At 34.8% G+C, this 72,089-nt stretch overlaps 1 protein-coding gene, 3 non-coding genes and 1 pseudogene across 5 annotated transcripts; 1 reads left to right on the top strand and 4 right to left on the bottom strand.

Moving 5' to 3' along the window:
* Positions 1-41,407: 41,407 nt before the first annotated feature.
* Positions 41,408-41,506, bottom strand: LOC132310843 (small nucleolar RNA R71; annotated as a pseudogene).
* A 13,085-nt stretch (positions 41,507-54,591) lies between these two features.
* LOC132306494 (B3 domain-containing transcription repressor VAL1-like) lies at positions 54,592-64,923 on the top strand. Of its 2 annotated transcripts, none has more exons than XM_059803896.1 (14): positions 54,592-55,034; positions 55,168-55,306; positions 57,649-57,730; positions 57,811-57,927; positions 58,783-59,447; positions 59,596-59,692; positions 59,840-60,014; positions 60,739-60,815; positions 60,955-61,035; positions 61,149-61,370; positions 61,551-61,600; positions 62,332-62,445; positions 62,788-62,861; positions 64,084-64,923. In XM_059803896.1, exons 2-14 carry the CDS (start codon positions 55,194-55,196, stop codon positions 64,794-64,796), a joined length of 2,580 nt encoding a protein of 859 aa, XP_059659879.1. In that variant the 5' UTR covers positions 54,592-55,034; positions 55,168-55,193; the 3' UTR covers positions 64,797-64,923. The 2 variants fall into 2 exon arrangements, with proteins under 2 accessions (XP_059659879.1, XP_059659880.1); XM_059803897.1 differs by having other exon boundaries at positions 54,594-55,034; positions 62,788-62,855.
* A 465-nt stretch (positions 64,924-65,388) lies between these two features.
* Positions 65,389-65,475, bottom strand: LOC132310960 (small nucleolar RNA snoR114). Its single transcript, XR_009482787.1, has one exon. It is a non-coding gene; the product is annotated as a small nucleolar RNA snoR114 (small nucleolar RNA).
* A 5-nt stretch (positions 65,476-65,480) lies between these two features.
* Positions 65,481-65,551, bottom strand: TRNAG-GCC (transfer RNA glycine (anticodon GCC)). The gene has a single exon. It is a non-coding gene; the product is annotated as a tRNA-Gly (tRNA).
* A 1,073-nt stretch (positions 65,552-66,624) lies between these two features.
* LOC132310959 (small nucleolar RNA snoR114) lies at positions 66,625-66,715 on the bottom strand. The gene has a single exon (XR_009482786.1). It is a non-coding gene; the product is annotated as a small nucleolar RNA snoR114 (small nucleolar RNA).
* Positions 66,716-72,089: the final 5,374 nt, after the last annotated feature.

Below are 72,089 nucleotides of genomic sequence, written 5' to 3'. Positions count from 1 at the left end.
CAGAATAAATTTCATCTTATAAGCTGAGATTTGATGTGCAGACCTAAACTGGAAGGTGGTCTAGGTATTCGAAAGCTTCTTGATTTGCAGGTAGCCTCTCAATGTGTCTTAACTTGGGATTATCTTTTAAGCAAAGACAGGATTTGGGTTCCTTGGTTCAAGAATAGGTACTCTTCTCAATCAACATATTGGAATGCAATCCCTAGCTATCACATTTTATACTCTGGAAGAATTTGATTAGTCTTAGGGATGTAATGATTCTTAATATCAATTTCTCAGTTGATACTGGGTAAGTTTTTAAGCTTCTGACAGATCCTTGGTGTGAAGGTCAGACATTATTGCAGAAATTTGGTCATAGAATTGTTAAAAGGCTCGGGTTCTCTTGGGAGGCTCCTTTGTCTAATCTAATGGATAATGGATGATAGAATTTGGATATACTTCAAGCTGATAATTTTAGGATTATTAAGGATTATATACAAACTTTATCTATTCATGGCAGAGCTGATCATTTTATCTAGGCTGGAGGTTCTTTCTCCTTCAAACATGCTTGGCAGAAGTGTAGAATTTCTCATCTTGAGGAGGATTGGTCTAAGTTATGTTGGGGAAAAGCAAGGCCACGGTGGTCAGTTCATGGAGTCTTTGTGTTTCAAGATAGGCTTCCTTTTATTGTTAATTTACAGAGGAGGAAAGTGAATTTAGCTCCAAGGTGCACTCTTTGTCTTCACAATATTGATTCCAGAAATCATTTATTTGTAGGGTGCTCCTTTACTTTAAATTTCTGGAAATGGATGGCTGATACAATGGGATGGAGGGTTGATTTTTCTTCATTCACATTGGAAGATTTAATGCACTGGTTTTCTCAGCAATCTAGTAAGATGTTACATACTATTTTTGTGGCTGCTCCTTGGAGTATTTGGCAAGAACAAAATAAAAGACTTCATGGTCACTCATCTAGGACTCCTCAGGAAACTGCAAGACAAATTTTACTGGAAGTTCTAGATATTTATAATGTTGATATTCAAGATCTTTTAAACTAGCATATTTTTGTTTTCTTTTTGTTTGGTACTGATCTTTCTCTTTTTATATTATGTCAAGATCAGTTCCATCATTTTTTGAGGGTATTCCCTCTGTCCGCTTGTAAATATTTATTTTTCTTTTATAAACAAACCCCAATTATGAAAAAAAAAAAAAAAAAATTAGACTGATAAATAAACTTGCCTAACTTTTAAATTACTAAAAAATGAATATTAATATATTAATTAACGCTTCCTGCAAAGTAACAATGATCTTCAAAATATTAAATATATATTTTATATGTATAAATATAATTTTTAAAGGTATAAATATAATTGGGGCGGGGGCAGGGCGGGTTCATCACTAAATTTACCCCCGTGCCCGAACTCGTTTCGGGTTTTCAATTGTTTTACTATACCCGTTCCAAACCCATTTAGGGGGCTATCAAATCCACCCTATTAGGGGTGGGGTGAAAGCCCGCCTGGCCAAAGGAAATTGCCATCCCTAAATACAACGAATCAGATTACGCAAAGTATAATTAACCATCTATGTTTGACTATCATACTACTGGTGACTAATACTACTAAAATTCATAAATGTATCAAAATGCCTCCACAAAAGTCCGCCAAAAGTGTGATAGGAATTTGGTGTCCTTATTTGAAGTGATGGATTTAGAACTTCATGCAGACAAACGACCTCTTTGAAAAACATATTTGTTATATGTGTGACATCTAAGAACTTCTTGCAAGTTGTGAAGTGTGAAATTTTTAATAGCAATTAACCACCATAAAAACTGAATCTACCCTCATTGAGTGCGTGGAAACCCTAAAACAAAGTTCATGGACAAATCCTACCAAGGAAAATATAGTGTAGGAAGATGAAGATGAAGATAAACACAAGTGTTTTGATATTGACCCTTTGCAAATTAACAAATCGGACACCTCTTCATATATATGGTTCCCTACATCTCTCTTAAGTTGTGGCCAATAGTATAGCTCTTCAACCAAAGGTATGGTTGTATATCATCTAAGATGTCCACCCAAATCGCCATAATTCAATTCTCGAATAATCTGCTCTCAAAAGAAACTCATTACAAAGTTGATTAGCCCGAAAAGAAATCCATTCTACATGTGCATAACCTCAGCAACCAGCCCATTCTGACACTTAGCCCATAATTCCTTAAAGTCATCATCTTCTTTATATAACTCCTCCAAACAGTCAAACCCTACAACTTCAGCTCGCAAAGTCATAAAAAGTGTTACTCTTCTGCTGAGTGCATTGACGACCTTATTTTGCTAATCTAATTTATGCCTTGAAGAAAAGTTAAATCGCTGCAGAAAAGCAACCCATCGGACATGCACCCGATTAACACTATTCTAACTGTTGATGAACTTCAAAGCCTGATGATCAGTGTAAAGAATGTACTCTAGCTGAGTCTCTCTCTGAACCAGATAGTGTTCACATACCTTTAAAGCACATACTGTTGGGATTTATATGCCCTGGCATAGCAAATTCCTGTTTGGATTAATTGACATATGTTCCTGACATTTCTGAAATATTTATGTTTTATACAATTGGTGAATTCAATGTATTATATTTCGATTCACTATGAAATTGATAGTGTCCATGTAATTACAAGAAATATTTATATATATGTATGTGATGGCAATCAATGCATGATATATAAATAGTAATTATAAATTGTTCATAGTCGGTAATTATGGATGGACTCATAATTAATTAAGACTTGAACTGGATCCGCGTTAGGTTGAGATAGATTGCGAGAGCCGTCGTATGCAATTACTCCCTATCACCGTCATGGCATTTGACTCTTAAGCATGAGAAAAGTATAGACTCTTTTATTAATTAATAATTACTTTGATTTGTTCGGCGGATTCTTCGGGATCCTTAGACCGACACTTCGGGTAGTTATGTAATTAATAGTTAGAGGGTTATATTTTCAATATTTGCATCATTGCTACTTGTATTTATTTTGTATTGATTATGGTTGATCACAAAGTAAATTCGAAGGCCTTCGTATGATTTTAGACAAAATGATTTATTATATATTTATTTATTAAATTATTATTTTTGTCAAACAAATGTTTTATTGTGATCGAGCCAGAAATAATCAGAGGTACCAAAATAGATATATTAATTAAGTAGTCGGATTGATGGCTTTATTTATCCGATAACTAATTATGCATAGAGGGGTCAAAGTGCAATATTGACTTAGAGGTTATTTATTATTTAATTGGAGTTCAATTAATTTCTTTTAGTGGAGTAGAAATTAATTTATGAATTAATTGAATTGGGTCCATGGACCGGGCCAATTATTAATTCATTGTAGCCAATAAAATAATAGGCCCAATGGATTCTCACTCATAGCCCAACTTGATATTGGAATCATATTAGATTTGAGACATGTGAATTAGAGATTGAGAAGGATTAGTTGTTTCCTTTTCTTTACCTTTATGTTGCCTATAAATATACATGGTCTATGTATATTTTAGGGGTGATTTTTAGTAGAAGGAAAAAAGGAATAAATATTTTCTCTCTCTAGAAAATTAGGGTTTATGTTCTCATCTAATGGAGGCTCCCACAAGCCTAGTTTTCCAAGGTCATTCATGAAGGCTTATGAGTGATTCCTAAAGGCAAAACAATTACCAAGAAGATGGAGATCCAAGAAGAAGGCATCTTGCTAAGGGATCTACAATAAGTGAGAACATTCACTTTAGAGGAAAGTTTTAAAGGTTTACTCAGACCTTTGATGTAAGTATTCAATCTGTTAATTGAATGATACATCATATTTTTATTTTTGCGTAAAACTTGTCTTTATGTGATGAATCAAGATTTATGAATCAAAATCCCTCGAAAAGTTTTTAAAAACTTGCACGTTTCCCAACAGTGGTATCAGAGCATGGTTTGATTCATTACTAGAGATCATGATTTTATGAAAATCATCATTCATGGATCCAAAATTATATTCATATATATTTTTATTGATGTATGTTGATGTATGATTTAATATGTTGATATATATTGATACATAATGATGTATGAATGATTGTGAATGAATGAGGATGTATGGTTGGGCCATGGATGAAGCTTATAGGTTAAATTAATGTAATTTTATCTTTGGATGAATGTAATTAAGGCTTTGATTTAGCCGTTTGAAAGTTCAATAATGTAATTTAATTTTTTTTCCATTGTATTTCAAATTGTAAATATTTTTAAAGCCATGTAATCTTCGTCAAAGGATGCTATGAAGCTTCAAGAAGGTCCAAAAGGGTTAAATTATTCTTCAGTAATTTTCTGGAATTTTTCCGAATTTTTTGGAATTTTTCTGGAATTTTTTGAGGCTTAATTTAATTTTCTGGGAATTTTTCTGATTTTTCTGAAATTTTTCGGCGTTTTTCCGGTGGCCGGAGTATCGCCGGCGGCGAGAAGAGGCGTCGGAGAAGGCTGGGATCAGATGTGGTGCAGGTGGGGTGAGCCTGGGGCGTGAGGAACACGCGCCAGGAGGAGACATATGCTGGCGCGTGCAATGCACGCGCCAGCCAAAGTGGTATGGCCTCCACGCGCGTGCAGGCGCGTGCCAGCGCGTGGGGGCGCGTGCTTTCACCTGCAGCATGCCCTAGGCGTGTGGAAGCGCGTGTGGGGCCCTCCAGGCGCGTTCCAAGCGGTGTTTTGCTTCTCCCGGTGCGTACCAGCCTTATGTGGGTGTTTGCAAGCCGATGGATGATCCTCGCGCAATACTTAGAGTGGTTAAATGTTAAAAGCTGATTCCATTGGCCATTTTATTTGCTTTATCTGTTATTTGTTTATTTATGCGATGTATGAAATGCATGGAATATATAATTGTTAATTAATTTTTATTCATGCATTGGATCCATGATATTTATTTAAATGGCTTGATTTATATTAATTAAGTTATGAAAATTAATTGGATTTGATTACTAATTAATTTGAGGGCGCTTATTGGGAAACGCAAAATTATTTTTTTTGTAAATTATTTTTAAAGTGTGCTTCAAATTAAATATTAGTGAATCGTTTAAAGTCCAAATATTTTCTAAATTTAATTGGATTAAAATCAAGACGTTTTGCATGCATTATATCATGTAAATGAATAAAATGAAAACCCTAATTATGAATGATTAAAAATTGAGTGGGAGCGGGAATTTTTATACATTGCCCCATGGCCTTTGTTATTAACACCATTGTAATTAGATCTTCAAAAATAAGGCCCCACGCATGATTTGAAGAGTCTTAATATTACAAGAATGGTTGTCTCATGAAAATACAAATATTAAATGTTCATTGTAATTAGATCTTTAAAAATAAGGCCCTACGCATGATTTAAAGAGTCTAGATTATAATGACAACATATTTAATGTTTAATTTTTCGTTAGAGTTTTAATAACGTTATACACTCAATCTAAAATCAATAGTGTTAGCTTCCCAACGAAGTGGTCTATACTAGGTGATTTTAGAAAGGCTAAATTAAATCGGGAATCATTTCATATGATAGACAAGGCATTGTCTTAAGAGATATGGAAATGATGGGATTTGCCCGCCAATAGCAATAATGAACTTCGCCAACCGAATAAGTTATTGGCGTATTGGTTATTCGATTTTTCATGCAGTGGTTAAGGGACCCACATATTATTATTTTAATGGAAGTGCTCACCTAATAGTAAATGAATCTCAACAATAGTAATAATGAACTCCTCCAATAGGATAAGTTATTGACATATTGATTGGTTGATTTATTATGCTACAGAGTTGAGGGACCCGCATTAATTAAGAGGGATTGTTCACCAATAATGATAATGATCTCCTGTTTGATTAAGATTTATTATATTATGTGGTTAACAAACTCATTTTAATTTTAAATATGCATGATAGAATTAATAATTCACCTTGCATGTTGTATGAATGCATTTATATTCAGATGAATTATGTTTAATCCATTTTATCTGCTTGCTTACATATTCTATGATATTGGACCTTATTTATAATGACTGGAAAATGAACTTAGATATTTTATTCACAACGTAAGGGTACAAAATGTGTTTATTACTCCTATACCTATCTCTTTTACTTTGAGATACCAAATTTGACATTAATGCTTTTAATAAATTAGATAAGGCAAATGATATGACTTGGTGCAATATTCTAGAGTTTAGGTCGAATATACTCCAAAGCTAACATTTGTATTATTTTATTTTCTTCAAGCATCATATTAAATGTCAATGAGATATTTTGGTGAGATTAGATAGAGCATATGCCTAAGTACTTGTCAAATTTAAATACATCAAGATAGCCTCATGAACTCCAGTTTGAAATCAAATTTTGGAAAATGATTGTTTATTATTTAAAATTAGCCGGAGATCAATAGGGCTGACTTGGGTGGTAAGTTTCAAGTTGACTTGATTATTGTCTTGTTACCAAACTCGTTCGATTCTGTTATAATGAACTAAATAAGGAATCAGTTTGAGTTCACACTCGCTGATATTCTTAAAGAATTGGTAACAGATGAAAGGATAATCAAGAGTATGGGCGTTCCTATCAATCTAACCTAGTCTATACCATATTCTTCTAGGCCCAAGTGGATGGGCAAAGCAAAGAAGAAGGATGATAATAGGACTAGGCTAGCACAAAACATAGGTATCTAAAAGGTTAAAGGGAATAAGGCAGTGTATGTTGAGGGCGAATGAAACTGTTTCTTTTGCCGTTAACTAAGACACTAAAGGACAAACTGTCTAAGCAATGACGTGGCATAGGAAAATATATATTTAATCATTGAGCCATGTTATGTGGTTGTATCTATTGATTCCTGATGGATAGATTCTGGAGCCACTAAACATGTTTGCAATTTATTGTAAGGATTTCAGGAATCCAGAAGCCTTGATGATATGGGTATATATTTATCTTTTGACCTGATGCCAAGGTTGTAGTTAAGTCAGTGGGAGTATTACATCTGAAATTAGAGAGTATGAGGATATTAGTATTAGAGAACTATCTTTATGCACAGAAGTGAAACGCAATCTCATTCTTATTTCACTTTTGGCTTATAAAAACTAGATCGTTATTTTGTAAAACTGGTTTTATAAAATTAAATAGATATGTGATTGCTTCTGGTGCATTGAAAGATGGTTAATATACTATAATTACAAGCTCTTAAGATTTGCAGGATGTAGAAACTAATGTTGCATCTTCTAGATTGAATGTTAAGAGAAAATTTGTTATTCCTGACTCATTGTATTTTTGGTGTCTATTTTTGGGTTGTAATCAATCAAAATGAGATTTAAAGATTGGTTAAAGAAGGTTTATTACCTAGTGAGGCAGAGGAGCCTAAACCAAACTTGTGAATCTTGTTTTGAAGGATAGATAACTCTAAGGGCTTAATCAGCCAAATGAAATAGACATAAAGAACAATTGGAGTCGGTACACACGTACACGTGTAGTCTTATGAACATCCAATCAAGATTACTCACGTTTTGGATAAATTTACCTGTTGCGACACAAGTCTTATACTTTTGGTATATTCCGAGAGGGTCAAGACTGATGTGGAGCACAGATTAGGTAAACTTATCAAGACACTTCGATCTGATCGAGTATTTGAGTATTTCTTGGGATAGTGCAAAGACTATATGGTCAATGAGGGTGTTGTGTACCAGTTTTCCGTAATTGACGCTAAATTAATTTAGGTGTCAAATAGGAATAACAGAATTCCACTTAACATGGTTAGATCTATGATCAGTAATGCCACATTATCTCTTTCATTTAAGAGTTTAGCGTTAATGACATCGATGCGCATTATGAACTGCATTCCATCTTAGTTTGTCTCAAGGATACCGTTGAGCTGTGTTTTTGACTAAATATTAGTTTGAATCATATGCACATATGGGGTAGTCTTGCACACGTGCGTTTGATATGGACAAGTAAGTTGGAATCAGATCATAGGCATGCTAGATTTGATAGCTACTCTAAATGTCGCTAGGATGGATTATTTTATGATCTCAAAGATAAAAGTTGATTGTTTTCACTCACTGTTTATCTATAGGAGAATCATATTATGAATCACATACCTAGTAGCATAATGTTAGAGAATTTGGTATGAGTACCAGATGTACCACATGTGAACACACTTATTATAGAGATTGAGAATAATATATGAATTCCCTATTGATGCGTTAACATCATCTACTACACAGATTCTTGCATCGGTACATTGATGTAGTGGGAGGATTATCATCCAATTCGACAGAATCATGTTTTTAGGTGAGACCATTATGGACATCCCTGTTAAACATGAGTTGGACCCAGTAAGCTACACGGAAGTGTGAACCGATGTGGATACAGATCGTTTTGGTGAGTTACTATGAAATCAGAGTTGGAATCTATGTATTCTAATAAATTCTGGGATCTTGTAGAACTTTCTAGTAGGGTGATTCCTATGGAAGGCAAATTAATCTACAAAAAGATACCAGAAGATTTCTTAGTGAATAAATCATGAGTGTACAAGGGAATGTCATTATTTTTCTTAATTCTATATATTGATGACATCCTACTCATTTATAATGACGAGGAAGTTTTGTCATCAATTAAAAGGTAGTTGTTCAATTACTTTTAAATGAAGGATTTTCAAGATGTAAGCTATATTCCTAGGATTAAGCTTTTGCAAGATCAGGTTAAAAGGAAAATAGGCTTATCTTAATAATCCTACATTGATAAAGTTTTGACCAGGTTTGGTATGCATAACTCAAAGAATGAGTTCTTGCTTTATTGATATGGATCGCTCTCTCTAGTAAGTAGTTTTTCAAGACTAGCAGAGGAGTTTGAGCAAATGAGACTGGAACAATATGTTTCGGCATATGAGAGTCTCATATATGCCATGGTCTATACCAAACAGGACATCTGCTACATAGTAGGGATAGTCAGTAGAGATCAGTCCAATACTGGACTTGACAACTGGTCTATTGTGAAAAATATCATTAAGTACCTAAGGAGAATCAATGATATCATACTCATTTATGGATGTGATGATATGGTCCTAGTCAGGTATGCTAGTTCTGATTTTCAATCAGAAGTAGATACTATGAGGTCATGACTTAGTGTATGTTCACTTAATGGAAGGGAAATCAGTTGGTAGATTGTTAAGCAGATTTCAACTGTTGACTCAAACTTGCAGGTGGAATATATTGCAGCCTTAAAGGTGGCAATATAAGCCTATTGGTTTGATCTCACTGATTTAGAGGTTGTGGAGCATACTAGCCTGCCTATCGAGCTATATTGCGACAATAGTGCAGAAGTAGTCCAAACCAATGACCCAAGGTTCCATAGATGAACAAAATACACTGATAGGAAGTATTATGTTCTACATGATATTATCCGGCAAGAAAATGTACTTGTAGCTAGAACATTGCATTGGAACACAACTTTGTTGATCCATTATCAAAGGTGTCATTGATCAATAATTTTGATCATTATCTGGATAACATTGGAGTTAGGTGCAATTTGAATTGGCTATGAGGGCAAGTGGGAGCTGTTGGGATTTATATGCCCTGGTATAACAAATTCCTGTTTGGATTAATTGACATATGTTCCTGACATTTCTGAAATATTTATGTTTTATACAATTGGTGAATTCAATGTATTATATTTCGATTCACTATGAAATTGATAGTGTCCATGTAATTACAAGAAATATTTATATATATGTATGTGATGGCAATCAATGCATGATATATAAATAGTAATTATAAATTGTTCATAGTCGGTAATTATGGATGGACTCATAATTAATTAAGACTTGAACTGGATCCGCGTTAGGTTGAGATAGATTGCGAGAGCCGTCGTATGCAATTACTCCCTATCACCGTCATGGCATTTGACTCTTAAGCATGAGAAAAGTACAGACTCTTTTATTAATTAATAATTACTTTGATTTGTTCGGCGGATTCTTCGGGATCCTTAGACCGACACTTCGGGTAGTTATGTAATTAATAGTTAGAGGGTTATATTTTCAATATTTGCATCATTGCTACTTGTATTTATTTTGTATTGATTATGGTTGATCACAAAGTAAATTCGAAGGCCTTCGTATGATTTTAGACAAAATGATTTATTATATATTTATTTATTAAATTATTATTTTTGTCAAACAAATATTTTATTGTGATCGAGCCAGAAATAATCAGAGGTACCAAAATAGATATATTAATTAAGTAGTCGGATTGATGGCTTTATTTATCCGATAACTAATTATGCATAGAGGGGTCAAAGTGCAATATTGACTTAGAGGTTATTTATTATTTAATTGGAGTTCAATTAATTTCTTTTAGTGGAGTAGAAATTAATTTATGAATTAATTGAATTGGGTCCATGGACCGGGCCAATTATTAATTCATTGTAGCCAATAAAATAATAGGCCCAATGGATTCTCACTCATAGCCCAACTTGATATTGGAATCATATTAGATTTGAGACATGTGAATTAGAGATTGAGAAGGATTAGTTGTTTCCTTTTCTTTACCTTTATGTTGCCTATAAATATACATGATCTATGTATATTTTAGGGGTGATTTTTAGTAGAAGGAAAAAAGGAATAAATATTTTCTCTCTCTAGAAAATTAGGGTTTATGTTCTCATCTAATGGAGGCTCCCACAAGCCTAGTTTTCCAAGGTCATTCATGAAGGCTTATGAGTGATTCCTAAAGGCAAAACAATTACCAAGAAGATGGAGATCCAAGAATAAGGCATCTTGCTAAGGGATCTACAATAAGTGAGAACATTCACTTTAGAGGAAAGTTTTAAAGGTTTACTCAGACCTTTGATGTAAGTATTCAATCTGTTAATTGAATGATACATCATATTTTTATTTTTGCGTAAAACTTGTCTGTATGTGATGAATCAAGATCTATGAATCAAAATCCCTCGAAAAGTTTTTAAAAACTTGCACGTTTCCCAACACATACCACTGAATATAACTTAAGCTCATATGTAGTGCTTTTGTCCCTTGCATCACTAAGCTTCTCATTGTAGAATGCAATTGGCTTGCCCTCGCCAACTCCTACAACGAAGGCATCACAGTCCATTTCAAACAAATTCTCAAAGCTTAGAAATGCTAAAATAGGTGCGGTGGATAGTTTCTTCTTAATTAGCGCAAAGTTATGTTTCGCTTCTTTACCCCAATGAAACTTGTTCTTCTTCATACATTCAGCAATAGGAGTAACGATACTATTGAAATTCCCGATGAACCTTCAGTAAAACGACGCTAAACCATGAAAATTACGCAAATCAACTACTATTTTCAAAGTGGGCCATTCTCAAATTGATTGAACCTTCTTCTCATCAACCCGAATACCTTTAACATTCGCCACAAACCTTAAAAAATAAAAAACTTCACATCATAAAACTATATTTTTCATATTAATGTATAACTTATTTTATTATATAATTGTTAATATGTTTCTCAAGTGTGACTTATGCTCTACTTATGATCGTTTATGAATTAGGATATCATCAAAATAGACAACACCAATCTGCCAATGAAAGGTTTGAATACCTAATTCATAAACTAATGAAAGTATGAGGAGCATAAGACAACCCAAATGGCATTATTAACCACTTATACATAATTTCCTTTGTCTTTAAAACAGTTTTCCATTCGTCCCTTGGTCTAATACGAATCTGATGATAGTTTTTCCTCAAATCAATTCAAAAATATTTTCGAACCGACCAGCATATCCAACATATCATTTAGCCGTGGTATAGGAAATTAATACGTGATAGTGATCTTATTGATGGTTGATGTCTATGCACATACGCAAACTATCATCATTCTTTGGTGTTAATAAAGCTAGAGGAGCACATGAACTCATACTCTTTACACCATCCCCTTCTAAATCAACTCCTCAACTTGATTTTGCAAATCTGACTTCCCTTTTGGCTCATGTGATAGTGTGGTAAATGTAACTGACTAGAACCAAGCATATATCTATTAATTACTACTGAATGTTTAGCATAAGAGGCAGCCAATCAGGCAACTTGTCTAGAATAATCTCCTTTGATTCTTCTATCATGGGTTGTAACATTGTTCGGAATGTATAAGGGGTACTCGACACCTCTTCCACAACCACCAACGCCAAAAAAACTTATTTTCCTTTAGTTTGTCAAGCCTCGTAAAAACTCTTTCATGTGACAACCATCCATATCAACCACATCACATAAGCCTTATCAATTTTTCCTCAACTTGATTCTACAAAATCTAACTCTCTTTTCAGCTCATATAATAGTGCAATAAATGTGACAGACTAGCACTAAGCATAGATCTATCTGGTGCTCAATGTCTGGCATAGGAGATAGCTCTGCAGGCAACTCGTCTAGAGTAGTCTTTTTGAATTCTTTAACCATAGGCTGTAACATTATTGGGACTATAAAAGGGGTACTGGATACCTCTTCCCCAACCACCAATGCTAAAAGAGTTGATTTTCCTTTAGTTTGCAAAGCCTTGGAAAAACTCTCTTATGTGACAAACATTCATATCAACCATATCACACAAGCCTCATCAATATCTCCTCAACTTGATTCTATAAAATCTGACTCTCTTTTCAACTCATATGAGTAAGAAGGTGAACCACTAGCCCTGTGTTATAAGGGATGTAAATATGGATATTATTTGTGTTCTTCCTTGACAAAGGATAAATGGAGGACTACGAAGAATCTATCACACCTTAATCTATCTATTTTTCTTAATTCATTGTGTGTATAGCTCAAAGAAGGGAATGAACTTCTAAATCCTCGTTGACCAGCGGTTGTAGCAGTATCAGTTGGCTTTCTCCAGTGACAACTAACATTCTTCGAACCACGAATTAGAAGTGGTGCATCAATGGAGATGAAAATAAATATTGAGTCATGAAGGCGTTCTTCAAACCCCGATAGCGACATACTAGGACCAAACACAGATCTATCTGGTGCTTAATGTCTAGCATAGGAGGCAACCCATCAAAAAACTCGTCTAGAATAATCTCCTAGAATTCTTTAACCATTGGTTGTAACATCAATATCAACCATATCACATAAGCTTCATCAATAGACTTTTTCCAATAAAAAAAGAAACTCGGCAAATATCTGTCACTCTTGTTTCTGTCTATTTCTTAATCTAACCAATTTTATAGGGATTAAAATGCTTCTTTATTTTTACCCTAGTTACTGGACGATGGTCCTTGACATGATATTTTCACTGTCATCTCTATCAATAATAGCTCAAACATCTTTAATAAATCTACATCATTGTCCATTAATATCCTTTGACTTGACTTAAAAATTTTACAATGCATATTTAAAGCAACCCCAAGTTACGTAGGGACATCACTTAGAGATACTGTACAAGCGCAAAATCATTTTCGTATTACTTTATTTGTATGGGTTAACATATCTTATGGTATTTACATTACCATTATAATGCACAATAATATCACACATCTTCTCACAATTCATTGCAAACTAATTAAAAAAAAAAAAAAAAAAAAAAAATTTGAACACTAACTAGGGCAAAAAAAAAAAAAAAGTTATAAAACTAACAAACTAAAGCTTAACAACCTAAGTCTAAGAAGTAAAGTGCACAATAAAGTTATGAAATTAACATGCCCAATTGCATGACTTCATACCCAATTTAAATTGAAAATACTAATTTTTGAAAACCTCAAATTTGTTTTTTCCTTGGAAAAGATAATAGATATCATTAATTAAACTAAAGAAGTGCTACAATGATTTAGGATCTCAAATATAACAATAGAAAGAAAATCGTGTATACAATCATCAACTAGTTTGTTTGATAGAACAAGGCTAGCCAATGAATGAGCAACCTTATTTGAAGACCGTGGGGAACACAGAGACCATGAATGGTTTTGAGCCAACAACTTTGCAATATCATGAATCATATTTGACGCCGCTAGAGGAGTTAGACTAACACCATTCATTGCATCGATAACAATTTTCGCATCCAATTCAAAGGTTAGGCACTTAGAAATCCACTGATGAAGAATAGATAACACCCAATGGATTGTGATTGCATTAGCTATTTCCTCTTACCTAATAATATCGAACTGAGCAATAACTGCATGAACTACTTTGCCTCTATTGTTTCGTACTATCATTGCACCACCAGCAAAACTGCTACTAGAATATTTAAAAGATACATCCATATTGCACTTGAGAACATCTATTGGAGGTGCAATCCATTCTTTACTTACTGTAACATTTTTCCAAACGAAAAGCAAGTCACCAAATGAGGGTATTTGGTGAAACAACTCAATTTGTAACACTACCAATTCCACCACTCTTTTAGGATCCCAACGATATTTCCGTTGCTAGCTTTCCAAAAGAACCAATTTATGTTTGTCAAGAACGCAAGCTTTTTTGATCACTGTCCTTCCTACCGCCATTTATATCCATCATTTAACCATAACACATTTCCATCCAATCGAGCTATCAATAACTTCCACACCAAACTAGCAAAAGAGAATTCGAAATGCATATATTCAAGAGTTACGCACTCTTCCCCATAGATAGAACAGTACACTTCCAAATCCATTCCTTTTATGTTATACTCGTGTGGGGGACAAATTATTATGTTTTATGTTATGGAAACTTTGGTGTGGTTTACCTGTTATTATGTCTAATTTATATTGGTAATTGAAATTTGTTTAGGTTATTGGAAAATCAATATGGAAAACACATATTATAGTGACACATCATATTCATTGTCTAGTAATTCAGATGAAGATTTTGATGATATGTTAGATTGTGTGTTTTAAATTTGATGTAGAAGCTTGAAGATTCCTTTAACAGGTTATGAATATGTCCAGAAATTATTGAATGGCCATGCCGGTCGATGTTTTGACGTATTACGAATGGATAGAGAGAACGTTAATTATTGAAAGACATGCATGCAATTTCAATTGAGGAGTGAGCGGAAATGTTTTTGTTCATTATAAGACCTAATATTCGTCAAGGCATGGTAGCTGAACGATTTCAACATTCTGGCGAAACAGTTTCTAGACATTTTCAGCTCGTGTCGCCTTAGGCAAAACCTCATATGTCCACCAAAAAACAGTGATGTGCCTTCTCATATACGTTATAATTCCCAAATACTATTCTTGGTTTAAGGTATTACTTTTTTTTTTTTAGTATGTTCTTGACATCTTGCATTTTATAACCTCTTCTTATTACCTTTTTTTTTTTTAAAAAAAAAAAAACATGTTCATTGATTTTATAACATCTTGTGTATTTTGATTTACTTTATATATTATAGAAATGCATTAGATCAATTGATGGCACACATATAAATGTTTTTGCACCTGTTGGCAAACAAATTCTATATAGAGGAAGAAAGTCTATAGTGACATAAAATGTTATGAGCACTTGCTCATTTGATATGATCTTTCTTTACGCGAATAGGGAGAGTACATCAAATGACTCGAGAATTTTTATTAATGCCATTACAAGAGTTGTTGCACGATTCCTTATACCTGGTATTACTTTTGTCTTTTTAATATTAATAGTAGCATGTTACTAATCCTAATCAAGTTTTAAAAATATTTTGTAAGGAAATACTTTGTAGTTAATTCTGGTTATCAATGCGCGAAAGGATTTCTGCCTTTATATCGTAGTCAAATATATCATCGAGTAGCAATTGACAGCCACATGGTCCAAATGAATTGTTTAATTCTCGACATTCATCACTTCACAACGTCATTAAACTTTGCTTTGGAGTTCTAAAGGCTTATTTTCCCATTTCAAAGCTTATGCCTTTTTATAAGTTGACTAAACAATCATTCATCATAACTACTTGTTGCATGATTCACAGTTTCATTCATCAAAATGTATTAGATTATCATTTTTTATAGAGTATGAAGAAGAAGAGGTTAATGTCGTTGATAAAGGGAATGGTATTAGTAGTAGCACTAGTGTAGTGAATCAACTTAACTTATCTAATGATGGTGCGGCGCAAATGGAAGCCTATAGAAATCACATGACGAATTTAATGTGGGCATCATCTGCAAGCTATGCTAAATGAAACTACTTTTGTAATTTTCTAACACTTTGTTTTAGTTATGTATAACTAAATTTAGTAATTGTACAACTAAAAGTGCATATGACACTAGAAGTAATTCATGTACCTCTTTTACTCTATTTAAATTTATCCATGTTTTAATTAAACTTGTGATGTTGTATTTGTGCAATTATTATTAAGTTAAGAATACTAGCTCAAATAAATGTACCTCCACACTTATAAATAAATATTGCATTAGTAAACTTTAAAAAATAAAAAATAAAAAACTTTATTGCATTAGTAGCGAACATCATAAATTAAATAAATGAAAAGGTGGTGTGCAATAATTTATGAGTTTCTGTTCTCCCAAAACCAAGCAGATTTATGAGTTTCTGTTCTCCCAAAACTATTTTGTAAATTTCCAAACTAAGCAGGTTTTCAACCTGAGAAAACTGAAAAATGTGTTCTGTTTTGATTATCTAAAAATTGTTCTTAAAAATTATTTTCACAATTGCAATCCTAGTGGGTCCCTAATTTTTGAAAAACCCCAAACTTACGTAACCTTAATTTCATAAATCAAGATATATACCCAAGTCTATCAAATATCATTTACAATACCCCAATTAAATGTAACAATGTAAAATTACATGCCCAATTGCATGATTTCATGCCAATTTTAATTAAAAAGTACTAATTTTTGAAAACCTCCAATTCACCTAGGTTTCATGAATTAGGATAGATGCCCAATTTTTTTTTTATTTTTTTATTTTTTGGATGGCGTGGGAACCCTCACAACTATAGATGCCCAAATTTGTTAAACATTTATTCACAAACCCCAATTAAATGCAGTAATATGAAATTAACATGCCCAATTGCATGATTTCATGCCAAATTAAAATTGAAAAAAATAATTTTTTAAAACCCCAATTCACTTGACCCAAATTTAATGAATTAAGCCATATGCCCAAAATCTGTCATCCCTAACTTACCAAACCCCACATTAGGTCATTCCTATTTCAAAGACTATTAAAAAAAACCCAACATTATAATTTGAAGAGAAATCTAAGATGTACAACCCTAACATTCATTCAACGGTCTATGAAGCTATAGAGATTTAACAGCCACTCACATGCAACAAGGGTGGCAATTTGTGTTGGTGGGTTATAGTCGTGTGATATCAATCTATGAATATTTTGCTAAACAGGTCAACCCAAAAATGACTCATTTAATAATCATATTAGGAATCCTCAACACAAACGCAACTTATTTATTAAACGGGTAACACGACCCGTATAACTCGTTTATAAATGGATCATTTAATGACATGACTCATTTAGTGACTTGTTCAACTTGTGTAACTTTAATAGGTCATATAACACTTTATTAACTTATTATAAAATACAAATATAATGAAATATTTGAGATAATAGATGACTAAATTCATGGTAATGTTAATAATGGAAACAATACAACTTTTTTTTATTTATTTAGAAAAGGCCAAATATAATATCTATATTGGATTTGTATGGATATAAAAGAGATGTTAATTGTAATTAGGTTAAAATAGGTTACATGTTAATCGGGTTGACCTGATAATATTATTACAAAATTAATTAAAGGGAAAATTTAACAGTTGACAACTTTTGTCCATAATTTCAAAAATACGACAAATACAAAAAATATTGAGTAAAATAGTAACTTAACGAAACATAATTACTAATATGATAAATATACAATTTTTATCCAAAATGCCATTTCTATCCATCTCTCTCATGCCCTTCCCTACTCTCTTTATTCACTTTCTTTCTATATCACCTCCATCCCCACTGCACACCTCTGCCACTCCAACCACCCACCACCATCACCACTCCCCACCCTTATCTAAGCCAAAACCTAACGCTCCACTACTCCACCACCTACTACCCACCCTTATCTAAGCCCAATGACACCGCCACAACCAACGACACCGTCAAAATCACATATTTCTCTCCCAAATCCTAGCAAAATCACGATCCCTTTTCTCTGTCTAGTAAAATCATAACCTTTGTTTTTCACCTTCAACTTCAATGTCCCATCCTTTCCATCATTCTACATAGTGAAATCGAACTTGTTCGGTCTGTCGATCGGCAAAGTGTTCATCATGCCATTACTTGATTTCAACATCCAATCTATTGATTCATCATAATGTTATGATACTATAATAACATCAGTTTTCAGCCACTGTCAAGTTATTTTACTTGGGCATGAAGCCATTAACAAATCATAAGCTACTGTAGACATTTCAGGTAAATATCTTCTTAGCTTCTGAAGTAATTAATGAATTCACGAATATCCCAGATCTAAATCCCATTTTTTGGGCAAAAAAATGGCATCTTCAAAGGAGTAAAATAGGAATTATATTAATTTTTGGTGTGAATATGAGAGAAACGATGATGCTATTAGAGAGAGAATATGATAAGGAATTACTAGTAGGTAGTCTATAGAGTAATTACTCATGGTTCCTCGATTGGTAATAGAGGAAGAAGCAAACAACAATAAAACTAATGAGAAAGATTATATAGAGGAGAAATCATCTTTGATGTTGCTGATTGATGCAAGTTTTTCAAAATTTGCGAAGAAGATTCCAATGATGGTGATGATTTGTAAAAAAATAGTAGAAGTAAGTAAGGAGATGAAGGAGAAGATTCAAAAGTTTTGAATGAATTTGATGGTGTGTATATATACATATATAGGGATATTTGTTGTGTGTATATTATGTAGAGAGATAGTGGTTGGTGGTGGTGGTAGTTCTTCACTGTAGAGAAATGGTGGGTGGGTGGATGGTGATAATCATGATTTTTGAGAAAGAGGTAACTATAATTATATGCGAAGGGTAATTTGGACCCGAACATATAGGTGTTTGCCAAATACAAATTACTAGTGTATAAGTAGTCATATTTTTAATCATAAAAATACGATATGATTACTTAAACAGGTTAAACCAGTTGACACGATTATTGAAGAAACATGATTAAGGTCAAACCCACTAACTTCGTGTCCTGCTTGGTGGGTTATGTCAAATCTTGTCACCCCTAATATGCACGCAATAAATGACAATACTTGAACCATATAATTGAACAAACCCTAACATCTATTAAGATAGGTGCACTTGCCTGGTTGTTAATGTGTTCACCTTCACATCGCTCACGATAGTTTCATAGTGACCTGACCTTCGAACCTTCACAATATTGAATGATCTCTTCACGGTAACCTTGCAAAAACAATGTAGGGACTTAAATGATCTCTTCATCCACCTTCAACTTCAACAATATATTTCATAGTGGATGAAGAGAGTGTGCGAAGATTATTTAGGTTTTCAAACTTGTTGAGGGTATATGGAAAGATAGAGAGAAGTCAGATATTGCATTGATCGTTCTGAGAGATAAACCCAAACGTTACTTCGAAGATCTTTCTTTAAGGATAGAGGATAGATGTCGCACCCGAATTTTTCCCTCTTTGAGAAAAACCCACTCCAAAGGCTTTGATCCCCCCTCCCCCCTCCTAAGGTTGGGAGGGTCATTGCTTGGTTGTAATTTGGCATTTATGTACGATGGGTATGATTTGGAGGTGAATTGATCTAATAGGGCCAAATTCAGAGATTTTGAGTAGTCACCACCTAATATTGAGCTATGGTATGTTAGGTCACCAAAGATTGAGAAAAATTCGGATTGAACTTTAAGGCCCTGAATGATTCGCGATCTATTTCACCAAAGATGGGATTCGGCGATTTCTTTACGCTTGGGGAAGGTGTTAGGCACCCCAAAACGCCCGTAACAAGTACGGTTACCTATACTCTGTGCTAATTCCATTTCCATTCATATAATTATGCGATAATCAAATAAGAAGGTACATGCAGGCAGGAATTTCAGTTGTTTGTGGAAGATGGTGATGGAGATGATATGCAGTGAGATGGAGATTGAATAATGAATGATAGTCCCGATGAAGGAATGATAACTGTGATGAGGGACATAACTAAACTTAGGGAATGCCCCGAGTTGCCTACGTATCCAAAAGTATGGGAATCAAGTCAAACGTAGTTTAGGATTGGTGAAATGAAAGGGATGAGTCAAGGTCGACTCCAAATGAGATTAAGGACCTCCGCCCGTGTTGAGAAAAAAAATGAACCTTGTGTGGTTTGAAAATGTGAGTTTTAGGACATCCGCCTGTAAGGAAAGGAAGTAACCATCGGTGTGTTTACTTGGATGAGTATTGTAAGGGATCTCCACCCGAAAGGATGATTGGATGTCATATAGAGGCCTTGTGGTGCCTCTGAATGGATATGGATAGTAAGCATCGGAGTGCCTACTTGGATAAATATTGTAAATGGTCTCCTTACCCGAAAGGATAATTGATGATAGATAGAGGACTCATGGTGCCTCTAAATGAGTATTGTAGGGTTTACACCCAAAGTTAAAATGAAAGGAGTATGAAGGAAAAATGAGCGTTTTGTGCTCACAGTTGAGTATTATAGGGTATTCACCCAAGTTTGTGATTCAAATGGACCAAAGGCAGTCCAAGGTGTATGTCCTAAATTTGTGCTATATTGGAGGGATAATTGAAGATGAGGGAATGGGATCCTGACATAAATGTTCATTTATTCAAATGATGTTTCCAAATTACCAACCACGATCCCTTTTGCGCACAACCAGGCAGGTTCTCGAAAAGAATGGGTGAGATCATTATAATATTGCTTAAAGACCCATTCCTCTTTAGACGACTTAATCGCCTATTTTTGTCAGAACGATTCTAGACATTGTGCGGTCAAGGGATGCATTGGCAGTAATGATGATCCTTAGCCGGTATGAAGCATTCAAACTTTGGATGAAATGATTCTGCATGATCTGGGTTGGTTGTTTGAAAATACATTGAAAAGATGTTTCCAAATTGTCAATTAATGTTATAATGACATACAACCAGTAAGCTTCCAGGAATATGGAGGGGTTACATCGGTTCCACTTAAAAACCATAACCTTGGGCCCGTAAGCCTATGGACAAAGCTTTGCTAGACATTGTATTATTATTAAACACATTGATGGACAATGATTATCCATTCATTCCGGGTATCTCCGAACAAAGGATGATGTTGGGAACTTATGCGCTCCTGGAATGTGTGCACGTATGTATGTGTCTGTGCCTGTGTTTGCTTTTGGAAAAATGATGTTTTGTTTTAGAAATTGATTTGATCGTTGGTTTGATTGGATGGTTAAATTAGAATGTAAAGTGAATGTGTCATTTGTTTTTTAACGCGGCTTTTGCACTATCAATTCATTATTCATAAAAGCCTTAGGAAGATTATCGTTGCAAAAAATCCAAGAGATTTATCACATCTTTCTAGAACACATACACATAAACACATAGTGAGTTTAGAGTTGTGGTGTTTAAATCCTGATCGTGATTATACAATTGCATCCACAATGATCAGAGAAAAGCGGATCTACTTCTACATCAATTTAGATACTGAAGAACAGAAGTAAAAATGATCACACTTTGAAAGGATTGGAGCATTCGAGGAGTGTTATCTGATCTACCTGTTACTCTTCTATAGATATCAAGCATAAGCCTAAGGTCAAGTTGCTGTTAGACGGGACGTCACAAAGCCAGAGGATTGTCAGCTATTGGTGTTTGGTAGAACAATAGGGTGTGAGCCAAAGTCAAAGTTCAATGTACTTTGTTTCAAACATAGTGGATTGGTTTACTTTGGACTGCACAGTCCATGAGGTTTTTTCCGCGCAAACAGTTGACGTATTTTATCAACTAGGGTTTCCTCACTAAAAATCCTGGTGTCATCTTTAAGTTTTTACTTTGCTTTATTTTATCTACATGTGATTAATTGTTTAATTACTAAAATAAGTAAAGTTGGAAAAAGACACAGATCTGTTTTCAAAAATACAAAACTTTCTAAATATTTTACTGCATACAACTCACAAATTGGTATCTGAGCCAATCGCTACATATTGAGTTGATCCTTGTGGAAAGATTTGTTTGATTTTAAAACTTTGTTTTCATCATGTCTTATGCGTTGAAAGAAAGCGGTTTTATTCAACGTGGTCCATTATTTGAAAAAGATAATTACAAGTTTTGGAAATCAAATATGAGAGCCTATTTACAAAATTAAGGAGGTAAAACTTGGGGTATTATTGAATCTGGCTATTCACCACCAACAGAAGATAAAACTATGGATGGTAAAGAAATCAGGGTGAAGTTTGAATATGCTAGCATTTGTGATTGTAAAACTGCTAAAGAAACTTGGGATATTTTGCAAGTTACTTATGAAGGAACTTCAAAAGTGAAGTTTTCCAAAATTTAGATGCTTTCTCTTAACTTTGGGAACATCGTGATAAAAGAAGATGAATCATTTTCTGATTTTTATTCTAGTCTTCTTTAGATAATTTCTGAATTGCGTCACTTAGGAAAAAGAGTTAGTGATAAGAAAACATGTGAGAAAATATTAAGGTCTTTACCTAAAAGATTTCAGATTAGAGTTGAAACCATCATTGACCATTGGGATTTGACTTCCTGTAAAGTTGATGAGGTCATAAGTTCATTGAAAACTTTTGAGATGCAGAATTTTAATTTAAATCAAAAGGAGAAAAATCTTGTTTTAAAATCTACACAGGTTGAGAATTTTGTCGATGACAACTCCGATGGTGATTTTACTTTTCTAGTCAAGGCAATTTAATTAAATCTTGCAAAGACAACAGAGGAGAAGGAATAGCAATATGGCTAATCCTTAAAATTTTGACAAGACGTTAAAATTTAGGTTTAATGAAAAGAAAGTAGAAGAGTCAAAAGAAACTGAATTCGCTTGCTGGAATTGTGGTGGCAAAGGTCACGCATCCAATGTATGTCTTAGTCTTAGGAAAGAACAAAAGGATAGGAATAAAGGAAAAGTAATGAAAGTTTCTATGTCTGAAAATTATGTTTTAAGTGATAATGATTCTCCTCATGATGATACTAATGATTTTTCTTATGTCGATTTTCTTGAAAAAGGTCCTCATGTCGTTACTTTATCCGACTCTGATATTTCTGGATAACGAAGACAATGAAGTTCATGAAGAAACGGTGCAGGAGGATGAAAAGGACGATGAAAGATTGAAGAAGATGGTCGGAAAAACCACAGAAGTAAAACAGGCAATTAATAAGCTAGCAAATGAGCTTATCCAAGCTAAAGAAGAGAATGAAGATCTAAGGAAACATCTTGATGAAGGAAAAAATGAAAGTTTTTTAAAGCAATTTTATCATCACTGAGCTTGAAAAGAAGATCATCATTCTCAAGGATAAGGTAAGTAGTGCTAACTCATTGAAGAAATATCTTGCTTTGAAAATTAATTTTCTTAAATTTGAATTGAAATTTGAACAAGATAAACTGAAAAGATTCAATATGAGTCAAAACAGTATGAATAAGATAATCAACATGGGTAAGGATATGAATGATAAAACTGGGTTATAATTTGTTAAAGGTTCATCTAATAATCATGGTAAAACAACTTTTGTTAAACCTACTGATTATTGTATGCCTGATCATCTTTACCTGATGGATCACATTCTGATATGCCTAAATTATTACATTGCACTTTTTGTGGTAAGAATAGACATAAGTATAACTCATGTCTTAACAGGAAAAAGAAATATTTTTCTAATTCATTCTCAAAATTCTCATGCTAAGAAAAAGGTACGTTGTAGGAAGAAATAGAATGTTGTGACACCTAAGACTTCTAGAGCTAAAAATTTGCCTAAGAAAGAGGTAAAGAAAGAAAGAGAATTTTAGGAAATGAGAGTGAAGACTGTGTGTATTAAAAAGTCTAATTTGATCAAATATGTGCATGTTAAGTCTGAGGAACTAGTTTCCAAAAGGACTTCACCTTCAAACTGAGTCCTATGAAATTCAGTGACCATGGCTTATGCTTAAAAAAAAAATTTTGTTGCCATTGGCTCACTTGTTAGGGTTTGGTTAGGGTATTGAGTTTCTGATCATAGTCTTCAAGAAATATTTGTGAAAATTCTTCCATTGAATTTATGATCTATCTTTCAATGCAAATTGTGACACATGATTTTTTATTTAAAATAGATTCTTAGTTTGTAATCTGTACAATGAATATTGATTTGCATTGATTAGGAGATTTTTAGATTTGAATCTCTCAAGTTCATAACCTTTTGTGCACTAGTCCAAATCTGGAAAAATTTGATTGAAAATCTTTGAATTGTTGACTAGGGTATATTAATCACAAAAGCTATAAAGGTTATTGTCTAAAAAAATATAGGATTTTAAAAGGAAAAAAAAAATGAATATTTTCATCTTAAAAAGAAAAGAAAAGATCTAAAAAGTGCTGAAATCTTTGTTTAGGAAAAAGGCTACCTATTAAGATGTGTTTGAAAGCTCCCATTAGACTTTAAAAATGAGCTAAATGAGTAAAAAGAAAGGTGAAGACAAGTTGAATTGGGGAATTTTTGTCTGCTTTTTAGAATGAAAGCTACCTTACTTAGAAAAATTACTCAAAGACAATTTTATCTTGATACTTTTCGATCAATATAGTTTGGACAATGATTTTTTGATAATTGATTGAAAATTGATGAGATGGATTGCACACACACACTTGAACTTACTAGATTGATTTCTAAATTTCATTAATATTTGCAAGTTAAAATTCGTGTTGTGATTATTTCCTGAGAATTGAAATTGATTGAATATTCTGTGGAGTCGAGATTTTCGTTCATAGATATTTCTAAAATTTTTAAAAGTTTTGGATCATGTGTGGACTTGAAAGACTTTAATTGACTGCTTAATGATTTGTTCTTTATTTTGTTTAAAAAAAAAATTAAAAAATTGAAAAATTATAAAAAATTTAAAAAGATTTTTTATTTTAGTTTTATAGATTTTATTTGTTTTTAGCATTGATCATTGAGTGATTCAAAAAGTCTAGATGAAAATAGTTTTTCTGAAAATTTTCAAGTCTAAATGTGGTTTCTTCACAGTTGGTACCGATTCAACAAATTCCTTACCGGTTTAAGGTGCTAAGTAGCAAGGCCAAACCATTGGGGCATTTGGCTACCGGTACCACAAGTTTGGTACCAGTTCAAAAGTGGTCATCGCTTGACGAAGGGTCATTACATAGTGGGAACCGGTTCCCACTTTGGCTATCGGTTCCTGGCAGCATGAATGAGCTTTAAAGTTTCACTTTTTGCTCTTTGCTGGGTATTGTTGCACACCTCTCTCTTTCTTTCTCTCTCTCTATACATACTCTCTATATTTCTCATATATCCATATATATCTTCACATATATGTTTCAAATTTGCATCATATCATTGCATACTCTCCATTGCAAATTGAATCAACATATTGAAGGAGGAAGATTGAAGCTTGAGATTTAAAGAAGTTTTGTGGAGTTTGGATTTTTAAAAGAAAACTTAAAGGATTTGGTTGAGATTAGATATTTGGCTCACTTTGTTGAAGATTGAGACTAGGTTAGGTTGTGATTGAAGCATTGTGCTACATTGTTGTTGCATATTGGGAGTTTTAAAGAATCAAATCAAACTTGTCCAGGAACAAGTATTGAATTGCATTCCAAATGTTCGACAAAATTATCGGGTAAACTTCGGGGCCTCAAACCAAAATTGTTTGAATATAAGGTGCCTCCAAAATTGTCTTGGAAGGCCAAAGGCAAAGGAATTGCAACTCCAAGACCTCCCAAGAGAGCTCGAACTACTATTTCCATCCAGCAACCACAAGAGGGTTCACATGCTCCAAGGGATGAACCAAGTTCGCTTATGCATTCTAGCTCACCTTCTACTGAGGTACCAACTGGGTATCCTTTAGTTTCTGACATTGGGAATGTTGAGTTCACAAGAGAGCACCCTGTGACGGCCCTGGTTATTCAAGCCAGTGCGTCCTATAATGACCCATAAGATGACCTGAAACGAATCCGAAATGCAAAAGCGAAAACAGAAATAAGGTTTCTAGGGATACACGACATCCTTAAGATGCCAAGGTAACCTTCCATGAAGTCATAAAACTCAAAAGGATCAAATGCGGAAGCTAAGATTATAAAATGGGAAGGGTACTTGACCAGGGGTAAAATGGTCTTTTCAAACAAAACTAGATGTAACTGAGTATACCATGAGATAGATAAGGAAAAATTAATAAATCTAGACTCAAGAATCACTTGATTCGGAGTCCGAATGAAGAAGATATGAAATTCTAAAGTTTCATAAAATGAAACTTTTAGGTTTCAAATCAGTGCGGCAAGGGTACTTGACAAGGGGTAAAATGGTATTTTCAGATATAATTGGATGCAACTGTGCATACCATTGGATAAAAAAGGAAAAATTAATAAATTTAGACTCAAAAATCACTTGATTCGGAGTCAGGACGAAGAAGATATGAAACATCAAAGTTTCAAAAAAATAAACTTTCCGGGCTTCAAATCTGGGCTTGCACAGATTTTTAGATTTCAAATGCGGTTTTGAGAACTTAAATGACATTTTTTTGGAAAAAAGCTGTGAAGAACCTCCCCCCCCCCCCCCCCCCCCCCCCCCCAAAAAAAAAAAAATCATGTTTTCTACATGACCATGTCAAGATAAGTTTTTATTTTTCAGTAAAATACCCCTTATATCAAACTTTTTTCTGAAAAAGTGCGCGCAACAGAAAAATCCAGATCTGCGAGTTGTTTTCGGTATCAAAACGAACACAAAGAAGAACCCCCCCTTAAAATCACATTTTCTAGGCGACCATGTCAAGCCCGGAATTTTTTTTCAAATGAAATACCTAAAAGTCCCTTAAACCAGATTGTGAAGAAAAATGTAAAATGCAAGGGACTCAAGAGCTCATTTCATGCAAAGAGGTGTTTTGTGCCAAAACAATTGTGCACACAAACGTAATTAGTGTTTTTAAGCACGCGGGAATGGTCCGCGGCTCTCAAAAATGGCCGATGCAACGACCTACCCGAACCTCAAAATGCCTAAAAAGGAACTTTTAAAAGAAAATTGAAACTTGGAATTACAAAATGAGTTCAAAAGATCGTTTGGCCCTTGACCACATTTCAAGAATAATTGAAGAGACCCTATGGAAGTGCAAAAGTCCACTTCCCACCACCTATGCAAATGTAGTGATGCTAATGCGTGCCATTTTTCTATTTTTCCATAAATAAAGCTTGAAAGTAAAAGTGCTTAGAATACAAATAAAGAGTACTTGGCTCATGGCCTCATTACATACATGTCAAATACATCTCAAAAGGTGCACTTAAGTGCACATTACATACTTAGAACAAAATATACAAGTTTTGACATTGTAAACCAAAAATAGTATTTCATGCTAACAATTGCATGAATTAAATACTTCGAATCTACAAAACATCCAAGGCATAGTGTGAATCTCAAATCATGAATTCCTGTACCTAAAACAAGTCACATTCAGCGGAGTAAGTAACTTGTATTACTCGTAGGGAATGAGCATGCATAGACCTAACGTTTTACATTATTATCTCATTAATGTGAAACAATACATAAGGTTCATGCCACCTAATGTCTATGTCAAAAGTGAGACTCAGGGATCATCCTAAGCTACTTTAAAGCATTTCTACCATAAACCACAATATTTATACAAGTGAACAACATAGGAGCATACGGTAAAGCGCAACAAGATATAGGTTATCTAAGTTATCAACTTGAAACCTAAAGTGCATAAACAACTAAATATTACAATTTAGTAAAAATAGAACTTCTAATACAACACATCAAGACATAGATTATCAAAGTTAACAACTTGAAATTTAAAATGCGGAAACAACAAGTTATAACAATTTAATGCTACTAACTTGTAATGAAAAGCGAAATCAACAAGTGTTCATGCTACTTAACATCTATGTTGTAAGGTATACTAAAACATCATTTCGAGCTACACTAGCAATTGAAATGAAAAGCGAGGCATGCAAGTATACTAAGCACATGTATACTATACCAAATTGAAATGTCAAACACCACATCACAAGTTATAAATAATCCATATTAAACAACTTGGAATTGAATGCGAAATTAAGTAGTGGCGGAAAGACAAGGACATACGGTCTCAATGACTAAACAAGTGATCTCGGGTTACTAGCCCTCAAAGTGCTACCTAGTGCACACTAAATCCAGAATAAAACTGAGATGTTGGTATTTTTGGGTTACTAGCCATCAAGGTACCACCCAGTGCGCATTATATGCTGTAGGGGGAGCTCTCATCCCCCGTAGTAAAGCCATGCCCTAGCCGTAACATATTCCAATGTCCGCGCAAGCTTTCCTAAAATCAACAAGTTATGCATCAAGGTATATTACATATACTCAATACACTTAGTCAACTACCATGCACAAACAAGTCATGTAAAAACACACAATATATGTCATATGTCTTCAAGCTACAATGGCATACAGCATGTCAATTATATAATGTATATACAAGCAAGTTAAATTATAACTTTAACTCATGGAATAATATCACTTAATCATACACAAGTTCCAAATTATAAATTAAGCAAGAAAACAACATCAATGGCTAATTACCTCAAAGGAAGTATATAAATGGAATTTAATTAAACTAAATAATTAAATTCTCAATATTACAAAGCAACTCCAAAAGTTCTAAAAATAACATATGTCAAAGGTTATATCAAGGCCTAATTTAATATCAAGTCACAAATTAATTCTACCTTAGTTACAACTAGGCAAATTAAACTTCATACAAAAAAATAATTAAATAAAAGTTTCAAAACCTATTCAAATATTCTCAATTTAATATATGTGAAAGAACATAGCATGACATTATTTAAAATCAAGTTACAAGTTAATTCTATACTAGGTACAACTAAGTGAATTAAATTTCATGCAAGAAAATAATTAAATAAAGTTTTCTAAACTCATCCAAATATTCTCAATTTAATATATGTTAAAGAACATACCATACTCATTACACATATCAAGTCAAATGTCAATTTAAATGAATGTTACACTTTAATATAAATTAATTAAACTAACTAATTAATTTCTTTAGAATTTCAATCAATTTCAAATGACTCTAAATAATTATATGTCAATGGTACTATCATGGTAATCACATATATCAACTCAAAAACTTAATTAAGTAAGTGGAACAATTAAATAGAAATTAATTAATTTTAGATAATTAAATCTATAGATTCTAAAACAACTCCAAATGACTTTATACTAATACAAGTTATAGATCAAGTCATGACCTTCAAGAATATCATGTCCTAGCTTAATTTGATGCAAGGTACTGTAACCTATTAATTTAAAAATTAAGTATAAGACATGTAAATAATTTATTATAAGTTATAAAAATAATTAAAACACTTAGATTAAAAACCTAAATCACCCCTACCTCACAAGAGGATTATTCCTCTTGAATAAGCAAACAAAGGAGTTTTTTAATTTCCTTCAAATGTTATATAAAAGAAGGTGAGGCAAGTGTTTTGTGTTCCAAACTTTTAGGTCTAAGGTGAATGGAAGGAGATCAAAACCAAGATTTTAAGCCTAGGTTAATGGTTTCCTTCAATGGTGGCTAGGGTTCTAAGTGAGGAAGAAGAAGTTTAATGTACAAAATGAAATAATTAAAACACTTTAGTGTATTCCTCCACTCACTTGGTCAATGGAAGTCAAACACACCTAGTCTTGCACCATCCCCCCACACACACAAAAGCTAGACTTTAATTAAAAGCCTACACTTGTCAGTAATCTAATGGTTCATTCTAGGCTTAATCTAAAGCCTACACTTGTTAACAATCCAAGCCAATAAGTGCATCAATGCTAGGCCAACAAGTGGGTGAATCTCCACCCTCCACATGTGATCATCCAAGGCTTCCAAGTATGAATTAATAAGATGCTTACAAGTGGCCCAATGAGAGTGCGACACTTGTCACACTTTTTTGGTAGTTGCAAAAAGGTCCTTTTTGAAAATATTTTCCAAACTAAATTGTAAAAAGGTCCCTAAGAAATAAAATAATTACTTTTTATAATTACGAAAAACCCTAAAAATAAATAATGTTTCCGAAGAAACTATACATCCATGCCATTTACATAAAAGTAAGCAACTAGCATACTTTTCTAGAAAAGTAAAAATACACAAAGCATGTAATTTAAATATCATGTATGCATGCAAAATCGGAACCAAATCCGAGCACAAAAAGTGCCGAAAAAAGAAAATGTGAAAATGACACGGTCCTCACAAGGACGTTGTCAATCCAAAGGAAAGAGTCTCGAAAACTATTTCCTAGTACTCGAGACGACGCAAAGTGACAAAAACCCGAACTCGGAAAAGAAAAATCAACGAAAAAATTTTATCCGTAAAATTTGAGAAAAAAGAAAAGAAAGAAAATGACCAAGTCATTACATGTTTTGTTTCAGCTTCCGCATTCTAGATCCTTTATCAGGTCAACTTTCGGGTCGCATTGACTATCCGAGTTTGTGAAAATTCGGAATGTCATATATTTCTTTTAATTTCTATGAAATGCGTAGTTTTACTTTTTTAGAAAAACATACTACTTGTTTACTTTTCCAGTAAGGGTATGGATCCATAGTTTCTTCGGAAACATTTTATTTTTACGTGGTATTTTTCATAATTAAATTTTCTTTAGATATTTGTCTTAGGGACCTATTTGCAATATTATTTTGAAGATATTTTGGGAAGGAACCTTTTTGTAATTTCTGAAAAGTGTGACAAGTGTCACACTCTCATTGGTCTACTTGTTGTCAATTCATTGGTGACACTTGGAAGCCTTGGATGATGACATGTGGAGGGTAAGGATTCACCAACTTGTTGGCCTAGAATTGGTGCACTTGTTGGCTTTGGATGTTGACAAGTGTACGGCTTTGATTAAGCCTTGAGATGAGGTTTAAAATAGTGATAAATGTAGGCCTTGAATTTGATTTTGTGAGGAGGCCAAGCTTGGTGACAAGTGGAGAGCCAGATTAAGTCTTGTGTGTGTGAGAGAGAGAGAGGTAGTGTTGGTGTGTGTGTGTTTGGCCAACTTAGGGTTTGAGTTAGTGGAGGAATTAGAGAATTTGTTCATCTTCTCTAAGCTTCCACCTTAGCCACCATTGCAGCCACCACAAACCCTCCCACCATTTTCAGATTTCGACCCCCTTCCCATGGGATTTTGAACTTCCACCTTGAAGAAAAAAGTTTCATTTCTTGATTGTCTAGAACACCTTTTCTCAATTTCCCCATTTGATGCCATTTGCTTTGGGTTCTTGAAGGACAAATCTTGGATGAAACAGTTTGGAAAAACCAGAAACCCTGTTTTCCATTTTCGGATTTTGAACCCCTTGCCTAGGGAATTTGATTTCCTACTTTGAACATCATATATTCTTATCTTCTTGAACTAGAACACCTTTTTTCATTTTTTCCATTTGATGTTGTTTTCATGGGATTCCAGAGGGATGAATCTAAGGTTGGCAATTTGAGGAATCCAGAGACACTATTTTCCATTTTCTAATTTTGACCCCTCTGCTTGAGGAATTTGGTTTCCAACATTGAAGATCATAGCTTCCTCTCTTCTTAATCTAGAAGGCCATTTTTCAATTTTGCATTTTGAGTTTGTTTGCCTTAGATTCTAGAGGGACAATCCTCTAGTGAGGTAGGGGTTGTAGTATGTTTAACTCCTTAGTGTTTTACATGTTTTTGAGATTTAATATATATGTTATGCATGCTTGTTTAATTGTAAGATTGCATCTAGATGTAGATTATATATCATTGACTTTAGGTTTAATAATTTAAAGCATGCATAGCATATTTGTCTTGTGAAAAAATGATATTTAAATTAGTAGATTACTAAATTATAGAATTTTATGTTGTTGTAATATGGAAATTCATGTGGATTATTATTATTTCAATAGTAGCTATGAAATTCTAGAGATTTTTTTTCCTTAAATGAAGAAAATTTTATAAACATATAACAGTATGGTACAATGTAGAAAGTGAAGGCATCCCCTCACTCAAAGCACAGAAGAATTTCTAAGGAAGTGCAAACAAGCCCTGCATCAACCCCAAATTCCTAAGAACATAAAAAGTCTTGAAGACAAATTCCAGCAATATCAAAGATATCCCAAACAATGCATTTCAATATAATGGAAGGAGACCTAGTTACATTATTATGAAGTCTACTATTCCTTTCATTCCATAAGTAATACAAAGTAGCTGAAAATAACATCTTGTGAACCTTATTCCTGCTAGACTTACTGTGAAATTGATGCTATAAATCTGCAGCAAAAGAAGTAACCTCATTTTTGTGAACCCTCCAATGAAACATACCAGCCAAACCACAGCAGACCTCCCAAGAATACACACAATTCACAAACATGTGATCAACATGTTCGTCATTATTGCCACACAAATAGCATCTAGAAGCTAGAGAGATACCTCGTCTCCGCAAATTTGCACCAGTCAAAATAACATTCTAAATAATCAAGGCAGTGAAGACAGACCATCGAGGTCTACCACCATTCCACACCAAACCAAACCAAGAGACCTCAGGATTAGATTCCCTACAAGCATCCCAAGCATCTTTAAAAGTAAAAGGTTTATGTTTCCATAATATTTGATCCGCACCACCCTAAATTCTGAATTGCTACATGAATTATTGAACTTGAAGTGGAATACCAGCAACCTGCCACTGAGCTTGATCAATAAACCTACTCAATTCAATTTGCTTGTTATGAGAAACCTGTCTTAAGGTTCTATAACTAAAAACCTCTAATAAAAATTGACCCCTACACTATGGATCCAAGAATGTTTGAATCATTGCACCATTACCAATATAGTAAGAACAATTCTCCCTCAGAATTTCCCTGACTGCCACAATACTCTTCCAAATGAAAGAGTGAGTTACTTTGGGAATGACAGCCAGTAGGAAGCACCCTTTAAATTACATTGCTTGAACCTTGCTACCCACAACCTGTCTTTAGAAAGAAGGAAATCCCAGGCCAAAGAACACTTAGCAGCTTTGTTAATGTCAAGAATCCTCATCAAGCTAAAACCACCTTCAGTTTTTGGAGATGTAACTTTTTTCCAACACAAACAATGCAGCTTCAAGTTGTTATCATCATGCTCCCAAACAAAATTTCTCATCCTTCTTTCAATTAAGTTGACAACTGCAGCAGGGATACAATACACAAAGGACCAGTAAAGTACCATAGGAGTAATTATAGCCCTTAATAACTCAATTCGACCTGCCAAAGAAAGATTCATACTAGCTCATCTTGTAGTTGCAGCCATAACCTTATCCATCAAAGGTTTATAATCCAACCTCTTCAGCCCCTTATCAGAAATAGGAAGCCCTAAATAAGTAAAATGAAGGAAACCTTGCCTGCAACCCAAAATTCTCAACACATTAGACTTCTTCTTCATAGACCTTGTAAAGAAAAGTTCAGACTTATCTGTATTAACTGCTAAACCAGACACTTCTTCAAAGTTCTTTATCATCCTTCTCAAAGTAAACACTAAAGCCATATTTGCTCTCACTACCACCAGCAAGTCATCAACAAAAAATTGATGAGTCACCAAACAATTAGCCTTTATAGCAGCAGGAGCCACCGCCAAGTTACCTTCTCTGCACTCAGCTTTAAACATGGAAGACAAATATTCTGTAATCAAGGTGAATAATAGAGGTGAAAGGGGACAACCTTGTCTAATCCCTCTAAAGGGTTGAAAGAAGCCATGGGGACTCCCATTCACAATAAGAGAAAACCATATAGTTGAAATTCTAGAGATTTCATAAGTGATGTGTTAATGAATTCTTGTAGCATATTACTAATGATTACTTTACAAGCTTATTACTATATTGTTGTTAATTTAGTATTTAAGCTACTTTGGTAATTAGATTTAATTATATGTGATATAATTTTTGGTGTAACGAATCGCATATTAAAGATTCGATATTTAAATGTCTTGTTGGTGTAATGAATTGCACATTGAAGATTCGATATTTAAATGCCTTGTTGGTGTAATGAATCGCACATTGAAGATTCAACATTTCGTATGCCATTTTGGATTTGAAACCCTAAGACATGGTTTATGTGGTTTCAACCCTACTTGTGCATGAAACTCAGTTTCTATGCTTTATTTACTTTTGTACAAGTTATAGACTTATATTCTTGATTTTGGAAACACTTGGAATGTTACAAAATTGACATGGCTAGTGTAAGGCTCTAGTACGGGAGATAAGAGTTCTCCCTACATTATAATGCGCACTTGGGTTATTCCTGTGGGTTAGTAGCCCGATTAACTGTCCACATCTTGGTTCTATTCCAAGATTTGATGTCCAAGATATTCTGTTACTTGATTTTGAATTAAATTCCAAGTTGACAACCAATGCTTAATTGTGACTTGTGATTTTGGTTTTCTTTAAGTTTTAAAGTTATTTAGTATACTTGTGTATAATATCTTTCATTTCAATTGCTTAGAGTAGCTTGAGATGATCCCTTAGTTCACCTTATAACTTAGACGTTAGGTGGAATGATCCTTTGTATTCATCTATATTGAATTTGCATGACACTTAAAACTTTAAGGTATAAGCATGCTCTTCTTTCTACGAGTAACTTGTTTATTCACACAGATTGTTTGGGATATTTTTCAGGTAAGAAGACTTTATTTTGGGATACACAACATCCCTAGGTTGACGTGGTTATTTTGGATACCCTTTTGTGTAGTTTCACATACATGCAAAGTGTTAGCATGATATGTTTTCTTTTGAAATTATAACGCATAGTTAGGTTTAACATGTCATTTTCAATTTAGGATATGTAATGTGTACTTAAGTACACTTTTTGAAACTCATTTTATATGTATGGTAGCTGGCCAAGGGCCAGAACGTCCTTTTTTACAATTATGCTATTTGGTTTTGTATATTATTTATGAAAGCAACTTTATGAAATTTGAGGTTTGATATATGATATTTTGCAAATGACATGTATTGAGGCCATAGGCCATTGTAGCGCATGTAAAAATGCATATTACGTTTGCTTGCATGTTCACTTTTGCACACAACATCACATTTGATGAAATGGATGTTCTTTGGACTCAACATTTTCATGTTTTTGCAAAATCTGATCTTAAGGGCATTTTGGGTATTTTCCTTAAAAAAGAAGAACTTCCCTTGACATGGTCACTTAGAAAATGTGATTTTAGGAGGGGGGGGGGGGGTTACTTAGCATTTTTCCAAAAAAATGTCTTCTTGGTCTCGAAAACCCTACGTCAATTCCAATTTCTGGTTTAACCCCCTTTTTTTTTTTTTTTTTTTAAATAGAACATTTTTTTTTCTTTATAAATATGATTGTATAAAAGAAAAGAAAAAATATTTACAGGTGCATAGAGGGCATACCCCCAGAATAACAATCAAAACTTAAAAAAGAATGGAAAAAAAATCATCTTTTTCAAGAAAACAGAAAAAGAGAAAATGCTAAAAATGGGGAACAAGTCACCACAAATAACATAAAAAACAAACATCCATATAACTATCCAACAAAATCAGACAATGAAATTTTGTGAATATCCAGCACCTCCAACAACAAATTCCTAACAACAACCTCAGAATTGGTCACAGATCCATATAATCTAGCATTCATTTCATGCCAAATACCCCACAAAGCAACTGCGAACAAAGTTCTATGAAAAACAGCATGCGATAACATCTTGTACCAGGAGAACAGATCTTCTAAGGTTTCCACATCAGTAAAAAATTGCATATTCCAATGCAGTACATCACCCAACCAAGTCCAAAAACTCTTTGAAAACCTGCATTTGATAAAGAGATGTTCAGTAGTATCAAGCTCGCTTTGACAAAGAGAACATCTAGGCACCAAAGTAATCTTCCTTCTTTGTAAATTAACCATAGAAGGAACTCTATCCAGTAAAACAAAAACAGAAGTAACAGACCATCGAGGTCTTGCTCTATTCCAGCAAAACTTATGCCAACTGATTTCCTCAACATGCTATCTACTGATCTGCCAAGCTTTTTTAAAAGAGAAGCTACCTTTATCCCATAGCAATTTATCATCAGAATTTGTTATAGGAATTAGCAGCAAAAAGTTCCTAAAATGAAGTAAATCCAGAACTTGAAATAAACTCAAATCCCAACCACCATTATTCATTAAGCTACTTAAAGGATCAGTTCTGGACCTGCTAAGAGATCGCAACACTTTATGTCCAAACTTCTGGCATACTATTCATCGACTTTTTTTTTGAAAATTATGCCGACCGTTCTGAAACTTTCGGGGGTCTTGTAGGTGTATTTTAAGGTTGCATATTCAATTTAGGTGTTTTAAATACCTCCTGAAGCCCTATTTCCATCTCTTTGGTAGTAACTTATCATATTTTAAATCCTCTTGACCCGATTTATCTTGGGGGCATTTTCGTCAGTTTGCTTTATTTTTCAATTGTGGTTTGGACCATGGTTGATCCGAAAACATGTTTTTAGGAGGGTTACTTCACAAACCTTTTCCAAAAAACACCATCTTGGCCCTCAAATTGCCACATTTTTTAAAATTTTCATGGCTGTCAGGCCATCGTTTGCACCCGCACTCCTTTGTTAAGTTCATAAACTTTGAACTTCAATATCTTTTTCGCCCGGACTCCAAATCAAGTGATTCTTGAGTCTAACTTCATTTTTTTTTTTTTTCTTTTCCAATGTTGTACACGGTAACACCCATTTCTGGGTGAGATGACCATTTTACCCTTGGTTTATTTCTTGTCGGGTTTTGAACCCTAATTGCCGCATTTGGTTTATTTGAGTTTCGTGACTTCATGGAAGGTCGCTCTTATGTCTTAGGGATAATGCACTTCTCTAGAGACCTTAGTTTTGTTTTTTGCTTCCACATTCGGGTCTTGTCTGGGTGAAATAACTATTTTACCCTTGGTCCCTTTCTTGTAGGGTTTTGAAACCCTTGCATCCGTTTTGCTTCCGTTAAGTCTCGGGACTCCTCGAAATGCCACTTTTGTGTCTTAGGGATGATGTACATCTCTAGAGTCCTTGTTTCTTTCTTTAGCTTCCGCATTTTGGGTCTGTTATCGGATTAACTTTCAGGTCGTCACAGGACGCACTGGGTTTGTAAAACCAAGGTTGTCACACAAAAGATATTCTCTTTTGGAGAATATAATAACTACACATACATATATCCTAGTCCTAATCACCATTTTAGGTTAGTCACAAGGTCATCAAATGGTATCTACCTCTATATCTATAATCATTAATCTCACCAGTTCAAGTTTTCTCAATAATCTGAAAAGTAGGCATGCAATCGAAATTTTGCAATTAACTCAAAATGACCAATAGATTTAATCATATTACAATAAAAATATATATACAATCCTTGAGAAAATTACCAATTTAAGCTGGAATTACCACTTACATATTTATGAATTGGACCCATCACCTATATAACCTTCCCATCTTCAAAGAGGATGTGAGGGATTTGAGGCCTATAAAAGGTATGTTCGAGTGTATTTCTTGTCAACAAAAGAATGACTTATCATATCTCTACTAACAGTGATAAGTGTTCGCCCAAAGTTGATTTCTTATTCAAGTATTATCATATTTATATAACAAAGATATTCTCTTTTGGACAATATAATAACTACACATATACATATCATAGTCCTAATCACTATTTTAGGTCAGTTACGAGGCCATCAAATGGTTATCTACCATTATATTTATAATCGTTAATCTCACCAGTGCAAGTTTTCTCAATAATATGGAAAGTTGGCATGCAATCAAAAATTTTCAATTAACTCAGATTGGCCAATAGATTTCATCATATTACAATAAAAAAATATATACAATCCTCGAGAAAAGTACCAATTTGGGTTGGGCTTACCACATACATATTTGTGAATGGGACCCATCACCCGTATAACCTTCCCATCCTCAAAGAGGAGGTGAGGGATTCGAGCCCTACAAAAAGTATGCCTGAGTGTATTTCTTGTCAGCAAAAGAATGACTTATCATATCTTTGCTAACACTGATCAGTGTTTGACCTAAGTTGATTCGGTCTCCCATAATTTTGTGAGTTTTTGAATGAGTATTACTACTATTAATTAATTTATATGCTGTTATATTATTCAATCCACTCATATATTTGGACTAGTGGATCGATATATGGGTTAACCATGTCCCTTCATTAGTCATAAACTTATCCATGCAAATTGATGAGCGATGAAAAGTGCGCATTTAAACCCCTTAAGCTTAGGTATTTTAGAACCTTTATCTATCTTATTTTCCCGCTTTAGATTGAATTTGTATTATTTTCATTTTCAGGTACTTATCCCCAAAATAAGCTAACTCAGCTAAATAAGAGCATAATTGAAACAATCTTGAGATGAATCAAAGAAATGAGCAAAGTGGGAGCAAAAGAAAGCAAGTGATGGAAATTCAGCAAGTTCGATCGATCTCAGAAAATATTCGATTGATCGAAAGTTCATCGATCTCAGTATTTCAAGATGGATCCAAGCTCTTTTATCCTTATCCAAAGATCCCACAAAGTTCGATCGATCCAACTTTCTTGCGATCGATCGAAAAGATTACATCTTATCCAGTTGTACCACCCTACCTACCACATTTGTCTCTTTCCCAAAAATATCTTCAAAATATCTCAGATTTGTTGTTATCCAAAAAGGCAACGCCATAGAGGATCAATCCAGCTTAAATTCGATAGATCTCAGCCATGTTCGATCGATCTCACCACAAGTTCGATCGATCGAACTTCCCAAAGCCCGAGAAAATCCAATTTCCAGCTCATTAAAAGTTGTACCCAATCATTAGAAGGAATATTGGTGTACAAGCCCAGCTCATTAGGGGCGATATTTAACCTACCTATATAAGGAATATGAGCCATTCTTGACACACAGTAGATACATACACTAGAGACACAATTTCCATATTCTTAGTGAGGAAGAAAAGAAAGGAGGAGGCTAGAGACACAAGCTTGGAGTTCTTCCATCAACCAAGAAGAGGAGCAATCTCTACCATGGAGTTAGCCCTTGAGGGTTGGAAGACACCATCCATGAGTGGCTAGACATCCTCTTGGGGCTAAAGTTAGCCCTAAGCATGCTTTATACATCTTGATTTATGTATTTTTTAGGGGATTTGTATTGTGATACATGTTTTGACACTTTTATATATATAGATCTTGTTTATTTAATGATTTGTGTGGTTTAATGCTTCCAATTGATCATTTCATCCTATCCATATGTCTATATATGCTAGAATAGATGTTCATGTGTTTATCTCTATTTCTTGTGTTATTGATACATGTTTATGTGTATTGATGCTATAGATCTATAGATTGTCAAGACATAGTGCTTAATAGAATTCTCTTGTGGTTTATTTGATGGTTCATACTCTTTTCTTGATGGATTGTACATCTCCCTTAGCTTAATTAGTTTAATTTCATGTCATTAGCTTAATTGTAGTGTAGTTGTAGTTTAGATGTTAAATGGGAGGACAATCCATGCTTGTTGTTTGATGTTACATACTTATGAAAGCAAGTAGCATATATCTCTAACCTTGTGAGGTGTTTGGATTGTGAGCTTAAAGAAAGGATTAATGGCTTAGTTTGATATATTGTGATATCCACCATGTTGCTTAGACAATATATGCTTAATTTGTCATCCATACTTGTTGAAACAACTACACACACACACTATGTTGCAATACATGTTTCCCCCCTCATTAATCATTCATTAAGGGTGTAGAAAAGTTATGCTTAGCGGTGATCTCTAAACCCCAAGATCTCTCTTTTATTTTCTCTTCATTACATTTAATTGCCTACTTTAGTTTAAATTGCATCTTAGTGTAATTCAACCACCAACCAATCTTTTGATCACTCGACCTACTAACCCTAATCTCGATTCCACAACCTAACCAATCCCTTGGGACGATCCCTACTCGCCCTAACCATATTTTTAGTAAAAGGTAGTAGTGGCAATTTCTAAATGTAAAACCTGGCCACATTTATCATAGCCCTACACCACTATCTTTTGGTGCACAAACTTTGGATTGGGTTGACGATGACACCAAGTTTTTGGTGCCGTTGCCGGGAATTGATTGAAGGCAACGTCGTATTTGTGGAATCAATTAGAAATTAGTACTCTTTTGATCGTGTCTTTACTTTGTTTTCATTTTCATCTTGGTTACTTATTGTGTTGGTTCTTGTTTGACTAGGTGTATTGAGCTAGAAGGTGAGCAAAGGAGCATTTCAAGCAAGGAGCTAAGCAAAAGCAAAAAAAAAGCTAAAAATTAAAAATTTTGCAAGGCTAAAATTGAAAATTGAATTGAAGTGCTAAAGGACCCTTTGTGAGCTCTTTCTTAACTCAATTTCTAGTTAAATCATCGGCCCGCGTGGAGGCTTGTATTTCAATTCTTAGATAAATCGTGAGCCCATATGGAGGCAAATTACTTTTCTTTGCATATTCTTGATAGCATGGGAGTATGGAATCATTATATGTGGAGGAAGTTTGTTGATTGTTGATTTGTTACGAAGGTGAAGTGTTTGTTCATTACTTGTTGCTTGTTGTGTTTTGTTGTGCATGCATGGTCAAAGATCATTGAAACCTATTCTTGTCCCTCTAAATTTTCATCTTGAATCCGTTGTTCGAAACCCTAGGGGAAGAGGAAGTTCTAGTCAATCCATTTCATCAATGGAAGGACATAATGAGCACCATGTAGAGGACCTTGGTTATATAGACCAACAAGTCATCCTCCACCCCAATGTGCATCATGATAACATACAAGTACCATTAGGCATGCCGAGGCCATTCATTCACCCACCACAACAACAAGGCCAAGTTCCATTGGGAATGCCAAGGCCAATCTATGCTCCACCACCTCACATCATTCAAGGCAATCAAGGTGCCCATGTTGCACCTCCAATTGCTAATCCTCCCCTTGCTTTAAGATATCACTATGTACCTAATGAATACAATGCACCCAAATGCATTCAATTGCCACCATTTAGAGCACACCACTATGAGATCAAACCACAAACCATTCAAATGCTTCCTAACTGTCATGGACTTCCAAGTGAAGAACCTTACAAGCATTTGGATGAGTTTCTTGAAGTATGTTCCACCGTGAGATACATGGACATGTCGGAAGAGGTCTTAAGGCTTAAACTTTTTCCATTCACCCTTAAAGACAAGGCAAAATATTGGTTTAACAATCTTAGGCCTTTTTCAATAACTTCTTGGGCAGAAATGCAACAAGAGTTCTTGAAGAAGTACTATCTGGTTTCTAAGACCAATGCCATAAGAACTTCAATTCGAGAGTTTTCACACGGGGATGGGGAAACGTTTCATAAAGCATGGGAAAGATTCAATGAATTTCTTTGGAAGTGTCCACATCATGACATGCCCAAATGGCAATTAGTTCAATATTTCTTTGAGAGCTTATCCGACAATTATAAGGGCATGGTTGATGCTTCCATGGGCGGCTCTTACATTGATAAGCATGAGGATGACGTGTGGCGTCTTTATGAAAGCATGAGTGAAAATTCTTTGCATCGAACTTTATCTACTAAGAATGGTAGGAATTCAAGTGGAAGGAAGAGTGTTGGCTTACATCAAGTTGACCATTCCAATGAAATAGCCGCCGAGATGAAATCCTTATTTCAAAGGTTTGATCAATTCTTGATCAACCAAAACTCGGCAAATCAAGTATCTTCCGTCCCTAACCATTCCCATCATGCATCCAATGAGACATGTATGACTTGTTCAAGTGTTTTACATTCTACTTTCAATTATGCCCATGGACATATGCAAAGTGAGCATCATGAACAAGTCAATGCAGCTTTTGTTAATCAAGGGAACAATCCTTATGGCAATCATTATAATCCTAATTGGAGGAATCACCCGAAATTCTCTTGGAGAAACCAAGGTGAAGGCTCAAACCTTCCCCAAGGTGGTTTCCAAGGGAAGTATGTTCCACCTCCGATGCAAAGCCAAAATTCCCAAGGTTTTAGACCATCATTTCAATCACAAGGAAATTAATTTTCTAATTCTCATTTTCCTAATCAACCATCATATTCTCAAGGAAATGCTAGGAGTCCTGCTTTTGAAGAGAAAGTTTTGACCGCTCTAGGCACTTTAGAGGCGAACACTCAATTGCTTCATTCTCATTCTCAATCCATTGCTAAGCTAGAAACCCAAGTAGGGCAAATAGCTAGTACTTTAAATACTAGAGAGAAAGGGAAAATGCCTTTGAATGCCCCACAAAAGCAACAATGTGTTGTGGAAACTCATTCCTCATCGGAAGGTCACATAATAGAGCATGTCAACACGGTGACTACCTTGAGAAGTCGGAAGATTGTGGACAACCAAGTGGGTATGTCCAATGAAAAGAGTGAACCGGTGTAACCACAAGTTGACACCCGTCCCGTTTCACATCCTATTCCTCATTCATTGCATATGCATGATCTTTCAAATGAGAATATCTTGAAAAGTGATTTTGAAAAGAAAAATTTGCAAAATAATTTCAAAACTTCATGTGTTGAAGTGACTTCAAAGAAAATTTCTAAAAACGTTTTTAAGCCAAGAGCTCCATTTCCGGATGCCTTAAAAGGATCCATTTCAATTGACAAGCAAAAGGCCAAAAAAAAAAATGAAATTCTGCCAAAACAAATGAAATTATGGATGTGTTTAGGCAAGTGAAAGTCAATATTCCACTTTTGGATGCAATCAAGCAAATTCCGGCTTATGCCAAATTTTTGAAAGACTTATGCACCCAAAAGAGGAAGAACAAAAGTCAAGCACCTAGGAAAGTGGTCTTAACTGAGCAAGTAAGCTCAATTTTGCAGCATAACACTCTTTCAAAGTTTAAGGACCTGGTTCACCTACCACTTCATGCATCATTGGAGATCATATCATTAATCAGGCTCTTCTTGACTTAGGAGCAATGTTAACCTTCTTCCATACTCGGTATATGTCAAATTAGGCTTAAGAGACTTGAAACCGACGTCGGTGGTTTTGCAATTTGCCGACCGATCCATCAAAAAGCCTAGGGGTATCATTGAGGACGTATTGATTAAGATTGATAAATTCTTCTTCCCCGTTGATTTCGTTGTCATTGACACGAAACCGGTCCAGAACCCTAAGAGCCAAATTCCCGTTATCCTTGGCCGTTCTTTCTTGGCAACCGTGAATGCCAACATTAATTATAAGACGGGGATAATGAAGATCTCATTTGGCCACATGAAGGTGAAGTTAAATATCTTCAATCTGACCCCCAATTCATTTGACAAGCATGAAGAAGTGAATGTTGCAGAGAAATACCATAACCTTGAATGTGAAGGAATATAGTCTTTGTGCGAAACCAAAATTCCAAAAAATTTATCTTCAACCCAGAATTCCAAGAAAGTTGTTTCAAAATCTTGTTTGGAAAGGGCATGGACGCCCAAGGATCATGTTGACCAAGAATCAAAAATTTCTTTTGAGCCTAATCCAACAAGTTCTCTAGGGAACCATTTGTTGGGTGGAGTTCAAAACACTTATCACCCCATCAAGGAGGGAATGCACTACAAGATGTTTGGCCCAGGCTAAAAGAGCCCAACGTCTTGCTAGAGACATTAAAGACTAGTACATTTTGTAAGGTGTCACAACACTATTCCTCCCTCATTTCTATTTTAAATTTCATTTCTTGCGAAGTCTAGATATTTGCTTTAGGTTCATTTACATTGCTAGGAACTGTGATTAGGATTGCATGCATTTTCATGTTGAAAATGAGCATTTTACATCAGTTCGATCGATTTCCAAGGAGGCTCGATCGATCGAACTCCATACCTGCATCCACCTACATCCAATCACCTCTTTGTCCAATCATTTGAAGAAAAACTGCATATTTCAACTCTCTGTCCCATAGTTCGAACTTGTTCCTAGATCGATCTTTTGTTTTTCGATCGATCCAACTTCATCTTGGATCGATCTGCAGTCTCCACACTTAGAAATTTTTTGAACCTGCATCCAACCTGCATCAAAAGGCTCTCTGTCCCATCGATCGAACATGTCTGCAGGTTTTTGCATGTTCGATCGATCGGAGTTATTCTGAGATCAATCTTGGAGAGATCAATCTCTGTTCTTTGATTTACTGTTTTGTTTTAAGTTTGATCTTTTGTTTTGAATTTTAAATTTAAAATATTAAATTATATATATTTTGTTTTGTTTTATTTTTATTTTTGTTTATTCAAAAAAAAAAAAAAAAAAAACAATTTGTCTTTTAGTGAGGAGAGATCGATCACAGTTCGATCGATCTGAGATTTCAGTTTGATCGATCGAACTGGTAACGAAATGTTTTTAAAAATCAAACCTAGGGTTGTTAGATCGATACCATAAATCGATCTAACACCCCCATCTTCATCCCTCGCCGCTATAACTCACTTCCCCACCTCTGGCTAACCCTCCGGCGAGTCCACCTCATCTCGAATCTCTCTCCCTCATCCCGGATCTTAGATCTCATCTCCCTTTCATCTCATCTCTCGGTTTTAGGTAAGATTTGAAGCTCCTCTTTCGATTTCAAGCTTATTCTTCATGAATCCATGCTTTATATGTTAAATCTAAGGTGCTTTGATGATGTATCTTGCCATTGATGAAGCTTGAAGCTTTATATATATGTGTATATATATATGTATATATAGGTTTTATATTTTTTTATTTTAATTTTGATTTTGGGGGTCACGGGCTATGAAAAGTGACCAAATATGTTGATTTGTTGTGTAGAGAGGCCCACAAGCTTGTTTGTGAGGCCCCCGTGCCATCCACGTCACAGATCTTTGACTTTTCGAGTTTCACCTCATAGTTCGATCAATCGAACTTTTTCTCAAATCGATCTGTAACAGATCGATCTCACTTATTCACGATCGATCGAACTTGCATCGATCTCACATTTTTGTGATCGATCGAACTTCACAGATATGCATCACACATTTCACACACTATCTCTTGTGCTTCATGCTATCTCAAGTATGCCCAATGCATGTGTTTTCCACATTGGATGCATTCCATACTTATATTGTCTAGCATGCTTCACATCATGTCACTCCTTCCTTGTCACTTACATAGATTCATGTTCCTTATCTGTTTTGTCTATCTTATTTGACATACATAATTCTATCAACTGTGCTTTAATTTTTTATACCGGCACTGACTTCTTTAATTCTTTATATCGGCACTGACTTCCTTTCTGCAAGTTTTCCTTTTGTTTTGTAGGCCATAGCTAGGGTTAAGACTGTTGCTCGTGGACACTATCACCGCAGGGCCAGGCAGAGATTAGACGATGAGGTAGGTCCATCTCACGCCCAGGTCCCCATTCATGAGTCCGAGCCAGAGCCCTCTCATATTCAAGAGGAGCTAGCAGAGCGTACTCCACCTCAGTCTCCATCCGCTGACAGTAGACTACAGTCTTCAGCTAAGGCATTTTCTTCACAGGCTGACGCTGAGGCTGAGCACATACCAACTCCATCACCACCACTAGCTCAGCCAGCCCAAGACTTAGACCGGCCATTGCCGAGATACTCACGCCTTCAAGTGGCGCTTGAGTCGGTTTTCGACATAGACTACTTCTCCCGGTCTGTTCTTACCAGAGTAGCATATGACGATATAGATCGGAGGGGCATCTCAACCATACTAGCCCCTGTTACATACCTAGTGTACTCGAGGTTGGTCCGGATATTCTTCCAGAACCTCCGACCTGCCCCGAGTAACCTAGCGGAGCTGCGAACTACCATTGACGGCTACCCTATTAGTATCACGGTGGACACTCTTTCCAAATCTTGCTGTTATCCACACATCTGCCCTCCCGATCTCTAGGATACCTATCATACTCTATGGAGGTCCTCATATGCAGACATGGCTGTTGCAGTCACAGGTCACTATGCCGGTGACGAGACTTTCGCCACCCGGACTTATCTGCCAGAAGACCTGTTGTTCTTCGATTCGGTGCTATTTTGAAATGTTTTTATGGCCAGCTACAAGATACAGAGGCGTGACGATTATCTTATAGCTCTATACGCCTTTTATATAGGGCACTGCCTATCCATTCATGCGTTCATCTGGAGCGTTATGATGAAGCTGTATGTTGACCATATCAGCAAGGCCAAGCCCAAATGGGCTAAGTATCTCCTATTCGGCCATCTCATCGCACAAATTCTGAAAGACCAGCGTTATCCCTTCCAGCCACGGGAGTGTACTGAGTCTGGGTCCTGCTCATTCAAGAAGAAGGATTGGGATAAGAGCTACAAGGCTCTTATCAAGAGTTTACAGGACGACGCTGTAGAAGCAGCTGAGGAGCTAGAGAGAGAGGAGTTAGAGCAGGCAGCGGCAGCAACAGCAGCAGAGCAGGCGGCGGACAATATACCAATTGATCCACCTGCCATGCATATAGATATTGACTTAGAGCAACCCGCAGAGGACCCAGAGCATCACTCTCCGGCTAGGTCGTCCGTTCATGATGAGGAGCATGCTCAGGATCATTATTCTCCCGCTCCAGCAGCACCTGAGGCTCCAGTTCAGATACCCAGCTTCGGAGAGCGTCTTCAGACTCTGGAAGATGGCATGGTTTCCATTCGAGCTGATATTGCTTTACTCCGCACAGATGTTATAGCTGCATTATGTGATCTATCTAGAGATATCTGCGGAGCACGCCCTGCCCGTCCTTCCTCCTCCACTTCATATTTCCATATCTTCTTCTCCTAATATATATCTATGATATCTGTCATATTTTTTATACTGTTTTATACTTGCGGCCAGTCTGTTGGCCTAGACACTGGATGTACTGTACTATACTTTATTTCTCTTTTATGCATACTTTGTTTATGGATGTCATATTTGCGTATTGATATATCTGTCTGTGATTGACTCTATCAGGTGCATCCTAGTGACTTCAGTGAGAGAGAGTACTGTCCGAATTTTTCAGGACCACCCTTTTTCCTCTCCCCATACTTCAATTTCTTATCCCATTTACACTTGCATGTCCACTGTGCACTATTATTATCCCCTTTGTTATCTAATGAACTTTTATCCAGTGCTATCTTTTCAGGACCACAGTTAATCCCAAGTTTGGGGGGACTATGCCACCTACTTTGGATACTTGTGTCCCGGCCATTTTTTGCTTAACTGCAACGGTATACTCTTTCTTTTGTTCTCTTTGCACATTGAGGAAATTGTGCCATTTAAGTTTGGGGGGATAATGGTGTTAATTGCAATATTTGCTTTCAATTCAAAAATTTTAACATAACTTGTGTATTTGAGGAATTTTCTATAATTGGTCCATAACTAGCTATGATTTTGATCTTTTCAGGACTATATTACTTAAAATTTAAAAATTACTTGACTTGAAAATCCAATACTCCTTGTATGCCTTGTGGATGCCATTTAGGAGAAATTTTTTCGAAAGATTGATATCATGCTTACACTTGTGGTCGACATCATCCTGATTTTGCGATTATTTTGATATTCACTCTAGTATTCTACACTAGTACAGGCGCACACTAGCATTCATTTGTGGGGTACATGCTTTGTTGATTATTAAATTGATTATATCCCAATTGATCTAGTAGTGCATTCAAAGCTTTCATTTTGATAAAGGTGGATAATAACCCCTTTTCGCTAAGTAGCCGGGATTCTAGGCTCATCAAGCACTGAACTTTTCGAGCCAAAAGGTGGAGGGCCCAAACTCTAGGTTAATAACTGAACTTGAAAAAAAAAAAAAAAAAAAAAAAAAAAAAAAACAATAAAAAAGTGAGGACTTCTCCTAAAAGGTGAGAAGTGGGAAATGATTAGATGGAGGTTGTTTTGATTTGTAACCTAGTTGATTTGAGCTTGCAAATCCTTAGGGTGTTTGAACACCTAGTGCCCTAAAGCCGTCTAGTTTGGGAGTCATTGACCTAACGCTCGACCTCATGGATCGCTAGAAAGCTTAATAGATCAACACATTGTACCATGTTTCCATTTTTAATCCTAAAAAAAAAAAAAATCGAGTGAAAAGAATAAGTGCACCTAGATCAATAAAGCTTTAATAAAAGGTCCACTTTTTGTCTTGATGATCGTTACTAGATTTATGTGCTAATCTGAGGGTAAGGATGTGATCATTTCTTTAGTTGGCTAAGATAACAACATACTTGATGCCGGTCTACTCAAAAAGGATTCTAGAGTTGTTTTGATTTGCATGATCATTTTCTTGATGTGTAGAGAACCATACTTGCTTGTTTGATGTTGAAATTTTAGGAGATTGCTTGAACATGGTTGAAAAATTGTATACTTGAGGTAGTTTTCTCCCAATGCTTGTTTACAATATTGGTGTCTCTTTAGTGAGAATGAGCTTAATGTTTATGGGTATCATTTCTGGAAGCCCTCACGAGACTTCACTCGTCCACTAGGGGTAACCTAGGGGTTTAAAAGGCTTGTTGCATATGCTAAATGTAATCGTGTTCCCTACGAAAGTGGCATTATCCATTTATTGCTTTCTAGTTCATAGTTGTATAGTTGTTCATTTCATTCCTTTACTTTCTAGTTCATTGCTAGGGACTAGCAATATTTAAGTTTGGGGGTGTGATGAGCGCTGAAAAGTGTGAATTTAAACACCTTAAGCTTAGGTATTCTAGAACCTTTATCTATCTTATTTTTCGCTTTAGATTGATTTTGTGTTATTTCTATTTTCAGGTACTTATCCCCAAAATAAGCTAACTCAGCTAAATAAGAGCATAATTGAAGCAATCTTGAGATGAATCAAAGAAAGGAGCAAAGTTGGAGCAAAAGGAAACAAGTGATGGAAATTCAGCAAGTTCGATCGATCTCAGAAAATATTCGATCGATCGAAAGTTCATCGATCTCAGCATTTCAAGATGGATCCAAGCTCTTTTATCCTTATCCAAAGATCCCACAAAGTTCGATCGATCTAACTTTCTTGCGATCGATAGAAAAGATTACATCTTATCCAGTTGTACCATCCTACCTACCACATTTGTCTCTTTCCCAAAAATATCTTCAAAATATCTCAGATTTGTTGTTATCCAAAAAGGCACCGCCATAGAGGATCAATCCAGCTTTAATTCGATAGATCTCAGCCATGTTCGATCGATCTCACCACAAGTTTGATCGATCGAACTTCCCAAAGCCCGAGAAAATCCAATTTCCAGCTCATTAAAAGTTGTCTCATATCCAATCATTAGAAGGAATATTGGTGTATGAGCCCAGCTCATTGGGGGTGATATTTAACCTACTTATATAAGGAATATAAGCCATTCTTGACACATAGTAGATACATACACTAGAGACACAATTTTCATATTCTTAGTGAGGAAGAAAAGAAAGGAAGAGGCTAGAGACACAAGCTTGGAGTTCTTCCATCAACCAAGAAGATGAGCAATCTCTACCATGGAGTTAGCCCTTGAGGGTTGGAAGACATCATCCATAAGTGGCTAGACATCCTCTTGGGGCTAGAGTTAGCCCTAAGTATGTTTTCTACATCTTGATTTATGTATTTTTTAGGGGATTTGTATTGTGATACATATTTTGACACTTTTATATATATAGATCTTGTTTATTCAATGATTTGTGTGGTTTAATGCTTCCAATTGATCATTTCATTCTATCCATATGTCTATGTATGCTAGAATAGATGTTCATGTGTTTATCTCTATTTCTTGTGTTATTGATGAATGTCTTTGTGTATTGATGCTATAGATCTAGAAATTGTCAAGACATAGTGCTTAATGGAATGCTCTTGTGGTTTATTTGATGGTTCATACTCATTTCTTGATGGATTGTGCATCTCCCTTAGCTTAATTAGTTTAATTTCATGTCATTAGCTTAATTGTAGTGTAGTTGTAGTTTAGATGTTAAATGGGAGGACAATCCATGCTTGTTGTTTGATGTTCCATACTTATAAAAACAAGTAGCATATATCTCTAACCTTGTGATGTGTTTGGATTGTGAGCTTAAAGAAAGGATTAATGGCTTAGTTTGATATAGAACTGATTGTTGAAGCCTATATGACTCGTTTGGACCACCAGAGAGCTAAACGAGCATGCTGACATGTTTTCCATGGCAGTTGCCAAAGAGTTTATTTTTTACCTGAAAGAACAATTTTCTAATTAGAAACGGGCCAACGAGCAATATGGACTAAACGGGCTTCACCAAATTCTATCATTTAGGGCCTCAAAACCCTATTTTTCTATCTTATAAAAGGCAATTTTTATTCACAGTCTAAACGAACGAGGAATGTTCTGAATTTTTATATTTAGTAGTTTTTGTGATGAGGTTTCTTATGCTATTTTTTCATAATTTTTAGAGAAAGTTAATTTTTAGGCTTATTTTTAGTTTTAGTTTTCTTTTAATATTAGATTTTATTATATTATAAGGTTTCTAATGCTGTTACTTTCCTTATGATTTAAGGTTTTCTTTTCCTTATAAATACATGTATAGTAGAGAGCAAAATCACCAATTCGATTATCAATAATATATAAGATTTATTTACAAGATCAATGGTAGTAACCTAGCTGTATCAGGTCCTTACCTCACAAAGGGAGGTCAGGGGTTTAAGTTTCGGTGGAGGCATGTGTGTGTCTGAATAATCAATTAAGAAAGAAAAAATATTTCTTTACAAGTCTCCTTTACTTTTGTGGATTCAAAGTTGTGTATCATTCATTTATAAATATTTATAACTTTCCCTCCCGTATGGGAGGGAGAGATATTAGAATACAAATTAATTTCTCAACGCATCTCGATTGATTAATTAAATTAGGTTAAGATTTTTTACCAGGCCTAATCCTAGTTGTAAAAGAAGTTCTCCTAGTCCATAAAGGATCAAGTTGTATTTGAGTTGGTCCGCTCAAATTGAACCCTAGTCTACACATGTTAGACGCAAGTCAACTTAACTAATTTAAAGATTAATCCTTCGGCCATAAATTTATCCTTCTTATCCTTTAATTTCATTTTTTTTAATAGGGAAAAAAAAAAAAAAAAAAAGGAACTCAAGAGTTTTCAAATTCACTCTTTTGAATGAGAAAATTCCATTTAGATTAGTGAAGTAATACTTCAATTATGTTGAAAAATAAGAAAATTCAAATGCATGCATTTGGTGCTTATTTGTGAGAACGAAGGGTGAGTATGAAATTAAAACCATAGGATTTGATAGAAGAGATGAATTTAGGAAAAAGGAATCTAAACAATATTTTTAAGATAGTTGAGTTCAACTGTCCTTTGTTACAAATGAGTTGGGCCCCATTGCTCCTAGGCCCGTTGTTGCCATTTTATTTGTTTGTTTCTTGGGCCTTCTTAATTGCCCAGTGTATTGTTAAGTTTTAATTAGCTTTGGGCCTAGTCCCCCTAGCCTACACTATACACCCATATATATATATATATATATAAAAGTGTCCGATGAGAAGCGTACCTAATAGATTCCAAATATGTATACAAAATGTTAAACAATTAATTGAAAAAAAAATAAAAAAAATTGATTCGGGACAGTTGCCCCAATGGTATTACAACCATATGGAAATTAATTTTTTTGGGTATCCTTAGACTTCTTAAAACCATGTGGCGGGTAAAATCTACCGAAAAATCTGGTTTTATTTATTTATTTTGTGTTTTCAAATACAAGCCCTAATTGAGTTTAATTTAGATAAAGAAGTGCCATGGCATGCATGCAATAATGGCACATGTTGCCAGGCTATTCTAAAATTGTCTTTTTCTCTACTAAAACCCACTGCAATTAGGTTCCACACACACACACACATATATATATACACATGGATCGTGGATGCATCATACACTAGTGCTTTGTTTCTCGATCACATATTATATTAAAATTTTTAATTTGAATACTCTTTCATTTTTTTTTTTTTTTTTTTTTATTATTATTTTTTTTAATGGTAGCTAAATGTTAAATAGTTACGTGCATGTAAAACAGTTGGAATGAGGTGTATATATTGGATTCAAAGTTATCAATTTCATTTTCATATAATTCTACAATTATATATATATATTGAATGAGATGCTGAACTACACAACACAACAAAAGCGCAGTCCTCCCCCATACTAACCAACTCTAATGAAAGCATCATTTTGACATCACATCTTTTATCTGCTACTGTATGTTTTAATTACAATCAATCATACCTATCTATCTATATATATATATATATATATATGAACTCACAATGTTCTCCTGTCAATGATACATATATATGTGCTTCACCACACATAAACTTGATTATTTTTTATTCTCATGAATTGTATTTAGGATTATATATTGGGCTTTATAAGAAGTAATCACTTGATTATTACAACATACATAATACAAGGTACAAAGGAGGGTGAGACAGAGGATTATATATATATATATATATATATATATATATATATATATATATATATATGGCTCTTAACTTTCACCTTCACTATAGGAGTTACCAAGTAATTATTTTGGCAATCCCTGCCAATATAATATTTATAGGGAATGTATATTTACTTGAACTTTCGGAAAAATAAAAAAAATAAAAAAAATAAAAAAAATAAAAAAAAATTGGAATACTTATTTTTTTAAAAAATAAATATTCAATTGGAACTTCCCTTTTTATACTTGTGTCGGTCACCCATATCATTTTAACTTGTCTCCGCAATTTTTTTTTATTTTTTTAAAGGGCAGCATAGTTGCCGCAAGGATATTCTTTACGTTGCTTCCATGTATAATAATAATTTGATTAATATATAATTTTGATTTATTATACTATATTATATATTTGCTTCCACGAGACAAATAACTCTCACTACCTTTTATCTTCTTCGGATTTAATTGAAACTTTCCAAATTACAAATTATATGGACCATCACTACCTTTTATCTTCTTCGGATTTAATTGAAACTTTCCAAATTACAAATTATATGGACCATGTACACTTTATAGATCGATCTCATGATTTTATCATGGCGTGGAAATTGTGACTCTATCTTATCTTGTCCTAATATTTATTATTATTATTATTTTTACTTTTAGAGTTAACAATTAGTGAAGATAAAAGAAGGGAATTCGAACCTTAATTAGAACATGGAGACATCTAAAGCCTTAACCCTTTATCACTCTGACAAAATCGCCACACTTAGCTTATTTGATTGAAACTTTTGAAATTATCTATGGGTTTCTGCATTTTTATCATCATTTCCATGATTTTTTTGGTCAAATTTTGGTATGTAAAATTTATTCTCCACCTCTAGTTATTTCCGTAGTCAAAATGAGATTTAATAAAAATATATTCATCTACTAAATTATTTTTTTTATCAATTTTAAATTAAAATGTTATTATATAATAATATTTTATTAGTTTAAAAAATTTCACACCGCATTCCTCAATCAAATGCTATATATATATTTTTTTTATCGACAAAAAGTGTTAATTAAAATGACAAATCTAATATTATTTTAAGTTACACTATCCTTCTCAATTAATATCGTTTTTATGCATATACATTCACTCCCATTTTTATTATATGTAATTTAAATTTTATTATTTTCGTATTCAGGTTTTATGTGACTTAAAAGGAAAGGACAACCACGACTATGACGAATAATAATAAAAAACTTGCAACACAACAAATGACATTTGATTGGATAAAAGAGACAAAATGAGGTCCTGAATGTACATATTGAATGAGTTTATCCTTAGATTGATAAATGTTTCCAAAATTGTGAATAAAAAAAAGATAAAAACTAATCTCAAAAAAAGATACCATGCATTACCGTATACTCCGCGCGTGTGTATCAATATTACAACAATCTCTCCACTACCATAATTATCATTTATCGTTTATCATTTATCTCCCTTTGTTCTCTTTCCCCTTTTCTATTCATTTCTATCCACTTCAGACTCTATCTTCACCTGGATTATTTTTCTCTCCCTACAAATGATGGGTGAAGCAAACCCGTCAAATATCCATCGGCTTCAACCGATATGCCCTTAGACACGGCCATACATAATATAAGAGTCATACTTAAAAAAGGTGAACACGCAATTAACAAGAGTAGCGAAATTTATTACAAAAGAGAAAAAATCGGACACATTAAAATGACCTTCTGGGAGGTTCATTTGATATTCAAAAACTACTTAGTAGTAGTCATATAACTGAAAAATGTTGGGTGAGTCCCACGAATTCTCGTCTCTAACCATCTTTCTAAGAATATGAGAAAGAAGACTTTCACACGAGTCTCTCGTGCATTCGTTTGATGGTCAAGCGAGGCTACCACCTCCCTACAATTTGACAATGAAGATGAGGAAAGAAAGAAACATAAAATAAAATAAAAAGCTCAAAAGACTTCTAATTTAATTTTAAAAAACACCATATTTTTAATGTTGGATGAAAATTTTAAGGTTATATTTGTCATTTTAATTATACAAGAATAGATAGTGATGTGTCTCCTTTTAAAAAAAAAAAAAAAAAAAATTCTAATTTTTGACTTTGATTTGAAAAAAAATTGACATAAGGGGTGATAGAAATCCACGAAACCCACAGGGTATTAGTAGTAGTATCAGTGTCCGAACCGAACAGGAGGTAAAGAAAAAGAAGAGTAAGTTGAGAGACGACCTCTCGCGGTGTCTTCAAGTGTCGTGCATGCATTTTGTGCATCTGTTTACTTTCCATGCACTTACGCTCTCTCTCTCTATATATAGTACACACACATATATTATCTTCGCTCTTTCATTCCTCAATATATACACCTGCACCGCCGTGGGAAAAACTCACCGTCACCGACCTCCACCGTCTCGAGTTGACCCCACTTCTGTCCGTCAGAGATTCACTCTGACATTCCAAGTCACCCACCAAAATGGACTCTTTGTAATGTTTGTATACATCTGAATGTCGCATTCACAATTTCATTTCTTAGATTTGAACCAGGTTAATCAGCTAATCTTTTTTTAATTTTCATTTTTTTGTCAGATCTTTGTTGTTGTTTATGCTCTGCTTTTTTGATCGGATCGTAAAAATTGATTTGTTAGGGTTTTGATTTGGGTTTTTCGTTTGCATGAAGATCGGGTTTAGGTTTGATTTGGGTCAATGGCCGACAAGATTTGCATGAACGAATTGTGCAAGGCGAAGACGACTCTCCAATGGAAGAAAGGTTGGGGCTTTAAATCAGGTGGATTTGCAACTCTCTGTTACAACTGCGGGTAATTAGCCGTTTCCAATCTTAGCCCTGTCTTATCCTGAATTTTTATGTATGAGCTGTATCTGGGTTGATTTGGTGTTGCGAGGGTACTTTTGGGTTATGGATTTTGGATCTTGAATATAGCTCATGCATGCTTTTTTTTTTTCTTATTTTTTTTTTTTTTTTTGGATTTAATGCTGTTTTTTCTTGGGGCTTATTTGTGTGGTTGACATTTGAAATTTTCCTATATCTGGGATATATATATATATTTTTTCCCACATTTTATCTTGTTCAAAATTAGAAATTCAATATTTTTCATTTTATTTTTATTTTTACTGTTTTTAATTTTTATTTTTTAAATTTTTATTTTTTTATTTTTATTTTTTGTTTTCAACGTGGGTTTCTATAAATCTTAAAACATCTGTATGATCATTGCTAAATAACGTCCAATATCAACTAGTCTATAATAATTTTTTTTTTAAAAATAAATACTGCTAATGATGATAAATCTTATTTTTATTTTCTCGCCATTTTTACAGAAACAAACAACGTATCAATTTGAATAATTAGTCCCAAGACACATTCGAAATGATTTTTTTTCTTTTTCTTTTCTTCATTACTATTAGCTCTCCTAATGGTGATCAATCTATATATATATATATATATATAAGTATTGAATAAGCAATAGCGACAAATTTATATCATTGGTGTCATTGTTATCTGCTGTGTATTGAGATTGGTTAACAATCTTGGTGGAAAAGTGGCTCACTATATGTCTATTGATTTTATAGGCCAATGGTAGATGATGTATTTTATTTTGTTCCATTTGATTCTATCCATAGTTGGTTTGTTCAGGGGTAGGGGTGGAGGATGGGAGGTCATGAGTAATATGACGAGTTACGGCAACCTAATGAGTTATATATCAAGTTTCAATCAAACCTCCTATTATCCATTTTTTTTAGAGATTACATTGTTGGCTGATGAAGTAAAAGTCTGAGTGATTAGCTCAATTATAGTTAATTAAATTGCATCAGGAATTGCAATAATCGTTATTTTTCTTGTGATTCAATCGAGTGTTTAATTTCTAAGTAGCACAGAAACAGATCCCATTGCATGGATACTCAGACGTGTCAAATTTTTAAAAAAGTTGATGTGGGTATGGATGGAATGACAAATAATATATATATATATATACAAAATTTTATTTTTGAACATCTATTATATAAGACAAATTATGAGATGGTTCCTAATACATGTTGTTTGTTGATGACATAGTTTTATTAGACACTTCTAAAGAAACTCTAGCAGTAAAAATATAAATAGAACAAGCACATTAGAGTCGGAGTTTAAAAATTGGCAGAATTAAAAAAGAATATAAAGAATGTAAATTCAACAATAATACAAGTACCAACAAATGTAAGGGTGACATTTCACGGTCAAAAGATTATCAGAATAACTATGTTTGGTAGTTAGGATCAATAATATAAAATATCATGGAGTTAGATGACAATGTAATAAGTAGGATTGGAAGGGCAAATTTATTGCAAAGTAGCAGTATGGTATGTAATAAGAAAATATTAAATGGGTTTAGAACATGAAAAATCTATAGGATGGATATTATATGAGCAGAATGTTGAGCATTGAAAAAGAAACAAAAATAACACATTTCTGTTGTCGATGAGAAAGTTGAGATGGATAATAGGTAATTAAAGGAGACAAAATTGAAAATCATCATGTTAGAGAAAGACTAAAGAGTGACACCTATTAAATAATATGAATATTTTTCAGTGTTCCTATGTCCTTATATTTTGGATTTCGATATGTCTAACGGTTGGATACATACCCACACCGGACACCCGTACCCGAGTCTAGGTAACATAGCTCTCTTATTATATTTTTGTCATTATTGTTTTAGTGTTATTCTATACATCTTGTTTCAAAGCTTGTCGGATATAAATTATTTTAGGATGTGTCTTGTGCTATATGAACCTTTGTTAGGAGTGTTTGGTATGTGTAGGCTAAATGTCCAAAATGATGAAATTTGTTTTTGAATTATAGACACATCCATAGGGTGCCAGACACGTATCTATGTCAGACACGAGTTCGACATGGACATAGCACTTTCTTCAAAGTTTTTGTACTTCTTGATTTAATTGAACTCGAAGCAGTAGACTTATTATTATTTTTTTCCACACTTCAGAAAGCAATTTGCATTATTTTTTCAAAATTAATTTGCATTATTTTTTCAAAATTATCTTTCTGTTAATTTTATTGATTACTTTATCTTTATACTGATTTCAAATTTTTGTATTGATTATATTTTCTGTATGGCTCTTACTTGATGTGGCGTCATGTGGACTCTAGATCTGCCTATGAGAATTCAGTTTACTGTGAGACATTCCACGTAGAGGAATCTGGTTGGAGGGAATGCAGATATTGTAGAAAGGTAATCTAACAATCTGACTGTCCCAATTCTTTTTTGAACTCTATTTCGCTTTCTAAGTCTAGTTGAATTTGGTATGGCAGCATATCCACTGTGGATGCATCGCTTCAAAATCTTTGCATGACTTCCTGGATTTTGGGGGTATAGTGTGTATAAGCTGCGCAAAGGGTTTACAAACTCGCTCAATGAGACCAATTCAGGTAATTGGTTATCTAAAATCCAAAGTATCCCAATCACACATGCTTATTATGTATTTCGAGCAATGGTTGATGTTTTGTCAATTCTGTAAGCATAAGCCATGTTAATTTGGAAGTGATACATATGTGGGAGGAACGTTTGATTACATCCTATAATTTAATCACAAAATGGCAAACCTTGATCAATAGTGTTGTCATACTACTAACCTTTTCATGCATCAGTTGATTTTTTGTCAGTTCTGTTAGCATCAGCCATGTTGTTAAGTTGGAAGCGATACATATGTGGGAGGAACATTTGATTACATCCTATAATTTAATCACAAAATGCCAAACCTTGATCAATAGTGTTGTCGTGCTACTAACATTAAGAATCTTAATATAGCACTTAACAATTACACACACACGCACACACACACACACACACACACATACATACATATTTGTTTTGTTATTGTGGTTCAGTTGCATCCATGGGAATAGATGGGTGGTTTAAATTATGAGTTTTGAATTATCTGTCTATAACAATGCTATAATTCCAATAATTTGTCAAGAGTCATCCGACTAATAATTTTAAATGATGCGGGATGTTGTCAATAATGTTATTTGATTTGGTAGGTAAGTTACTCAAACGAAACAGCTATTGCCCCTAAGGAGACTTGAACCCTCAATCTTCCATTTGGAAGGAGTACCACTTGAGCTGGAGGCTCGGTGATACCACTGACAACGTTATTTGATTGGTTTCCTGCATATGTATGGTGTACTAAAGGCAGTGTTATCAAGCATACAACTAGGCAATTTAATTACTCTATTCAGCAGACATAGGAGTATCTTAGATCCTTCTATATCGTGTTCGTGCAGATTTCAAATGATGATATTCCTAATGGATTTGGCACATTGACAACAAATAATCTCGGTGACCAGCAATCCTCTGTTCATGAAAAAAGAATGGATGGCATCAGTGTTGATAACGGGAAGGTTGTGCAGTCGAGCAAGAGTAAGGAGGAAAAGAATCTCAGCCACTTCCTTCAAACTCAGAAGGGTGAGACTAGTTCATCTATGGGGCAATTGAATCGAGAAGACATCATGTGTCCTATTGGGGAAGCCATTACAGGCTTTTCAGATCTGATGCAGCAGCCTGTTGGATCGTCTATGTTTTCCAGTCCAGACACCTGTATGAAAAGACAGGGTGTTAAAGATATGTATGAATCAGTAGCTCAGCCATCCTTGAAGTTCTCTTTGAGCACTCCTTTGAGTACACCGAATTCTGCACTGCCTTTTCCTGGTGGGATTGTGGAAGGAAGGGAACAAGGCAAAGTTCCTCCTTTTCAACAAGGGCCAAGGACACGCCATATTTTGCCTAAGCCTCCCAAAAGTGGCCTCACTCTAGGTCCAGAGGCAAATAAGGGGTTCGTTTCTCAGACTCGAGTTGCGAGGCCTCCAGCTGAAGGGCGAGGCCGCAATCAATTACTTCCACGGTATTGGCCAAGGATTACTGACCAAGAACTGCAGCAATTATCTGGAGAGTATCCATGCTTATGTCATTCTTTTCACCTTCGGTTTAGTTCTTGTCATAATCAGATCTCCTGTCCCTCATTTTAGGTATAATGCTGTTGTGTAATGTGCATGTCTTTGTTTATCCATAATGTTTACACTTAACTTGTTATCTTCAAGCTTGAATTCCAATATTGTACCGTTGTTCGAGAAAGTTTTAAGTGCCAGTGATGCAGGTCGAATTGGTCGTTTAGTCCTCCCCAAAGCATGTGCTGAAGTAAGTTTTTACTTTCTTCTATAGATTTTTCCCTTGTTATCTTTTATATGTTTTTCTATTCCTATTTTTTATTGTTAATTTAGAATTTGAATTTTAAATTTTGTTTTTTACTTTATGTGAGTCTTTATGAATTGGAAATTGATGCAGGCATATTTTCCTCCTATTTCCCAATCAGAAGGTCTTCCACTAAGGATTCAGGATATAAAGGGGAAAGAGTGGACATTTCAGTTCAGATTTTGGCCCAACAATAACAGTCGGATGTATGTGTTAGAGGGTGTAACCCCTTGCATACAGAATATGCAATTACAAGCTGGTGATACTGGTATTCTGCATGCCATTTCTGATCATAGAGCGACTATAATATGTATCTATTCAACACGTATTAGATATAGCATTATTTTCTGGTTATATATCAATTAACATTTGAAAATCTCATAACTGAATTTTTATTCTTAAAGCCTGCACATATAATTAAGGATCTCAGTATAGGAGCATGGTATTTCTGTGGAGTGTTATTTCTCTTGTTTCATAAATTGTTTTGGTCTTATGCACCTAGTTGTACTTACTCCTGTTTAATAGACTAATTGCTTTTCATGGTCATTGATCCTCTTGGAATTTTCAGTGACTGATAATAGGCGTACGACACTGCTTGTTTGTACTGATATTCAAAGAATTCTCCTCAACATGTTCGTGTTTTCACTATCATTGCTCGAGTGTTCATTACTTATTTTGGGCATGATATTTTTAAATGAAAACTAGTCATCCTCCATGTTCTCAGTATATATATATATATATATATATATATATGTGGTCAGTGTCATCCTTTGACCTCATAGGAAGTCCTTCATGTTCATCATTCTTAGCATGCATATCTAGAATCTTTGTTTAAAAGGCAGTTGTTGCATAGTAGGACAAACATTTTTGTCAGATAATTTGTTAATTTTCTCATCATAGTTTTGTATACTGTATTAATGGAATTTATTTAAATTAAGTATTTTGATTTTTATTGTGTATAAATTTTTATTAATTAATAATTTCTTTTGCAGTGACTTTTAGTCGGATAGATCCTGGTGGTGAACTTGTCATGGGCTTTCGGAAGGCATCAAACTCTGTTGATGTGCAGGTCAAGTTTTCGTAGGCATTATTCTTCTCCATTATCGCCATTCTTGACATTCTTAATTATTGGGAAATAGCAGAAGAAAAGGGTACTTTTCTCTTTTGGTGTTAATCAACTGAAATACAATTTGTATGTAAACAAACAGGAAGACCAAACATATGTTCCTCCTAATGGTGCTCTCTCTGGAGAAACTTCTATCTTTAATGTTAATGAAAACCTGCCTACAGTAAGTAGTCTGGCTGATCACTGAATGGCAGCAAGGATCTTCACCTTGTTGCTCTGTCCGAATGTTTAGCTTTTGCTGATTGGGATATTTTTGGTTGGCATTAAAATGAAAAGCACGCGGGCAGGAAAAATGAGAACTCAGTCCAGCAGCCAATGCTGATTCCGGAGAAGAAGAGGACTCGAAACATTGGGTCAAAGAGCAAGAGGCTTCTGATGCATAGTGAAGATGCTGTGGAGCTGAGAGTCACATGGGGAGAAGCACAAGAGTTGCTTCGCTCACCCCCATGTGAGCCAACTGTTTTCATGGTTGGAGACCATGAATTTGAAGAATATGATGTAATTATTTCCATTTAAATGAACACTATTTTGTTTTAAATATATCTTGGTCAGCCCTTCTTGTTTGTATTTTAATACAAAGTCATCTATAAGGGAATGCTACTTTAAACGAGTCTTAAATTTCAATCCCCATATGTTTTCCAGGAAATTTATGTGATTAATGCTGTTGATGTTATATAGGACCCACCAGTTTTTGGGAAGAGGACTATATTCAGAGCTCAACCATCTGGGTAAGGATCGTTATGATTTATTTTGTTATAAGTGCCATAAAACTTTGTAATATTTTGGCTTTAATGTTGTTTATACATGATTGTTCTGCTTTTAGTTCTAATTTTATGGACTGGAACATTGGCTCTAAGTCCTCTACTAAGGGAACTATTACCAGATTTTAAAATGGCAGAGGCACAATGTGAATGCGGCAGAACCACTTCCTTCATAAGATAGTTAAGCCTCAGGGAATGCTTTTGTGGAAAATGAACTTGTGGATCTAGACTCCCCCTCCTCCCCTCTCTCTCTCTCTCTCTCATTCCTTTTTTCTTCCATCATCAAAGATGGTCAAAGCCTTGGGGGGCATGCCCTCATTAAGAACATAATCAATGATACAAAGTCCTTTTGGCTCTAGACTTATGCTCTTTTATCTCTCTCTCTCTCTCTTTTGTGGGCCGTTGTTGAGGTCCAGTCTCTTAGTGGACTCATGCTATTCTCATCATTTTCTTCCCTGGATTTGAGGTACATGAAGAATGAATTGCCCCAAATTGGCCTCCCTTACCTCTTGTGATGCATTTATTTAAATACAAGATGTGCCACTCTCATAGTTCAGCTTCACTTTAGTAAATGCAGAATTGAGAAATTTCCTCATTTTTTCCCCTCCCACACCAAAAAGGAAAAACAATTTTAGTATTATTTTTAGTTGGAATGTACCATTTAAGGCTAAATATATAGAGGATTAATTATTGTGTAGGGAACAGGAACAATGGGCTCAGTGTGATAGTTGCTCCAAGTGGCGGAAGTTGCCCGTGGATGTTCTTCTCCCTCCAAAGTGGATGTGTTCAGACAATATTTGGGATTCAGGCAGGTCTGTAACAATTTTTATCGTTTTCCTTATTTTCTTCTAGCAAAAAAACTTGTGAGACGACACTTTATGTTCTCATATCAATGGGCTGCACAAGGTGCCAGATAGTATTGCTAGGAAAGTAGCATGCGTGGGGAGTAAATATCGCCATCATTTGGTTGGGGTGGGTTTTGTACGTAACTAATCTTTTTATGCAGTTGGGAGTTTGAGTGAGCCGAGGTAGACAAGATTTTAGTTATGCTTACATGAGTGCTGTAAATTTGTAATCTTCTGATGTTTGTATGTTAGTATGTGACATAAAAAGAAGATTTCTTCATACTTCTTTCGTTCACGATGTGCTTGCAGATGTTCATGTTCTGCTCCTGATGAGATGAATCCAAAGGAACTTGAAAGTTTTTCCAGAGTTGGCAAGGGTACGAGTAAGCCACTCTGTGTTCTCCTTTTTCTAACAACAGTTTGTGAAGCCCATTAAATGGATTGAGAATTTTAAAATATGAAGTATATCTAAATGCTTCAGTTTCTTGTGTGTGTGTGAAAATGTCCGAGTGTATCCACTAATGGAGATCAAATACATGCTGTTCGCATTGTAGATTTTTACACATGTACTATCCAAAATGCACTTGGGTGTGGGGACAATGTTAAATTGTCGAAGTAGTCCAATATTCTTCTATATATTTGGGGAAAGGAATTATGTATATAACAGTGTGTTCTATGTAGAGACTCCATATATTTTCTAAAATAGTTTGGAAAGTACTTTATGGAATTCTACTAAAGTTTCATTCTTCTTTTAATTGAAAATTCCTGTTGATTAAGTGTTTGATAGTAGTTTTTGTTTTTTTCCTGGTATAATAGTGTTTGATAGTTGGTGTAACCTATGCATGACTTATTTCCCAATCCTGTCATATGAATTGACATTGAAATTATCATAGATCTGTAACCCCATTTTGCAATGTTTTGCACCATACAAATTAAATTGTTCCATCAGTACAAGTTGCTCATCCCTCTTGTTACAAATTACAAATGTAACCTGTTGTTTATTTTATTTTATTTCCTTCTTGTTACACATGTAACCTGTTGTTTATTTCTTTATTTTATACAACAACACAAACAAACAAAGCTCTTTATTTATTTATTTACCCAAAAAAAGAAGCTTTTTTCCCAACTACTTGGAGTTGGCTACAAGAATCCTATTTTTCCATTCCATTTTATCTCAAGGCCATAGCCAGTCAAATCACATGTTATCATACCTTTCCTAACTTTACTCACGTTAACTTTGGTCTTCACATGGACCATATCACTCTTCCTAACTAGTGCAATTAAAGGTCTTTTGTGCACATGTCCAAACTTTCTGGTGCTAATTGTTTTGTGAAGTTTGTCATTTGGTAAATTGTCACAGATCTGTGAAACCCTAGTTTTCAATGTGTTGCACCACAAACTTAAATTGTTCCATCATTACAAGTTGTTAATCCCTTTTGTAACATGTAATCTGTTGTTGTCCGGTTTTCGTTTTAGTCCCCCAATCTTCCATGAAGCATTTTGGTGCTAATTTTTTCTGTGAAGTTTGCCATTTTGGTAGAATGAGTTTTTCCCTGATCAAACTCAATATACTTGGTGATAGCTTACTCTCTATTTCTTCTACAGATGTTAAGAAGCGAAGACTTAAAGAAAGCCACAAGGTAGCCCAAGAATGTGAGCCTTCTGGCTTAGACGCATTAGCCACTGCTGCAGTTCTAGGGGACAATGCGAGCGACTCAGGCGAACCTTCAGTTGGAGTGACCACGAGGCATCCTCGGCATCGCCCTGGCTGCTCTTGCATCGTGTGCATTCAGCCCCCAAGCGGAAAGGGCAAGCACAAGCCTACCTGTATCTGCAACGTGTGCATGACTGTGAAGCGTCGCTTTAAAACCCTCATGATGCGAAAGAAGAAACGCCAATCAGAACGTGAGGCAGAGGTTGCCCAGGGGAGGGTCCAGCAGGTCCACCTCAATGATGAACCAGAAATGGAGGACACATCTGGACATGCACTGCAACAGATGGATCATTCAGATAATGAAAGAAGCCAAAGTAGAATCCACATCGAGTTGGGCGAGAGCAGCAAGGGACAACTAGACTTGAATTATCATCCCAACCGCGAAGAAGACCAGTCAACGGAGGCAACAGGAGCGAACATAACGAGCCTTGTTCACGAGGCAAGCTTTCCATTGCAGATGTACTTGAGGCAGAATGGGTTCGCAGGGTTCTTGGGCGCCTCTTTGCCCTCACCAACTGCCAACAAGAGCGAGGACCACCCACCAGATGAAGAGTGCCTTGCTTCTGTACTCCTGGAGCTCGAGAACAAGGATGATGGAGCATAATTTGATCCCAAATATGTTGTAATAGTTTTCTTTTTTGAATTGTAAATGTTTCTTACTTTTCTCATAGGCGATACTGTTGTAATACCTCATCACAGTTAAAAGAGTGCAATATGTTTTCTTTTTCTTCTCTCTCTCTCCCCAGAGGAAAATGAATCTTAATCTCCCAACAATTGATAGACTTGGGAACTGATTATTCTCAAATGTTTTGAGTTACTTTGGAAGTCGCTGAACCAAATTGGCAAATTTGGTACTACTTGCTTGGTTAGTCCATCTCTTCAATTTTCATATCATCGAGTGGCAAAACATAGAAGAAAGTAGAGACTCAAGTCTAACCAAAGTGATCTTCGTTAATCTGACCAAAGCCAATACAGAAAGATAAGGACTTTTATTTCATTTCTGGTATTCTCAACTACACAGCAGGAACAAGGTACAGAGGTGACTTCTTCCTAACATTACATTCAAACAATGCGGCAGGTTCGCGAGCGTGAACATCGCGGTGAAATCAACGGCAGTGTCCTTAAACCAACCTCTCTTGGTAGAACTCATTTGGGTTGACCCCAAAAAAAAAATAAAAAATAAAAAAAAAATAAGAGAGCTCAGATGCGCAGTTTTCTTCCGGAATCGGAAGTTCGTGAGGAACCCAGTCTTCACATGGAGCGCAAATATCTCCTCATGGCTCTCAAATGCACCAGCCGGGAATCGAACCCGGGTCTGTACCGTGGCAGGGTACTATTCTACCACTAGACCACAGGTGCTTGTTATTTATTCTCATTATATATATCTAATATACTTCTTTGGGCCCTCTGGAGTCTTAATCTACATGACAATTGTGGTTGGCTCGAGTTATATGAATATAATAATAACCTCTGAGCAGACGAAGTAACAAGAGATCTTGCTGGTTGTTGCAAGTGCAGACTCCACACTCCAACCGGAATTGGGATTCTTTGGTTTCTTGGATGAGCATCCGATTGAAGGTAAATACACCATTCAACTTGTACTGGAAATGTGTGTCTCTCTTATGTGGTGTACCATTCTTGGGAAGAAACGATCGCATTTCAAGGGGAATAAATCTTCACAACGACCTACATTGGCAAGGATGAATTGCAGTATTTCTTTAATTCTTCAACTAAGATGTCTAAATGATTGTGCTGCTTCAAGGCGAATTCTTCAAGATTGAAATCTACCTCCTCCTTGCTGCATAACTCCTCTGCTCTTAGTGTTAAAGGCTAGTTTTTTTTTTTTTTTTTGTTGAAAGTACTATCATTTTTTTTTCTTAGAGCACGTGTATCGGACTTACCACATATCTTAGTGATTAAAATGTATGTTCCACATACATATATATATATATATATTTCAATTCCTACATGATATTGATGTTAGATCGTATAACGTTATCTAAATTTGTTTATAAATTATTTTCGGAATTAATTTTCACTTGCAACGTTGAAAACACAATATAAAAGAGATTTGGATTTCTTTTTCAATTTTGGATTATGCACCATTGAAATGGAAAAAAAGGTCGCCAATTTTATTTTAAATAGATAACTTTAAAATTAATCAAAGACTATTTTTAGCAAAAATTAAAAAAAAGAAAAAGAAAAAAAGAATAGACAAATACATGTGTCGTGTGTGTGTGTATATATATATATATTTCAAATGATCTCAAGATGACAAGTGTGAGAAGGATTGCACCGGACCACCGGAGAATTAATATTATTTATTATAAAAAAAATAATAATATATGCTATTTTTTGGGTATAAAGAGAAAAAAAATGAAGATATAATAATAAATGGTATTTTTTGGGGATAAAAAAAAAAAAAGAAGAGAGAGCTCTGATGCACAGGTTTTCTTCTTCTGAAATCGGAAGTAAGTGAGGAACCCAATCTTCACAATGAGTGCAAATATTTCGTCATTGCTCTCAAATGAACCAGTCGGGAATCGAACAAGGATTGTTCCTGGAAAGGATACTATCCTACCACTAGACCAATGCTGCTTGCTGAAAATTATTCTCATTAGATAAATACTAATAGACTACTTTGGGCCCAATATGGTTGCTATATGAATGCATTGGATCCAATATTTTTCCTTTTTCTTCTCTATGAAATAGCCATATCCAATATTTGACTCAAAAAAATTCAAAATTTTATCAGGGAAATGAATGATCAGCCAAGGTATGAGAATGTCATCAATAAACTTTATATCCATTTTTGGCTTATAAGTTCTGTGAAATATAGTTTTTTCAAAAAAGGTAAAAGGAAAAATTAAAATTTTGACCTAAATCCACAAATTGTATTTACCCTCTTTCATAAGGATTATCTTCATTCAATTTAAATCTGACTTTTTCAAAAGGTAAAAGAAAGAAAAAAAAATCCAAATTTTTTGTTTCTAAACATTTTTGTCAACCGAATGTGGAGAAGGAGCTGTATTACGATTTTTTTGTTATTCAATTTCATATGGGGCCTTTTAATTAAGAAGAAGTCACATCATTGCTTCGGCACTTTCTCGTGGATTCAAGATACGGATCTTAAATTGCATTCATAATGTGTATCACAACTCATATTGAAATTTAATTTTGCTACATAAAAGTATACAAAAAACAATTAAAATCGCTAAACTTGACCGGGCCTCTGGTCGAACAATATAGATTGTTCGAACGGTTTGATTTTAATTCTAAAAATTACAAATTAAAGAATGGTTCATTACAATTCAATTCTCGACTGGGGTCCAAAAGGACCGAATCTGAATCAAGCTGTTTGTTATATATATATATACACACACACACACACATTGGTACATTTGTTCAATTCAAAGTTGTACTGCCTAAATATTCAAAGTTGGATCTCCCTACCTATAAATTTCACATTATCCATCATTTGATATTCGATACTTATCATTTTATAATTTTTAGGGAAAGATAACATGTACAAAAACAATGACAAATGTAATTTATTTACAACTATACAGAAAATCATGGATCAGCTTTGACCAAGAATTCTATTTGAAATTCATTTCCGGATTTGGATTGTAAATTTCAAATTTCAGTTAAAACAAGTTCATTTGTTTTAAAGATATCAGATACAGATAAGCCATAAAGTATCTAGGATTTAATCGACAATCCAATACAATGAATTCAATTTTATAGGGCTAACATTTATCTGAAGTTTTTAGTTCCAATCCAACTTGAAATCAAATTCAGATGCAGATTTTAATAATAAAATATAAACAATGTCAAAACCACCGGCCATGCACAGTCTCTTGCTATATAGTATTTTTCCTCTTCCACAATCACACACACACAGAAACACACACAACACAGAGACACACATGCACAAACACACACACAACACAGAGACACAAACGCACAGAAACACACACATCTCACCTAAGGATTAGTAATGGGGCATTTGGCAAGATTGACAGATGCAAAAAGAGAGCTGGAAGAATTGTACCGAGGAGTCCCAGATGAGTCAGTGAACCTCACTTTTCAAGACTTTGCTGACTTGAAACAACAAGAAGAAGAAGCACAAGCCAATATCTCATCAGAACTCAAAAGACCTTGTAGTACCCCAATAAACCCCATTTCAGAAAATGTTTCAATATCGTCAAGTCTGACCAAACTCCTAACCCTCGACTTCAACACAGCCTTGCAACAATCCACCCACCGCCGCCGCCACATCACCGTCGACGACACTGTCCACGGCCTCAATGCGCCTGGCTCCCAGTGGCCCCAAGGCCCGCATCTTGATCATCATGGAAATCGGGGCATGACAGGACTAAAGCATGGAGTAGAGAGTGGTGTGTCTCGTGGTGAGCTAAGCGTCATGAACAGCCCGGGCACGGCTTCAATGACACAGCGGCCTGGGACGTCTCACTCTAATATTTGCACCATTTGCAGTGTCTACATCTATATTTTCCGTCGTCGATGCCTAGTATGTACCAATCATTAACATCTACTATCAATTTTTTATTTTGTCACAATTTATACATGCTATATGCAGGTTTCTCAATATTGAAGGCGACACTTGACGCAACAATAAGATTGTTGTATTGTGATTTACTTAGAAGGTCTTCGTGAATTGGGCAAGCCCCTTGTTTTTTTTGTAAATATGATATTCAGCTTCTTAGAGGGGAAAAAGTACGAATACATACTTAGAAAAAGTAAAATAATAAATAGTGTTTGTTCCATTTTAAATGTTTATTATTATAATTAAATTGTCATTCTGGTTTAGAGGTGAGAGGAGTAATAATTTGGAAAACTAATTATGTGTGCAGGTCTGTGGAAGAGTCTATTGCAGGCAATGTGTAAGCAAAGGCATGGGTGAGATGACAGAAGGAAGAAAGTGTATCGACTGCTTGGGGAGAAGATTCAGCCAAAGGTAATGACCAAATTTAATTCGCTTCAAATTTTCATTGATCGAATTTGATGGAAAGGGAAAGCAAAAGAAAGTGAGTCTCAGATGAAGTATGAACTAATGATAAGTTCAAACCAACAGATATGATTTTTTGAGTGACAAAAAAAAAAAAAAAAAAAAAAAAAAAAAAAAAAAAAAAAAAAAAAGAAAATCCAAATTAAACTAGATGCTTATATAGTCCAAGAACATAAAAGGCAAAAATTTGTAGATAACTTACATTTGTTAGGGTAGCTCTATTACCTTATACAAATCTTTTGCAGGTACTGTTAGAAGATGTTATATTTGGAATATATTATTATAGGAATCCTTAAATTATTCCTTAACAGAATATTTGATATGAGAATATCATAGGAGAGATTTTAGCCTATGATAGAATATTAATTGAAGTGATTTATGATTTTAGGGATCTTTCATTAATGTATTTTTCATATTTATCACCTCTATTCTTTCACCTATAAATAGAGGTGATCATTGTATACAAAGATCAAGAGAGAATATATTATAAAGTGATGTAGTCCTTTGGGCTCTTTGTGCCGTGGATGTAGACCTTAGTGGCTGAACCACGTAATATCCTTGTATTCTTCGTGTTTCATTTCTCTCTTCACTTCTGTTTTATGTTTTTCAATATGGTATCAGAGCCTAATTTTCTTCCTAGGTTCGGACCCTTATTTTGGGGTATTCCCTTAGCATTTGAAATGTTGCTAAGGGTTTCTCGGTACTATTTGTGCCTTGTTTGGGCTGCCGGTTTGTTCGGCGGTAATGTTTTCGCCTTAGCCGTGTCTCTTGCAATTTTTATTGACTTCGCCTTGTGTTCGGTGCTATGTGGACTTATTTGGTTTGCCGGTGTGTTCGCATTCACCGTGTCTCTAGCAGTTTTATTGTCTTTTTCCAAATCGTTGGAAAAGGATCTGTTTCATGATTTGATATGCAAACTGAGTATTATTTCCATACACCCTTCAGCTTGAGGAGGAGTGTTAGAAGATGTTATATTTGGAATATATTATTATAGGAATCCTTAAATTACTCCTTGAGATTTTAGGAATCTTTCATTAATGTATTTTTCATATTTATCACCTCTATTCTTTCACCTATAAATAGAGGTGATCATTGTATACAAAGATCAATGGAGAATATATTATAAAGTGATGTAGCCCTTTAGGCTCTTTGTGCCGTGAATGTAGGCTTTAGTGGATGAACCACGTAATATCCTTGTATTCTTCGTGTTTCATTTCTCTCTGTTTTTTGCTTTTCAACAGGTACATACAGAGAGCAGGAAAGGTTGGGTGTTGTATGAGGTACCCAAGTTTGGTGAAGCAGCAAGAGCTCAACTGGTCCGAAAAAGGGCCAAGGAAGTCCGGGGAGAGAGGATATTGCCTGAGCACCGTGATGTCAAGATCAAGAAGTCCGGCTAGAACTCCGACAAGGAACAATGCTAGTAGTCCTGCACCCTCAGTCGTGTACTCTCCTTGTCCTGCTTTTTCTCCTAGTAAAGCTTTGTCATAAAAAAATAACTTCAAAAATTCTCTTTTTTAGAGTGAAGAAGTTGCTTTACTTTGGTCATTCAATTCATTAATTTTTTTTAATTGAGATATTCATAATAATAAAACTTTGAAATTCATTGATTTTAGAGTGCAAGTAATTCATTGATTTTATTTTTTTAATTGAGATATTCATAATAATAAAACTTTGAAATTTATCTTTGAAATTCAAAAAATCAATGGCCCCATGAAAAGTTGGATGTTAGTTCAAATGGTTTGCAAACTCCAAATGCACTTATGCTTGAAAATCACATGCATCATTTAAACTCCGACCTTAACTTTGAAGTGACTTGAATTAGAGATCTAGAAACGTGTACTCCGAGTGCCTTACCATTGGGAAAATTAGTTTTTGATGAGAAGTGAAAGGTAGTACAAAAGAGCCCATTAAGCTCCTATCCCAGTGGACCAAGGAAAAGGTCCCAACGTCCTGTTGAACTCAAAAATTGATGAAAAAAAAAAAAAAAAAAAAAACATAAATAGAAAAACACTTAAAATGAGGATAAATGATTAAATAAAGAAAACTTCAAGACGTCATTACCGCGTTAGAAATACTAGGATCATGAAATTATCTTATAAAAAGTTATTGACCCTGTCATGTCATTTATTTCTTCCTCTCTACCAAATGAAAGAAGTTTGTTTCTTTCTTCTTATCTTCCTTCCACCCTTCTTTCTCACTTCCTACCAAATGGAGCATAAAGGTTGATTTATACATAAAGCACCTAATAGCCTCAACTGGAATTTCCTTCTTGATGTCTTTGAGCATATGCACTTCCCTCTCATTTTCATATCATGGACTACAACTTGTATCTCGACTCCTTTCTCTGTGTCAGTTAATGGAGAGCTGCGTGGCTTCTTTAAGAGTATAAAAGGGACTCAGGAAACGAGATCCTCTATCTCCCTACATTTTTGTCATTGCTATAGATGTTTTCTCTTCCATAACAAATTAACTTACCTGCTCTGAAATTCTATTCAAGTACAATTGGAGATGCAGTGCTACCAAACTCTCTCATTTGTCTTTTGCAGATGACATTCTTATGCTATGTCATGGTAATCTCTCTTCTGCCCAAACTCTTAAAAAGTCCATCGACACCTTTGGCATACTATCTAGTCTGAATTCAAATCCAAATAAAAGTCATCTCTTTTTTGTGGGGTACCTATTAGGCTATTACCATCCAAAATGACATCTATATGCTCTTCTAATTTTCCTTGTGGTAACCTGCGAGTTAGGTACCTTAGACTTCCACTCGTTTCTTCTAGACTAACTTCAAATGACTGTCAATCACTCATTGATAGAACTATTTCTTTTGCAGGTAGACTTCAACTGATTCAAGCTACTCTATTT

Source organism: Cornus florida, unplaced genomic scaffold (genome assembly GCF_030987335.1).
Source record: "Cornus florida cultivar Cherokee Brave unplaced genomic scaffold, ASM3098733v1 CherokeeBrave_3.0.0_Hap2_Chr05, whole genome shotgun sequence".
NCBI lineage: Eukaryota > Viridiplantae > Streptophyta > Magnoliopsida > Cornales > Cornaceae > Cornus > Cornus florida.
The sequence above is the reverse complement of the archived record's forward strand: the minus strand, read 5'-3'. Positions and strand labels throughout refer to the sequence as shown.

Coding starts and splice junctions, on each gene's coding strand:
- LOC132306494 (XM_059803896.1), top strand. CDS start 55,194: ATGGCCGACAAGATTTGCATGAACGAATTGTGCAAGGCGAAGACGACT. Junction 61,036..61,148: donor TTAATGAAAACCTGCCTACA/GTAAGTAGTCTG, acceptor TAAAATGAAAAG/CACGCGGGCAGGAAAAATGA. Junction 62,446..62,787: donor AATATTTGGGATTCAGGCAG/GTCTGTAACAAT, acceptor ATGTGCTTGCAG/ATGTTCATGTTCTGCTCCTG.